The sequence below is a fragment of the Dicentrarchus labrax genome, unplaced genomic scaffold, assembly GCF_905237075.1.
Source record: "Dicentrarchus labrax unplaced genomic scaffold, dlabrax2021, whole genome shotgun sequence".
In the NCBI taxonomy this organism is placed as follows: domain Eukaryota; kingdom Metazoa; phylum Chordata; class Actinopteri; family Moronidae; genus Dicentrarchus; species Dicentrarchus labrax.
In genome coordinates this window covers 29,648,012-29,720,100 of record NW_026136720.1, presented here as the reverse complement: position 1 = coordinate 29,720,100, position 72,089 = coordinate 29,648,012, and the positions used below count along the sequence as shown (strand labels likewise).

General features: G+C 41.2%; 2 protein-coding genes and 1 long non-coding RNA gene across 6 annotated transcripts; 2 read left to right on the top strand and 1 right to left on the bottom strand.

Moving 5' to 3' along the window:
- The first annotated feature begins 6,360 nt into the window (after nt 1-6,360).
- On the top strand, nt 6,361-14,686 carry LOC127353818 (uncharacterized). The gene is made up of 3 exons (XR_007881368.1): nt 6,361-6,454; nt 6,695-6,755; nt 14,026-14,686. It is a non-coding gene; the product is annotated as an uncharacterized LOC127353818 (long non-coding RNA).
- A 17,787-nt stretch (nt 14,687-32,473) lies between these two features.
- ranbp10 (RAN binding protein 10) lies at nt 32,474-65,317 on the bottom strand. 2 transcript variants are annotated; one of them, XM_051383205.1, is made up of 15 exons: nt 64,997-65,317; nt 56,048-56,159; nt 51,575-51,627; nt 44,874-45,041; nt 44,735-44,757; nt 43,507-43,691; nt 42,581-42,693; nt 42,023-42,131; nt 41,723-41,871; nt 41,413-41,620; nt 40,105-40,244; nt 39,732-39,883; nt 38,416-38,527; nt 37,653-37,794; nt 32,474-36,325 (listed from the first exon to the last, which is right to left on the bottom strand). In XM_051383205.1, exons 1-14 carry the CDS (start codon nt 65,193-65,195, stop codon nt 37,664-37,666), a joined length of 1,854 nt encoding a protein of 617 aa, XP_051239165.1. In that variant the 5' UTR covers nt 65,196-65,317; the 3' UTR covers nt 32,474-36,325; nt 37,653-37,663. The 2 variants fall into 2 exon arrangements, with proteins under 2 accessions (XP_051239165.1, XP_051239166.1); XM_051383206.1 differs by having other exon boundaries at nt 39,732-39,880.
- On the top strand, nt 63,927-71,439 carry tsnaxip1 (translin-associated factor X interacting protein 1). 3 transcript variants are annotated; one of them, XM_051383269.1, is made up of 11 exons: nt 63,927-64,633; nt 66,335-66,434; nt 66,678-66,818; nt 66,914-67,007; nt 67,864-68,060; nt 68,373-68,514; nt 69,145-69,311; nt 69,425-69,538; nt 70,204-70,313; nt 70,573-70,696; nt 70,928-71,439. In XM_051383269.1, exons 3-11 carry the CDS (start codon nt 66,738-66,740, stop codon nt 71,015-71,017), a joined length of 1,119 nt encoding a protein of 372 aa, XP_051239229.1. In that variant the 5' UTR covers nt 63,927-64,633; nt 66,335-66,434; nt 66,678-66,737; the 3' UTR covers nt 71,018-71,439. The 3 variants fall into 3 exon arrangements, with proteins under 3 accessions (XP_051239229.1, XP_051239228.1, XP_051239227.1); XM_051383268.1 differs by lacking the exon at nt 63,927-64,633 and adding an exon at nt 65,432-66,195 and having other exon boundaries at nt 69,148-69,311; XM_051383267.1 differs by lacking the exon at nt 63,927-64,633 and adding an exon at nt 65,432-66,195.
- The last annotated feature ends 650 nt before the right edge of the window (nt 71,440-72,089 follow it).

The following is a 72,089-nucleotide window of genomic DNA, read 5'->3' as shown; positions in this document are numbered from 1 at the left end:
CTGCTGATTAAAAACATCAGGACTTCTACTATTGTCTGTGTGGATTTGAACGTGTGTGTACACGTACATCTGTGTACCTCCATGCTTGTAAAAAAAACAATGAGAGGGGTTAGTGTGTGGGATGAGGCATGAATTAGGGTTAAGTTTAGGTCTGGGGCAAGCAGTGAGGTTAAACAAGGGTGACTCAAAACACAATTTGACTTCCATTATGTGCCTGTGGAGGAGAAAAAAAGAAACCTCCTCCGACACAGAGCAGCCAATGGAGAAGGAAATCGTGAGAAGGTACATTCAAGAGGTATAGGTAGTTATAATACAAACAAATGTACTGTAAAAGAGTGGTAATAAAGAGTTTTAGAGTTAGATATTGTTTCTGAGGCTTAACATTGGGCATCAACAGGTCAGGTCAGGCTTTCATAGAAAACCAAGGGGTCCCTTTGAAGATGGCCATTTCCGTTTTTTGGCATTATTTAGCCCCCTTCTTGACTAGCATGACATGGTTGGTACCAATGTGTTCATCTAGTTTCATATGATACCAGTATCTTCCTTCATCTTTAAAACTGCCCGCTACAACCTCTAAAAAAGACAGTCTGGAGTGTGAGAGGTAAGGACAATGGGGTGGCACTTCCCTGCTATTTGGACACACCCCTGCTTGTTAGCAAACATTAACAAAAACAACATCCTCATTCATTTGGAGTTGTGTTTCAGGCAATTGTAAGCCCAATATTCACTCTACTTTTAGCTTGGTTTTTGGTCTCTACCAACCCCAGAAGGGAATATTTGCTTCTTTGGCTGATAAATGCTCTACTGCTCTATCTGTCTGCTGTTTGGTGCTAAGCAGGTAGTGTACAGTGGAGTTTTAGAGCTTTTTTACTCAAAACAGCTGGCTGCAGTCCCCGAAAATGAGTGAGAGTAAATCAAACCAGTAAAGTTGTGGGCAGCTAAACAATGAGCTGAGACTCACTAATGGGAATGTTCAATCGCCTATGGTTAAGAAATTAAAACGGCACATAAATGCCCACCTGGATGCCCCTATGGTTGATGACCTCCAGGGTGCTAATCCTAACCAAGACCAAGCTCTTCACCATAAATGCATTACTTCCTGCTAGTGCCCTTTTTATTTTTATTTTTTGGCAATAAGAATATATAAAAATATAAAAAAAAATTACAGAAAATGTACAGAAAATTATTACATAATTCATAAAACATATGACATGTTGTTTCACATCAAGGTGTGCATTTGTCCTCAGTGAAAAACATAAGGAAGAAATCTATACTTTACAGTATAGTGTTGTTGTTTTCTTCAGTGTTGTAGGTTAGAAGTGACATTTCAGTTGAAACATCCATGCGAAACAGATGTTTTGTATAAATTCTATTTTCATCAGCCTGATTTGAGTCATAAACTGAACATTTTACCTGCAAAGGATTCATTAAGATGCTATTTTAAAATGTAATTGAGTTTGGGTTTTCGGTTTACATTTCCGGAAGGATTTCACAAAGTTGAGTTTTGTGAGTGTGGGTGTGTGTACATCTGTTTGTGTGTCTGGGAGCGTAGGTGTATAATACGTACCTGGTGGTGGTGGTGTGTGTGTGTGTGTGTGTGTGTGTGTGTGTGTGTGTGTGTGTGTGTGATATTTGGAGTGGTTGCCATGCTTACAGGACCCTCTGTATAAACTGTGGAGACAGAATTATAGATTTGGAAGGTCTCTCTCTGTAATGATGTTTGGACCTACTTCAGTCAAACTGTACTGTAAGTGCAATCGCTGTCATATTCAACTCTATGAATATATAGCAGTCTGTCAAAATGATTAAACTTTGAGTATTCCTTTAGAAGTGTTTGGCTCCACATTCGTACATGCCCAGTTTTTTGTAATTTAAACATTCCTAGATGTTTCTAATGTGTTGTGAATTTCACATTCAGTGCTATTTGTGGTTTTACAGGTGTTGAACTGAAGGGTTCCGTTTAAAAATGCATTTGCTTTAAAGAGGAAAAAAGGCATGCGTTCAAAAACATGTCACTGTTTCTAATTCAAAGCATACTCTATGTCATGGTAAAATGTTCTGATTTTTTTATGTCTTCATGACATGACTGCATGTTGCTAAAAAAAATAAGGTGTGTTTATTGGCTTCTCTTAGATCAGTTCCACACTGTGACTAGATATTTAATTTTCTAATGAACCCATGAGCTGTACTGTTTTGTGCAACATAGAAGAGCTTCCTCACACGGCTGCAGAGCCAAACCTTTCATGTGTAATCAAGACGAAACTCAATACAGTATATCTGCCAGCTCTTTGTTTTTAGTACAGTCATGTAAAAATGTTGGCAATGCAAGAAGTAAAGGCAGAGTTGAGCAGCTCTTACTTCTGTACTGTGTTTGTATCTACCCATGGAACTACTGAATGGCAGTTCTGATTATATTTTATGTTCACTGAGCACTGCATTTGTTTTTAAAATTGAATATAACAGCAGGTCGTGCAAAACATCTGAAAAACCAATCGGACTGAACTGAAACATTATCCAAATTTCCCCATGGGAGACCATTAATCTATTATTTTACCTAACAAATGTCACATCATTTTTAGATTCCTTAGCTGAGTGTGTTGCAGATATTTGGAGCATGCAATAATCATATGTTGTTGTGTGTGATGATTTATGAAGACATTAGGTTACAAGTGTTTATTTGTGCGGTTGCCATTTGCGCCTCTAAGTTTTTATTTTCTTCTAGTCTAGTCTTGTGGTGCACTTTTTACACTTATTCATTTTCTTGCCAAGAGTTAGACAAGAAGATTGACACCACTCTCATGTCTGTACGCTTAATATAAAGCTACTGCCAGCACCCAGTTAGCTTAGCTTAGCATAAAGACTGGAAACAGAGGGAAACAGCTAGCCTCACTCTGTCCAAAGGTTACAAAATCTGCATGCAAGCAATTCTAAAGCCCACTAATTAACGTGTTGTATCTTGTTTGTTTAATCTGTACAAAATGGAAGTGTAAAAATTACATGTTTTATTTTTTACAGGGAGTTATGTGCCGGACAATTTCTTGGCTGGGAGCAGTGACTTCCTAGAGTCTCCGTTAGTTGCCTGGCAACCTCACAGCACCCAGCTAAGAAATAGTAAACAAGATATGACATGTTAATTAGTGAGCTTTAGAGGTGCTCGTGGGTGGATTATGTTACCTTGGGGCAGAACCAAGCTAGCTGTTTCCAGTCTTTATGCTAAGCTAAGTACGACTCATGGCTCTAGCTTCATAATTACCGTACAGACATAAGAGTTGTACTGAGGTTTTCATCTAACTCCAGGCAATAAAGTAAATTAGCATAATTTCCAAAATGACGAACTGAGCCCTCGATCTTAAGTATTATTCCTTTTACGCAGTGGGCTACAATCAGTCGAGTAACATCACTGCAACATCAACGTAGCCCTCACTGTGCTGTACCAAAGTCAGTATTAGTGTGAAATGGTTCACTGGCTGACCCCAGGTAAGTTAAATTAAGATGCAAATCCATCATCCCCAACCACCACCTTATGCAATTTAAATGTCAAAATGTGTTTCTGATATCGACCTCAGACATCATGTTTACTTCATGATACGTGAGAAGAGTTGTCTTATCTCTACACAGAACAGCCAGAGGTTGTGGTAAGGGCTCAGAGTACAGTATGCTGTATTCACAGTGAGCTGGGAAGGTGGTACGGCCGGCCTCTCTCACCTCCCTATTCACTGTCCTCACTGCCTTTGTCAAACTACTACAGTCTCCCATGAAAAGGCTCTGACTTGGCCTAGATGTATGTGAAAAGGAACACAGGCAGGTTACATTCAACTTCTCAAAAAGACATAAAAAAAAACCCTGCTCTAATGTCTGTGTGAGTGTGTGTCTGTCTGTGTGTGTGTGTATGCAAACCCATTTCAAAAGCTGCACACAAAAACCCGAAACCCACAGAAAACAACAAAAAAAAACAAGCACTCGACAACACAATTGCGTTTCCCACAATGGTTTCTGAGTCTGGGAAATTAGAAAGTACAATGATGCACACAGCACACAATGGCCTTACAAATTGCTCATTTGTGTCTGAAAATACACCTCTTTTCTGGCGTTTCTGCCATCACTCTGCCAGGGAGACACACGGTGACAGATTATGCGTAGCTGTCATCTGCTGAGCGAGTAGAGTTCATATGAAATGTAACATCATTTTTCAGTTTCTTTATTGACTCTAGATACTGTTGTAGCACTGCTGCTTGCAGCTGGAGAGCAACAAGGGAACAGTCAGGAGTGAAGGGGGACGCAGTATTATACATACACATACAGTACTGTATGTATTTTACATTCCTTTTTCAGAACATTGCAGTACAGGCTTATGGAAACCTTAACAGTAATGCAATTTGGGTGCAATGCACATTCATTTTACAGGCATTTAATGTTTTTTTTCCTATTTATTCCTTAATATATTAAATGTTATATCACAATGTAAAATATATGCACAGTATTATATTTGGTAGGTGGACAGTTGGTCTGTCTTAGCAATAAAGAAAAATCATGTTGAAAGGGCTCCAAACTGATTTAAAGATCTCATTATTCAATAACAATAATCAATAACTATTAATTTAGATATTTATTATTGTCTCACAATAATGTGGTTGGATGCATCCATAAATTCCTGACTGGTCTTCAGGGCTGTGACAGTCACAATGTCACAGTGATGCCGCTGTGGATGTAAACCTTGTTTTTGATTAGTGTTAAAGACACCCATGTGTCCCTGGCAGAGCATTCACTCTGGTGCTCAGATTCTGGCACATAAAAACACGTAAATCCAGTCTTGATTTGATCTTGTAGCTGCAGTTGCAGGTTTTCAGGCTCCTCTGTGGGTTGCGTTACATTAATTTAACTAATGGTGGTCTTATGAAACCTTATCAAAGGCTTATATCAACACACACACACACACACACACACACACACACACACACACACACAAACACAAACACACACAAAATTTGGTGGTTAAGCTGAAAGATTTTTTTTTTCATTCTAAAATAGCTTTGATATTAAGTGTTAATTTTTCTTTTCATTTGTAACTGTCATGTTTTAACAACAGAACTTCAAAAACATGTTTTACCACAATGTGACAGTTAAGGCTTTGTTTCGTATTTTTTGGGCACTGTGGGCTTTCCTTATGTTATTATTTGAAGAAATGAAGATATTTAGTCATTCTGCTTCTTCCACACTGAACCACTGAAACTGAAACACTGATAAATGAGATTGGAAAGAAACTAAAGTGTGCACATTGTAGATCATCGTCCATTTGAAGTCAATAGGACAGTGGTAGAAGAAGTATTACATTTTTTACTGAAGGAAAAGAATAAAATTCTCAATTACAAGTAAAAGTCAATATTACTTTTTAAAAAAGTACATCAGCATCCTAGTATCAGAAGGAAAGGTACTCACTATGTGAGTGCTGTGTTTATCATGTATATAACTGTTATTATTACTGATGCATTCATGTACAACCAGCATGTTACTATTTTAAACCTGCAGCTAATTTTGAATAATTGTATCTACTTGCATGGTATCATCTAACAATGCATCATTTTATATGTAAAAGCTTAATAATCAGTCATTATCTGAAAGAAATGTAGTGGAGTAGGAGTAGAAAGAAGCATAAACCGGGAATACAGGAGTAAAGGACTTCCAAATGGTACTTAGGCTAATTACCGCACTTGAGCCAATGTACTCGCAATTGCATCAGATATACAAAAAGATATATCATTTAACTAGAAAATCAAACTGCCTGAACTCACCTGCTGCTCTTTGTCTGCATGTCTTCCTCTGTGACTAAGATTGATAATGGTGGAAATCAGGACGAGTTTTTTTTCCACCCGGATTCACCTCCTGAGTGGACATCGTGGAGATCAGGAAGGGTTCATGAGTTTGGCACATTCTGCTGAAGATGGGTAGCTACCATGTTACTATGTAATTTTGCTTTCGGTTTTTTGTTGCATTGCTCCAATCTTTTCTGCACTGCGCTGATATGCAAAAATCCCGACACATGCCACTTTTTTTTTTTTTTTTTTATATCTAAAATAAAAATTCAATCAACAACAGGGAATACAGGTGAAATTCACCGAGCAGCAGCATGAAGCACTTACACTAAAACCTTGTTTTGCGCCGACACTTAAATGCCTCAATGTTGTTTTTTCTTTTATGTCAAAGAAATAATGCTGATATAATTTCCCCTATAGTTCAAATCTAGTGGGGGGTCGGGGGGTGACGTCAGGCCCCATCAGGCTGACAGACCTCCTATTGGACCAGGGGAGGCTTTTTAAAGGAGCAGGCAGCAGCACACCGGAGGCTCGTTCTCCTCTTCAGACGCGCCGCACTCCTCTCCATCCTCTCCATCCTCTCCACACGGCAGCAGCAGCAGCAGCAGCAGCAGCAGCAGCGGAGCCGGACTCACAGCAGCCAGGTGAGCGCGGACATTCACAGCTTTTTATAAAAGAAATAGACCCAGGAAGAGCGGAGGTGAGGGGGGTTAGGAGGAGCAGAGGGGTCGTAGGAACGGAGCGCACGGTGTTAAAATATAGATGATAAACGGCAAGAGGGGGGATAGCCTGTAGAATTCAAACCACTTTGTATCAGTGAGATTTCATAGCATTAGTAGATGGCACTCACCTCTGATCCTCTGTTTTCTTCCTCGTGGCTGTAGGTGTGACGATGAGGAGGACACAGCGCGCACGGTGCCGACCTGACCTGCGAGATATCAACAGGTATGTTCCCACCGATCTCTACATAGACCTGATCTGCACCTTAGACTGACAAACGTGTCTCTCAAACACCTCTCTGAGCTAAAGCGTCCGACCCCAGCGCAGCCTTGTGTTAAGTGCCTGTATTGATCTGAAGGCGGCGGCGCCCCAATTAACAATAATGGCAGCGTAATTAGATTGGAAATAAAGTTCTTTATCTCGGGTCCCCTGCGGACAGAGCAGCGTGGTCCCCCGCCGCGGCGTTATACCTCCCGATGGACTATCAACCCCCCCATCAACCGTCACCTTCCCGACTCCCAGCCCGCTCGGGCTTCCTGGGGGTCAAACAACAACAGCTCAATGCTGAAACCCTTCGATTGAATCGATATCTGGCCTGTCTGCTGTAGGTCTGACACATGAGAGAGAGAGAGAGAGAGAGAGAGAGAGAGAGAGAGAGAGAGAGAGAGGAGGGAAGAGAAGCTTAATTTGTCTCTTTTTTTAAGTGTGAAACGATATCTGCATTGGTGAAAATGAAGTGCAGTTAAAAAAAAACCCAGCTCCCGCAGGGGCCTCCTTACCAGACTGCAGAATTTCACTTTTAATAGTTTGTTTCTTGTGTGGAGCCTTGTCCTTGAAATTAATCGGGTTTTTTTTCTTTGAAAACGCTGTGGTGAAATTAAAGCTTCTTATAAGCGTGAAAAGAGAGGCGGATGTGTGTTTAACCCAGGCAGAATAGAGACTTCAGCACCGGAGAGGCGGACAGCTCCGCACATGTGGCCAGATGCCCCCCAGCAAGGACATGAGAGGGAGAGGGAGCAGTTAGTGACACCGGCTGAATCTCAATTGCACACACAGGTCTGCTTTCACCTGGCACAGTCGCCTTGAGTTGTTATTTTACAGCAGACAGGTCCTCTGAAAGGGGTTTTTGTCTGAACGTCCTCAAAGCCTAAAGTTGTGTTGGAGCTGATAAAACGAAGCTCCCAAAGAACTACAGGAGACAAGTGATGACAGCATGAGAAGTGTGAAGGCCAAGATGTGTCATGCATATTATTCATTTTTGTCAAAGTCCCAAATTATTCTGGGTGAATCGCCTTGGGATGTGTCAGTGACAGGCAGCCTCCTTCTGGCAGGGTCTGAGGTGTCAAAATGGAAACTGGAGCTCAGCCAGGATTTCCTACTTACATACCCCCCAACCACCACCACCACCTCCACCCTTTACATGTGCCTGGGTGGCAGGGGAGGTGGCAATCTGAGGCTCACACACGGATACATACATACGCCCACATGTACACACACACATGCGCGCACCAAATGGTGTGACACAGCCCATACAATCTGTAGCCATGAGAGAAATTCAGTGCTAACAGGTGTTCAAACAGGCCGCTCGGTACATTCTTCCAATTATTGCAATTAGATGCTGCCTGGTTACCACTCCATAATGTACAACTGCTGTGGAGGAGTGTGTGTGTGTGTGTGTGTGTGTGTGTGTGTGTGTGAGAGAGAGAGAGAGAGAGAGGGAGAGGGAGAGAGAGGATGGCAGAGACAGACAGAAATAGAGGGGAAACAGCAGGAAAGCGTGATAGAGAGACAGACACAGAGCCCTCACTGCATTTGTGATGATGTCGCGATTGTTGCTATCTGTGGAGAATTATATACTATTGAGTGAACGCGCTGTGAATGCATAACTAATCCCTTTTTGCCCTGAGTCATTATCAGCTTTAGCAGATTGTCTAGAAACGGCAGGCTTTCTGCCTCTGTTGCAGACAACAGTGTTTAATAAAACACAAAAAACACAAAAAAAGCCGCCTCCCTCGGTGCAGCAGTGATCACAGCGGTTTACACAAACTGGTGGTTATCACTGGTTCTGTGCTGTGTGTGTTTGCATACAGACTGGAGTTTGTGAAAGTGTTGCTTACTTGAGTAAAATCCTATTGGTGATTATTTTCATTATCGATTATGCTGCTGATTACTTTCTTGGTTCTGCAAAACATTAGGAAAAACAGTGAGAGGGGCCATCGGAATATCCTAGAGCCCGAGCTGTCATCTTCAGTTCCAAACTCAAAGACATCCAGTTTCTGTTATATTAAACAAAGAAAAGCAGCAAACTCTCATATTTGAGAAGCTGCAACCATCACATTTTTGGCATTTTTGCTTGAAAGCAATTAATCGACAATCAATCCCTGTCTAGAGACTCACTGTTGCAGCTCTGTTAGTGTTGCCTTACACTGAAGCCATACGGTCTGGGTGCAAATATCCCATCCCTCTTTGGAGCAACAGAAAAAGAGAGATTGTAATGCACTTTCTGAGAATAAGACCAAAAGTGGTCGTGCTTATGTCATTCTACAGTTGGCAAGAAAAAAAGATCCTCAAAAGTAGAAATGGAGGAAACCAGAGAATGACAAGAAGTCTGTGATGGAGGACTCAGGTATTCCATCGTGACGAGGGAACATCTTGATTTGATGAGTGATTGAGCTGTCATACTTTACAAAGAGCAGAGGGCAATCACAGCGGCCGCAGTCTTATCAGTGAGCAAGAACAAGAAGGAAAGATAACAGGGTGCCATAAAGCGGGGCAGCAAAGAGTGACATCTGAGCAATATCAGTGTGTGTGTGTGTGTGTGTGTTCATGAGTGTGTGTGTGTGTGTGTGTGTGTGTGTGTGTGGTGTGTGCCATAGGTGAGCGTACACGTGTGTCATATTAAGCAGGAGATGTTTGTGGCAGCTGTCGGCCTTGTTTGAACAGCAATCACAATCAGCGGCAGCAGCAGCCAAGCGTGTGGTTGTGACAGCGCTGGTGGGAGACTCTCTGCCATCACTCCCCCGCTCTCCACCCTGCACCTTCTGCTCCTCCACTCCTCCACTCCTCCTCCTCCTCCTCCCGCACCCTCTGTTCCTCTCTGACCTCCCCTCGCTGCTTGCGCTCCCTGTCTGCCTCCTCCTCTCCTCCTGTTGCTTCTCCACTCCCCTCCAGCAAAAGTGACTGACATTGCATCAGTTCCACCTCAGTCGAGGCAGGATCTGGATTGATTCACCACCCTCCCGGCAAAGTTATTACAGCTTCAGATCTCTTTCAATCCAACTTCAAAAAGCCCTCTTTGTAAAGCCGAGAAAACAAGGTGTCCCTGTTCCTCTCGTGTGGCCTTGTGTAGCTCTTCTTCAATACGGGCCTAGAAAAAATATCAGAGTTTCCTCTGCTCTACCACTGCTTGTCTGCCTGTGATGAGAGAGGCACACCGTGCAGATGATCTGATTTCAGTGATTCTCTGTGGGGAACTGGGTGTGTCAGCAGTAGGGCTGCATGATATGGTAAAAACATCATATTGCAATTATTTTGAAAGATATGATTCAAGATTAGTGTGGGAATGATAATTTTTGCATCACATATTTAATTTTCACTGAAAAAACTATTTAAAATCATGTTCATGTGAAGTTTTTTGAATTCTGTACCAAACAAACATGTTGTATTACACCTGGAGAACAAGATTTGTAGGCCAGGGAATCAGCTCTTCAGTATTTTATTATAACACTGTTTGTCGCACATTTTACCTTTATCAAACAACTGCAGCTTCTGCAATTTGCATATTGCACTTGGCCATATTGTGATTTCTATATAATGAGATATGTCCCTGAACTTTTGAACTCCATTTTTTTTTGTCCTTGCAATATTATTTGTCTTAATTTCACATTATGAAATGAGTAAATCAGGTTGTACAACACAACAAACACAGTGAGATAAACATACAGAGATAAAACATTCATTAAAAAGTCATAAAGAAAAGAATGTGGCCCAACTGCGTCCATGTTATCAGTTCAAACAACAATAAAGCTGATTCCAGATAAGCGCATTTTTAACTAGGGGGACTAGTCAGTGGTAAATTTGCACTAATGAAAACACAGAGTAAAAAATATGTGCAGGGGAAACATATAAAGAAAAGTGAATGGGAATGTCAGGAAATATGGGAATCTGAAGCTTGAATACAGAATCTGCCTGTGTGTAACTCACTGTCTAAAATGTCACATTTTATCTCTGTAGTTTGGTGTACAAGATCTGAAGATTTATGTCAAATTGTCTATATACTCAACACTATTCTTTCCGCCACCGTGGCGTTCTACACCTGGTTCCCTTCCTCCACTCTTCCCCCTACTCCTACCCCAGCCCCCATCCTCACCCTCTTGTATCCCAGCTTCATTTCTCCATCTTCCTCCGTTGTTTCCCTTCCCCTCATCTGCTTAGGGAGCAGGCTAAAGCCATTGTTTGATGTGGCCTTTTCATTCGCTGGAGGAGGAGAGGGGGCAGGGATGGAGAGGTGAGGGAGGTGGTGGAGGTGTGTGTGTGTGTGTGGGGGGGTCACTTGAGGAGAAAGGAGAACAAATATTAGGGAAGTGGGGGGCGGGGTGAGCAACAGGCTTGTCAGGGTTTGTGGAGCTGCCTTGCAGTGATTAACTGACACAGTAAAAGCAAGGTGAGGTTTTATTTATTTATAATGTTGGAGTTTTAACAAGGAAGTCAAATATCAAATTGCAAATATTGACAAAATGGGATGCTGTGTTCTGGAGATTCTCTTTGAGGTTTAGTTGCCCCTGTTGCTATGAGGTTTGAACGCAGTAAGATGTCTTTTTATCTGGATTTCCTGTCGAAAGTTGTTTTGTTGCTACACTGTATATCTGCTTCACGGATTTCATGTCCTGTGCTCGACTTAGAGAAAAAACAGCACCCGCAGTGGAGAAATGTATATTTTACATATTTTCTGTGATGCATTGCATCGATCTTTTTGAATATCTGAATAAAAGCTGTAAAATCACTGTTCTATCGTATAATGAGCCCAAAATCAAGCAACATTATTTTTCATATATAAAATGTGACATATTGCACTATAGGATGTTAACAGAAAGTAGAATCCTACACTTAAATAAAATGTCAGAGGGTAAATGCAGTGGCAGTGCGGACTATATGGTAAATTGGGAGTGATATCGAACACAGTTACTGGCTAACAGATAGTAAGCAGCCTGCTACTCACAGACTTACAACCCGCGTTAACTTTGCTTGCTAACTAACGTCTCCTTTTTCCTTATTGTTCTTCTTATCTAACATATAGACATGAATGCATGGCTTGTCCTGTACGTTAGTTGGTTGAATAATCGTACACCAAGGAAAAGTGCTGGTACAGTACATTAAACACCTTTAAAACTTACCTGCAGGTGTAATGTAGGTACATTTAGATACTATGTGGTCCTTACTCTTTATTACCACTGCTAACACAACAGTGTTTGTCATAGCTCAAAATCACTTTGAGATTAGTTTTGACCAAAAAAGTCTATAGACTCTAGACCAATTGTAACTGGACTTAAAGTGGCAGTGTGTATTTTATTTTTCCTTTTTCCGTTTAGTGATTGTGGCTATCATTGCTAATGCTAACCACTATAACTTCTGTTGATTTTGTTTATGTAAAGAATAGAAATATGAACCTCATCTCTTCTGCATAAGAAACAGAGTTTCCAGACCGGATGTTTTGTGAACCAAATGCAGACGTTTTAATGAAGTGGGCACATGTTGAATCATTATCTCGTCACATTATTGTGTCAGTAGTTTGTTTTGTCGATAGTTACTTCAAAAAGAAATTTTTTGGCCCACAAAATAAAACTGAACCCGTGGAACCGGTTGAAATGATGGACAAATAAAAAAAATTAACATGTGAAGAAAAAAACATATTTACTGGACTCATCTAAAAGGTATTAATTGGACAAATCCTGCACTGACAGGTGGTAGAACATCCTCATTATGACTGGTTGCAGTGAACACCAGACACACTGTGCAAAATGAGACTGGAGTATTGAAACGGACTAACGAGCAGTAAACCGACAACTCATTTATCTGTTTGGAGTGAGTGCATGATGAGATGAAACCGTGGCTGGTTGACAGTTTCCACTGAGTCAGACTGTGCAGATCAGCAGGCTGGTAGCTGCGTGGATGGTCTGACATTTGATCCCCAGCTGTGGCACCTTTGCTGTTATTCTCCTGTTCTACGAGAAACACATGGCAAAGTGAACATTAGCGTAGACTGAATCTCAAATGAGGGTCGAAGTCACTCTCAGTGTTTGTTATTTTGATTTTCCGTGCTGAGAGAGATTTGTCTCTAGAAAGGCGAGTTGTTTAAGACGGAGCAGAAAGACGCACTGCTGTTTAGCTCGAGCTGCTCCGTCCTCATGAGGTTGTGAGTCATTGGTTCGCAGAATAGAGGATGAGGCTGTCTGTCTGTCTGTCTGTCTGTCTGTTCTCTGACAGACTATAACATCTGAGCTGTCAGGCTTGCCTCTCTGCACAATGATAAGAAAGGATTTATTTCAATAGCACTGACAAAGGACTGTCAGCATAGAGGAAAATACAGACTAATGCAAATAAAGGATCATGCTGGAAGGTCAGAGACTAGATCTGCAGCATACACATGAGTGCTTTTGTGTATTACTGTGTTGCTATGGTACAAACAACTGGCTACTTTCATTGTAAGTACAGGACATGCATGTGAGACCCTCAGTCGCTAAAAGGCACGAGTCCTAATCTAAACTAAACTGCCTTTTATTGATTTGTTTTGTTATTTTTATTTAATTTTTAATCTCTCAACTCTACCATTTATTTGGAGAAAATGATAAGCAGACCAGTGATATCATACACCTTAAAATTACATTTAATTTAAAATAGCTGTCCAGCGTGATAGAAAGTAGTTTCAGGATAACAATTAGAGGGGAAATATAATTAAAGATCTGCTGATTAACTTCCTCAGCCAGGGAGGGATTAAGAAACATTCATGTGTAATTATCTTGCATTGTAAATACTATACAACTATAGTAGGTCTGTTAATTGGTTCCAGTGCTTCATTAATACAATGTTTGTGCAGAACAGTGCAGGTTAACCTGTGCAGAGGGCTGCACAGGTGTATTATCTATACATGTGAAATTATTTGAATACAAACAGCACAGATTGTTGCTTCATTAACATTTCAATGCATCAGACGTGGCACACTGCACATGAGTACATATACCAGAACCATAGAGCCGAACAGCACTTACAGTTTCACACGTCTTCTATTCATATTCCCGTGTATCGGGCGGGAAAAGCTCACAGAGCAGCTCGCAGCATTGTTCATGTCTGATTGCATTTAAATGCTCACATTTCTATCAGGCTTTTCAGTCTATACAAAATGTAACAGTGCAGACAATTATGTATTTCAGCAGATTTTTACATCTATTTTTGTGTGAATGACTACCGCAGTTAACGATTCACATTTTTTCACTCCAAGGTCGATGCAGAGTTCTTTAGCGAGAGGCAAAGCGCTTCCTCGTCCACCTGCACACTGTGAGTAACTGTCAGCATGTCGGCCATCTGCCGCCTCGTTTTTCTCTACGCACAGCATTGTGTTGTTTCTCTGATTCGGCCTACGTGTTTGTGTTGCTGTTCATTTCTTTTCTGAATGTTGGACCGTTTTTTGCACGTTTCTCCATGTGTGAAGTCTGTTACGAGTCTGCATGCAGGTGTGAAGCTGGGCATGCTCTGAGGTGATGTGCTGCCTCGTTATGTGTACGACTTTATTGTATTTGCGTGATTTTGTGTTGTTTGTATGTTGTTTCTCACAGTGCATTTGCTTGTTTATTTACTGTGTGTGTGTGGCTGTAGGCGTGTGCAGCGTACTTCCTCAAGCATGATTTGTGTTTTCTAAGTTTGCGTGTGCGTCCTTGTGTGTCTCCGTATGTATGTGTGTTTATAATCCAAGGCCATTCAATAGCACCACATGGATCCATCCCATATCCTGGTCACCATGGTTACCGGGGCCACTTATCACAGAGGGTCCCGGCAGATCAAACAGGTGTGCATCCTGACGATGTCTCTCCTCGACGACTGTTGCTAGGAACCTTTGTTGCACACAACGCACAGGTGCTTGTCGCCGCCAGTGAAAACCAGCAGGAGCCCAAAAACGTTGTCTTGATGTCCCAGTCTGAACTGGTATGTGTGTGTGTGTGTGTGTGTGTGTGTGTGTGTGTGTGTGTGTGTGTGTGTGTGTGTGTGTGTGTGTGTGTCTGTGTGTGTGTGTGTAAGTGTGTGTTCTTGTACTTGTTGTCCTTGTCAGAAACAATTTAGTTCTTATGAAAGAGGATGTTTTTTGTAAAAAGAAAAAGAAAAAAAATAGGTCATTTTGTGGGTCATCACTATATAAAGTTGTTACTTCAGGACCTAGAGCAGATCTTAAGGTTTTCTCTTTAACTTTAAAGGGGAATTCCAGTAATTTAGTATTGCGGTTCCATAAAGTTGACGGACTTACATGAGACAGATTAAAAAAGACATTAGTGACAATTAGTGCAGCAGAGACTTACTGACTTTTGGACCCTAATTTGAGTGAAGCTTCAAAAACGCCAAATCCTACAATTCCCATAATGCATTCGTCCTTCCCTGCCTTCCCTAAACATCATCATCTTTTAAGTCCATGCAGTCAGTTTATAACGCAATCTCTCAAGTCTGACAGTCTGAAACAATAACCCTGATGACATCACCAGGGTTATTGTTTTTTTCAATATCTGCCACTGCTAATTGAGACACATAGAACTCCTGTGTCGGGAAGTTGAAATTTAGGGCTGAAATTCAAACTGCCTCCTACACAGCAATGACCTTTTTGGTCTCACCTACGATGAGCTCTACCACATCCGCCCCTCACTTGATACTCCTCCAATTTCAGATTCCTCCTGAAGCTGCAGTTGTGTAAAATGTCCTTTAAGATTTGAGTTCAGGGTTGGGGAAAGGATGTAGTCAATAGGAAGAGAAGCAAATGAAAGGACAGGGAACATTTGAGGGCCAGAGGAAAGCGCTTCAGGCCCAGCCAGAGAGCCAGAATAGAAAGGACTGTATCAAATCGTGAACCCACTGAGGGCTCTCTGACTCGCAGACCCCGCCAAGCGCACCACTCACCCCGCCCCCGTCCATCCATTTCTCTCCTTTTGCTTACCTCGCTCTCCCCCTGCGACTGTGTCAACGGTGCTGCCACCCTCACCCTTTCACCTCACACCCTGCTGTTCACCACAGCTCCTTCCGTCCCATCCCCCCTCCTCCCCCGGCCTCGGCACGCAGCACCTGTTCTCCTATTCATCCTCCTGCCCATCTCTCCATCCCCCCGGCGCCCACTTTAACCGTGGGTGCTCGTGCGGCGTCATGCCGTCGATAAGGCGCGTGCCCGCAATTTCTCCACATCCAATCAGGCTTGCGGATTTTGCTACACCTCCCCCACTTCTCCCCCACTATATCCTATCTAATAAACCTGAAAGGACAAACATAAGCTCCCCCCCAAAAATTGCCCTTCCCTCTTAAACCCCCTTTCCAGCTGACATTAACATACGTCTCATATGATTTAGAACAGAGCTACCTCTGACATTAAAATACATCTCCTGTATGCATTTCCCAATTTGGGTTCCTCTCCCTCCACTGGTAATATTTACAAGATAATTAATATTGACAGGAGGCGCTTGGGCTTGTTCAGTCAGCTGTACAGTCTACAAGTATCCTCATAAATCCATATTGACAAGTGGGCTGCAGTCTGAGCTGCCTTCCACCTGTTTGTGAGTATATTTCTGTGTACACAATTACACCATGCAGGCGGGGGCTGAACTTCAGCGTGCCCCGGGTGCATTTACACCTGCACTTGATCTGATTTTGTTCTATCTGATTATGATTTCATTAGGTTGTAGTTTGGCGCCAGGTGCGTAAGGGGGTCTGGAGCAAAATGTGATCTTTTAATAAAGGATTTCTCTGTCGTTCCTCACTCCCCGAACCGCTTTCTTCCTTCATGTTCTCCACCTCTCTCACCTTTTCCATATGTCGCTCATTTCAGCTGTAATCCCTACATAGCACCTTTCCTTTCTCTCGCTATCACTCCCCCATTTCTCTCCTCTACCTCGCACCTCTCTTACACCACTTCCCTCACCTCTCCTCCCTCAACAAGGCACCCCTCCTCCTCTCCTCTGTTCTTACCACTCGCGTTCCTTCCCCTAACCCAATAACCTTGCCTCTCGAGAGCTCCCCTCGCCTCTCCACCTCACCTTCCCTGCTGCTCTTCCAGCAACAGCCCACCCCCTCCCCCTCCTCCACTTCCTTCCCACTGCCCGCCGCCCCCACGTCTCTGGCTGCTTCTCCCCCTGCGGCGAGCCCTCGTCTCAGGCCGCCGTGTACAGGATGCTCCCTCGGTGAGAGGTCAGTGGTCTGGCTGTTTTCTCTGTTCTCCCCCTCAGCGATTCTCCAACCATGACTGGCGATCACAGAGTCTTTCATTCACTCTTGAGTAGGCTGCCAAAGGGTTAAATATTTATTTATATGTCCAGTGTTTTTTTTTAAGGATACATTTCCACTCCCAGATTATTTCAGACAACTACGCTCGGTGCTCTGTTTCACATTCGGTTGTGTGTTTGATCCCTTCAGAGACACAGAGGGAATTTATAGCCATTCTGACATGGATTTATAGCGTTTTTAAAAATGAATACAGCCTTTTCATATTAACTGTGAACCCTTGTAATTACCACAAAACAAGACTAAATGATGATAGCACACTAGTGGCACTGTTAGTGCTATTGGTTCTCATAATGAAGACCTTGTTACTGAATGTGGCATCATCACAAAAAGGATGTAATGATGTTTACTTCTCTTTATATCTCTAATAAACCAAATTGTTTGTAGACTAACTGTGTTCAGTGTATGATAGTAACAAATAGATAGAATATATGGCATTTTACATGACAAATTACTTTATTTATGACTGACTATCATCACTGCCCTACAAAGTCTAAACATAGTAACTAGCACAATGACTTTTCGACACCTGTTTTACAATATGAAAATTATTTTTTTAACAAAAAACACCAAACTGCAGTTATTGTGACAGTGATGGGAATTTAGCCTCTTTCTCAGCTCCGCAGTTCCAGCCGGCTCACTGTAAACACGAAGCCTTTACTAAATGTCCAGAATACTACAATTTAACAGTATGTTTGATAAAAAAAAAAAAGTTAAAACATCATATATTTTTATTTACATTGAACTATGTTTTGTCTGTTGCCAAATGGCGCAACATACAAAAGTCTAACCACGGTTGGGTTTTAATGTTATTACCAAAGTAAAATTTTAAAAAGTAAAGTAAAAGGAATGTATTTAACAAAGAACGTCATAGGATCACCCAGTTGTATTATTTGTCAAAAGGATAAAGAAAAACATTAATCTCCGGTGAGAGCTGGCTGCCATCGTTCACAAAAAACATCAGCAGCGACTACACAGCTAGCTAGCGGGCGAGAGTTTTAGCTAAAGCGAATTTACCCACTTCCTGTTTTCTGCTGTTGAATTGAAAAAATGTGGATGCTCCAATGACTTAGTAATTGAGGTTGATATACTATATAAATAAGAAAGTAGCCCAATCTAACCATAATAGGGATAAACATAAAACAAGATAAACTACATCCTAGCTAGCCTAGCTTAGTAACTGCTAACAAGAAAGAAGAACATATTTTGTCTGTAGATACTGCGTTTCCCTGTGCCCTTCACGTTGTCTAATAAAGGGAAGAAGGCTACCTAACCTTTTTTTTTTTTAGGTTTTATATGAAAAGGCGTCAAATTAAGATTTTACATCAAGAATATTAAAACTTAAAATCCTCTTTTTCCTAAACTTTGATGTTTCTGCAGTTAGTAAGTTCTGTTCATTTGTAAGGCACTGTAACAGCCAAGTAATGGGTTAATAACATAGGGCCATGAAGGACACTTTTAAAGCGGGTAATTACAGACTTATTCACATTGGTGAGAAACTGTTTGTTTTTCGTCACAAATTAGCAAACGAAAAGAACAAATTCTTTACCAGTGTATTCTTAAAATTCAGATAAATGAGTATTAGGAATATGCTATTTGATTTTAAAAGGGATTTATTGTAACATTGGAATAGGTGGCATGAGTTGATGATACTTGAGGGAGAAATGTACTTCCTTTTTAGTTCATTAAATAGGGCTAATTAATTTGTGAACCAATTTGAGCACTGTTTTCAGTTGTAAAGAGATGTTATCATTTATTATTTTCATCCCAGCTGAGGAGGACCTGTAGCAACAAAAAAAGGACTTAATTGCTGAACCCATTAATTTAACATTCATTCGTTTAAATGTACTTCTGCGAAATTAATCACAATATGAATTATCTTCAGAATTGAAAATCATAATGTATGCTGGTGGCCAGAGGACAGAGAAATCTGTTCTGTCACAGAGCGAATAATGAAAATGTGTCATCTTGGATGAGGAAGGCAGACGCACACTGCTCTTCAGAGAATTCCATTTTCTAATTCTCTGACAGACGCAGAGGGGGAGCAGAACACATGTACCTCCCCCTCACATACACCAATTACCGCAATGAGCAAATGAAAGGTTGTGTCCCATCAGGGCCGCCGTAGGGGGTAGAGAGAGAGAGGGGAATGTAGCGAGAGATGGGGGAGCATAATTGCCCCCCACCCTACCTCCCCTCCACATACACGCTCACATACATTACCAGCAATCATCCTCTGCTGTCACCGTTGTTGATAATCCCAGAGTTGTCTGTTCAGCGTTACAGCAGATTGGCTCTCCCTGCTCGCATTCGCTCTCCTTGTTGTTGTTTTTTTTACTTTTTATTTTCCTGTTTCGCCCTGGATTTCTTGTCTCCATTTCTCCATCATGCCATTTTACCCAGTTCACAGATCCCCCCCCCCCCCCCCCCTCCTCCTCATCAGCTGTCACCGCGCTCAGTGACATTTTCACTGACTTCGTTTTTACAATAATAGCAGTCAAAATATGTGGAAAGAGTCTGGTGGGTCAATCAGGATTATTTGCAGCTTCACAACATCCAAATGAAAGACAATGACTGACTGACTGGTTCTTAAATAACAAATTAACCAACTAATAGTGCTTTTAATGCAGCTATTATATTTTAGTTATAATTATTATTATTTAGCTTTAAAACCCCACTAGAGAGCTTCTGCAGAATCAGACAAAAAAGGTCAGCAAAATGAAACTTAAGCTTTGAATCTTCTGGTGTAATTTACAGCCGCTCTGTGTGTGTCTGCACTGTGGCAGAACTAAAACTCAACTGTAAATCTGAGAGCCCTGAAGCCCACCTGACTGCATGTTCTCACTGCGTCCGGCTGCAGCACAGTGTCTCTGCAGGCTAATTGAAGTCAACCATAGGGCACTGCTAATGATCAGCCTACAGCGACCCTTGATGGTCTGTCATCTTCCTGTCTGCAGCACTGCGTGGTATTCAGAGAGATCCTGGAGGTTCAGAGAAAATGAAAGAACAGGCAAAAAGCAAGGTTAAAAAAAAAAGAGGAGAAGGAGGTGGAGTGGAGTGGAGTGGAGAAGGCCATGGGGTAGAGGTGTTTGTGGTCTGGGTGGGGGTGGTGGAGTTAGACAAATGACCCAGGTGATGAAATGACCACCACGCTGTGCAGGAAGTAGCCACGTCCGGCTCTGCTGCTCACTTCCGCTCAGTGGCCATTATCCCTCCCCCGATGCTCCCCGCGGCTCCAAATTCACTAACACAGAATCGATACGAGCAGGTGGAGCGAAAGGTGGGAGGACAGGAACTGTGGATGAGGTGAGAGAGGAGGGGGAGGGGTTGCAGGGGGAGGGGGTGGGGGGGAGTGTGAAGAAGGACAGGAGGAGGAGAGAGAGGAGAGGAGAGAAAAAAGGGAGCGAAAGGAAAAGAAAGGAAAGAGGAGAAGAAACGAAAAGAGAGAAACAAAGGGGAGAATAGCAGAGGGTGTATGCAATGTATTCTCGTGGTCTTTTCAGTCCGCATCTGGGTGGATTTTCCATATTGATTTTTGTAATTAAATCTACAACAATCACAGAAGAGAAGCTTGAGTTATAGAGAAGCTGAGGTAATTAGGGAAACCGTATTCAAGCCTGGAGAGGCGTTGGTTTGTGCAGCAGCTACTGCAAATACATGTTTTGTCTATATTCAGTGTAGATTGTGTTGTTTTACTGCAGCACAGCGTAACGGCCCCTTGTGTCTTTGCAGCCGGTCAACTGGAGCTTGTTTCTGCCCCGTTTGCCCTCGTGGCATTTGGGTTTATGAGTCCTAGGAGCCAGCGGTCAGCCTCACCAGTTTAATTTAACGTAAAAACGAGCACAGAGGCTCCACCGGTCAGACATAATGCACTGTGTTAAGCACAGAGGCTCCACCGGTCAGACATAATGCACTGTGTTAACGTAAGACAGCAAATTATTGGCCACAGACGCTTATCCTTTTAATCGATTAGTTCAGACTGTATAAAAACCCAAATACAGTTCTGAATCTGTAATAAGAAATCAAATATACTTTAGAATTAAAAACAAAAGGACATTTTCATCTAATTAGCAAAATTAAATGTTTTGGTCAACAATCCCAACATCTGTCCAGTTGCTGCTATTTGACTTCATTAATAATTGAAGAATGAATTTAAATGTTCATCTTTTCACAAAAAAACATCGATTCAAAAGAAGGAATGTGATTGAATATACGTTTGTGTGTCACATGAGAGCTAGTTGAGGCGGGAGAGTGCAACTGGGTCGCAGATAAACCAGCTTTGAGATATAATACCCAGGATGTGTGCACAATAACAGCAACACCTGTAGAATATAATGTGATCCAACAGAACATCCCCGCAATACTCTGTGAAGGTTGTAATGCTCGGCTCATTCTTGAGATTGCGAGAACGTCGTGTCGGTGTGGCGCCGAGTCGGATTGCGTTATATTATAAGGTGTACCTGTCATTTTGTCCACCCCCTGTTGTGTCATCCGCACACCTTCTTCATTTAAAAACCCTGGGCCCTTGCATCATCCCCACGTTGAGAGCCTTGTCCATATGAAGTGGCAGCGTGAATTAAAAGAAACTCCTTTAGAGGCTCTCCATTTGCATGTCATTAACATTAATTCTTAACCTATTTGAAATCATCATCATGAACGAATAGTTAATGATTTGATTAGCTTACTATACATGTAAAGGGGAATTATTCACACTGGATACGATGGAATATGATAAAAGGATTTTTTCCCCCTTGCCTCTGTAAAAGAATTACATTTCACTAACTGGCCTTGACAACCTAATTGAACATTAGTCTGATATAGAACATTACCAGGAGAGAAATGAAAGCCTGCTGTCCCTGAACAGTCTGTCAGCTTCATGGTGAACACTACTGTCTTCTCCCAGTTATTTTTCTCTTTGGCTCTGAGTGAAAGGACCTTCATCCCAAAGTGAAGAGCATAATTTAGCCTGCTCTAATGACATAGACCTATTCAGCAGGCTTCCCATAATTGTTGGACCAGGGCTGGGAGAATAATAGTCCCAAACTCTCATCCTCCAAGCTTTTCTTCTGCACAAGTCTGAGTATATTGCAGTGACCTAAGTTCTCCAGAAAGACAGAGAGACAGAGATAACTGGAGCCACTAAGTTATGTGAACTATGGGGAGCCCATTATTTCCTAATATGCTTTTTTAATGTGAAAATTAGAAGCAGACAGAACGTGGAGCTAATTCCTAATGTGTCATTCTGTGTGTGTGTGTGGGGGTGGGTTCATGGGTTTAACCAGGCAGCATGTCCTTGTGTGGCGATCTTCAATGTTCCTCAGCTAATACCTGTAACTCAGTGGCTTATACTGGACGTTAATGAGTACTGAGAAGGGCACACCTCGCCGGGCAGAGAGAGAGAGAGAGAGAGAGAGAGAGAGAGAGAGAGAGAGAGAGAGAGAGAGAGAGAGAGAGAGAGAGAGAGAAAGGAGAGAAGTGCTGGTCTAATGAACTCATAGCTCGCTGTACGCTGTCACTCTCCTGCTCAGCGCTGTGACCTGGACAATGCAGCCACATTGTTGCCCCGGCATTGTGTGTTATAACCCAGGCAGCCAGCACCCCATAGAGAATCAATGGCTCCTGTAACTTAAACTTGGTGGTGGTGCGGGCCAGCGAAGGCAGCTGTCATTCTGAGTATTGTTTGCTCTGACAGCAGCCTCTGATGAGGGCATTGTTAAGACAGAAACTACAGACACGACGTGGTGCACTGTGGAGGCTGTACAAGTTCACCACAAGATGATAAAGATTTATATCTAAAGCTGCAGCAACTAAAAGAACAGTTAAGTGAGGGACTGTACAAAAATGATTTGGGGAGAAAGGTGGGTCAGATTTCTTTTGGATAAAGGGTGGGAAGTTTGAGGTTTCAAGGAGTGCAGGGGTGGTTTATATTTTTTAATTATTTGTATTCACAGATTTTGATATTATTTTAGCCTTTCCTTTCCTTAATAATGACATAGATATCTACAGTACATTGGGGTCATGCGGCACAATGGACAATTGGACATACAACTGGCCTTAAACATCAGTTGAAATGTCATCTGATTTTGTTGATATTTATTTTCTGAATTTTGAATTTGGGATATGGTAAAAAAAATTAAAAAAAATAAACAATTACAGCTGATCTCCTTCAGAGCTGTTGCATGTTCCCATGGTCACTCAGTGGCAATAATAACCAGTTATTTATTATTATTAAAAAATAGAAAGTGTGATGTTTGGAATAAATTTGGCAATTTTCAGCTTCACCTCTAAAGAGTACAATGATGGCTATACTATTGTCCCATAAAGATACTGAGGTTTAAATAGGAGTACACGATTAAATAAGTTGAAAGCGACCAATTCTGTACCATTCAATAATATTTTGAGATATTGGAGGAAGGAAAAGTTAAAAATATATTAATAATGCTGGGGAGGGTCTTGCTTTTTCAAAAATTGTAACATGAGATTTAGCCCCCTCCCCCACCCCAGTCCTTTCCATACAATCCCTTATTAGTCTCTAGGAAACCAAGACAACTTCATTATGACTACTCCTGCTCTAAACTCTGTCAGGTATTTAAAGAAGTAACCTGTGACATTTTCAGAAAGTAATTGTCAGTTATGCTACGCTGTGTTATCATTGTGATATAAAAACTGTGCCACTTAAAAGCTGTTGTTTGATGCACATCTGGTAGACAGGTGCGTAGATGATGTGATAAGAAAAGCTGAGTTGAACTCCCACTGTCATTAGACAATGTTTCAGTCATGGTCACAGGCTGCAACAACCAATGAAAAGAAGAGTCAAATCTCCAGGATCTAAGACAGTTTTTCTTATTTTCAACAAACGTCATGAAACGACAAAAACGAAATGTGTTCTTATGTCTCAGTGTGTGTGTTTGACTATTTTCAGCTCTGGCTCAATACACATTTGGTGCTGTAGTGGACATTTACAGCAGTACAGAGCGTATAGGATAAACTACAGTGCCCATGTTGATCATAATGCAGGAGCATGTCCCCCAGTGTGGCTCACTGATGTGTTTGTGGAGACATGGAGGTCTATGGCACAGGGGAGCAAGACAGGCTTTATCTACACAGACAGTGCTTGTTAGTTGGATCAATTGATTCTTGGTTTTGGTCTTTTTATTCATTCATTTGGTAACTATAAGAGAAATACAGAATACCACCGGACAGTGAGAGCCAGATCAAAAAAAGAGTGCCACTTACAGAAACCCCATAATGCAAACAAGTGCTCCACACGCTCTTCAGCTGACAAATGATCAATTTTATTGGTGTTGAGAAAACAGTATTGTTCATGTAGAAAGCTGTAATTTTTCAGTAATCACATGCTTTTAAAGCTTGTGAAACACCAGCTTGGGTGTGTTTTTTTTCATACTAAACCTCCCAGAATCCTACAATATATTTTAATATGCAAACTAGTGAAATCCATTTATCCTGTTGTGTGATTTCAGACATCAATCATTCTTGTCATGGGTAAAATAAGAATTTGTCACCTAATTCCTGGAGGAAAAAAAAGGGTGCTTCTCTGAGATATGAAGTTTTCCTCCAGCAGTAGTAATATACGAATTTTAAATTATACATTTAACAGCTCAACAGCCCCTGGGTCCAGCTCTTTAATGGGCTTTAGACTGAGATTTGATTGGGTCCTGTAGTGCCTCAACCCCAACGAGGACCTGAAAGGCTCCGCAGAGCAGAGCACCCAGAAAGCAGGGATATGAATAGAAAGGTATTGAAGCAGGTATTGAGGTCTCAAAGAGATGTGTGAGTGTGTGAGTGTGGATGTGTGGGTGTGTGTGTTCTTATTAGGTCTTAAGAGCTCTTATGCCCAAGCAGTAAAACACGGAGCGCAGCACTCCCCGACCCTGCCGGTCATTTCATCTACTTCAAAATGTCACAGTGTCACAGGCCTTTGTTGAGATCAGCAAGCAGGGCACCGGTGTGTGTGTGTGTGTGTGTGTGTGTGTGTGTGTGTGTGTGTGTGTGTGTGTGTGTGTGTGTATACTGTAGGCTACAGATGATTGACCTGACAGACAAGGTAAAAAAAACAAAAAAGAGGGGAAAAAAGGAAAAAACAACACAAAAACACTAAAAATTGATAACTTTATTGCTCTGCTGCTCTCTGCTGTGCCTCAGCTTTGCGACCTGTCTGTCACAATAAAACCATCAGCCCGGGGAAGATGGCCGCCATTAGATGACAAGTCACACATCTTGACCATGTTGGCCGTAATTAAAGGACAGGAATTGAAGCTTGAAAGAGCTCAGCGCAGATAAAACAGGCAGAGGAGTAACGTCGCAAACATCACAGATACCCTCCGTGCATTTCAGACAAATAAGTGATTTTTGTTTTTCCCTTTCCTCCTCCAGGACAATAATGAGGTGGGAAAGCCATGTCGGTCAGTGTGTGGTGCAGGGCCGTTTACGCGCCATTAAAGATTAATAGAAATAGAAGAACGGCAGAGAGGTCAGCAAGGCTGAAGCCAGCGATATTAACAGGAAATAGGATGGAGCAGAGACGCTGTAGGCGGGCTACAGCTAAACAAGCCATTATCATTCATTTACAGGATATTTGTCATTCACAACACAACCTGCAGCCACAAATAGTGTTGTGATGTTTGACTTGAATAACAGACAATTGCTGAGGATGAGAACAGTTATCTCGCTGCTTTATTCTCACTTATTTGCCCTTTTTCCTCTCTACTCCTCTCATCTCTTTTTCTTTAATTATCTCTCCTCTCCGCTTTTGCCCATTCCTCTCCTTCCCCTGTTTTCATGTTCTCTTGTTTTCTTTCCTTCCTCTTTCCATTCCTTTCCTCTCCTTTCTTTTTTCTTTTCTCTCCCTTTTTTGTCTCTTGGTTTCCTTTAGTCTCTTATTTCCACTCATTTCCCTTCTCTTTTCTTTTTCACCCCTTCTTTTTCTTTACCCTTCTGTTTTCCCACTCCCTCTTTTCCTTTCCTTTCCTTTCCTTTCCTATTTTCCCTTCCTTACCTTTTTCCTTCCTCTCCTCTGCTCTCCTCTTCCTTACCCTGCAGAGATCCAACGTTATTGGCAGAGCTTTAGAGAACCAATGCCAGGAGATTAAACTTGTGTCCTTTTCCTCTTCTTTTATTAAAACAGCCACTCTGTCACAACTGCTCAGCTTCTGTGTGTGTCTGTGTGTGTGTTTGAGATCTCTCTCCACACTCTAGCCCAGCTGTAGCAGAGCGGGATCCATGCTGAAACAGTGACTTTGTGTGTGTGTGTGTGTGTGTGTGTGTGTGTGTGTGTGTGTGTGTGTGTGTGTGTGTGTGTGTGTTTGTGTGTGTTTGCATGTGCTCTTAAACGAATTTATCAAGCTCTGTCTCTCCCACTGTGTTGTTTACTGTTTGCTTCAACACATGTAAATCCAAAATGCCTTAATGTCCCTCGATGTTTACATCATGCGTGATGAATGAATAAAGTAATTGTGATTCATGAAATGAAAGTGCAAACACATTCTAGGCTGGTCATTATACAGTTGAGTGTGTCGTGACATTGAATGCATAATGGGTTTATGCGATTAGCGTAAAGCACCGTAACTATTAATAGCTTCCTCCTGCTCAGATATATGATCTTTGATGTTTAACCAGGATATGTCGTCACCTTTTTTAGTATTTCATTTGACACAATTATTAATAATGCACCTTTTCACAGGCAGATAAAACCCTTTTTTTAATCCTCACAATTTGATGTCACATCAGGGCTGCTGCTGTCAGATAATCAGGAGCCTCTACTTTGAGTGTGACACGTTGTGGAAGACTAGTGATTTTGTTGTTGTACATTTACGTTCTTGACAACAAGTCACAGTCTACCTCAGTGAGTCACGCCGGCACATCCGTTCTCCCTTCCACTCCTACCTGTTCCCCTTAGTATTTGTCTGTGTGTTTGACCTCCAGCGTCCATACTGTGGCTGCAGCTTAAGATAATAATCAGCTCCCCTGGATCTCCACATGCTCCTGGAAATGATATATGGTCACAAGCAGAACCCAGAATGAAGCCAAATATCTGCGCCTCTGCGTCTGGATTGAATTTATGTATTTTGTTAAGGCATGGATAAGAAACTGAGGAGAATATTAAAGTTATAATACTCAACATTTCAGTTCTGGTGGTAATGCTAATAACGTCTTAATGATACTAGTTATTTTTCAAAATTTGTCATATCAGTAGGGGCATGAAACTCGCTTGGGGCAGCCACTTTGTCAGAAATATAGGATGATGAGCAGTCACTCTAGATATACTTGTGCCAACACAAACATGCCTCCTCTTCCACAGTTGATCACCCTTTGAATCTAGTGGGGGAATGGCAGACTCCGCCACTGACAAATTAGGCTGCTATATTGAAAGATAGTGTAAACAAATTTAATGGATATAGGAAAATGAATGCCAGCCAGATACAGTGTTAGAAATCTTAAGGATTATAACTTTGAAGAAACGGAGGTCATCTCAAAAATGTGTAACCCCCCCTTTTACATTTTAACCCCTGACCCCTGACGCCTTAAATAATTGTGCTTGGCCCTGCAGGTGTGCTGCCCTTTCTTTTGGGACCCTGAAATTAGTGTCTCTTATTTTTTGTTGGCCATCACATTTTTGTAAGGTAAGTACAGTAAACCATTGCCAGTATAGTTGTGTGTGTTATTGTGTAAAGATAATGTATGTGCACATTTTAAAGAGAAAATGCCCTGGTAAAGCTGTACTGCTTTGCTCATGATACTATACAATATCTTATGCACGTGTGGCTACAACAGAACTATGAGACAACACTACAGAACATCTGCCAGAGAAAAAAGGAAAAATTGTCTCTATCTTTGCTGTCATTTCTTGTATATGACTTGTACTGTATACATTTTCAACTGTACCTGAAATAAAATGAGAGCCTGTAGCCCGTTTGTGTGAGCTGATTAATGTTCTGTGCTCTGCATATTCCACCCCATTGTACATCTCAGCCAGACTCCAACTGTGGCAATCAATTCAATCAGCAGCGCTTATGAACCCATTACAATCTAGCTGAGAGCAGGCGGGGGCTGCATCCTTCAACTGGCCTCAGAGTAATTACTATTTAGTCAAGCCAAAAGGGATAGAAGGATGGAAGGATGGGTGGATGGGTAGATAGATGGATAGATGGGTGGGTAGACTAATAAAACCTGTCCCTAATGACTCGCATGTGACTATGAATATGCATTACTGCAATTGGGCAATAAGAGTGGGTGTTGCGTTATTTACACCCCCCCTCCCCCCTCTGAGAACGCTGTAGCACGTTGTCATGGTGACTAACGCGTACCATAGCAACAACGCTGCATGTTCTGAAGGCCAGAGGTCTCGTAGCGCCGTGAGGATGTCTACAGGCCTCGAGGGCGTAATATATGATGTAGGAAATTCATTGGCCACAACGCTGGCTGAGGCGGCCCACCACTCTCACCGCGTGCATAATTACAGGCTCAGCTCTCCATCGGCACAAGAAAAGAGATTTTAACAACGCTCCGAGTTAAATTTTCAAGCATGTGAACCGCTAACCTTTGGATGACAGCATGTATTCTTGTATCACTTGAATGGGAGTTGTAGTGCTGGTGTTGTTTGTGTACATGAGGGGCCAAATGTGGGGGTGCACAGGCAAAATGGTCAGAGGCCTCATAATCACTGATGAGGTATTTATTGTTTATTGCTTCTTCTTTAACAGCTCAATATTCCATTTACGCCTTTTATTTCCACTTAAGTAGCCTACAGGTTGGAAAAATCTCATTCACACTGTCATATCCCTATCATATATATTATATAACAGCCTGCTCAGACTCTTTATTAGATGTCATGTAGGTGCTTTGTACATCATTTATTTATTTCCATTGTTCGGTTTGGCTGCAGGTTAGTGGGGTCGAAGAGGTTGAATGAACCATGGCAAATTGCACCTGTGTACATGTTTCCATTTCATTCTATTCTAGTCTGTTACAAGGACAGCCCTTTTCACTATTGAGTACATGCACCCACTCCTTAGGTCCAGTGAAACACACTGTACTGCATTCTTGCAGATTTGGAAGCCTCTGCAGGCTATAAATTTGTGTTTTTATATTTAAATATTTGGCCTTTCAGAAACATAAGACTTGAAGTTGATGAATGACACTTATTGTATCAATTTAATGTAAAGCTCGCTGAGTTTATGCATACTGAAAGGCATATGGGGCGCCTGGTTAGCTCAGTGGGTAGAGCTGGCGACCCATGTACTGAGGCTGAGTCCTTGCTGCAGCAGCCCAGGGTTTGAATCCGACCTACGGCCCTTTGCTGCGTGTCATCCCCTCTCTCTCTACCTCCCTTTCCTGTCTATCTTTGGCTGTCCCTATCAAATAAAGATGATAAAAAGGCCAAAAGAATAACTTAAAAAAATGAAGCTCAGTTTGGTATGAAAACAATCAATTATGTTAAGAACTGGCTGTTGAGGGCGTAATGTTGGCTCTCCAGCTTCAGAAGAGATAGACTGGCATGTGTTATAATAAACATAGATTAAGTTGTTAAAGGTAGCTGGATCAACACATCAGTTTCAGGAAAGGGAGCCAGGACTCTGGAATGTTCATAAACAACAGTGTCTTTGGAAAACAGCAACAGTGTTGCTCTGAGTAACAGCCTTTTAATTCACAGCCAGTTGTTTTCAAATTGAAATACTGCTTGACAGGTTTGCCAATTGTTAATGAAGGCATTTTATGAAGCAAAAGATTTCCATATTGGTTTTTAGTTTACAATTCCAGGTAACCTACTGTACCACATTTACGCCACATACTTGACAGACAACCTACTGTAGCTGGAAATACAGTGACACCAGATTGACCAAGTCCTCAATAAGAAAAAGTATGATTTTTTTTTAGGCTTTTTGTTACCTAGCAAAGGGCCGTGAGTTGGAATCGAACACAGGCTGCTGCAGTAAGGACTCTGTACAGGTGAGCTACCAGACTTTCCCTGTCCTCCAAATTAAAAGAAATCCATGCCATACGGTCTAGAACGACAGATAGAATAGAATTCTGATCCAACGGCCCTATCGGCAGGATGACATTGTTTGTCTGTATCTTCCAAAAGTTACAAATCACTGGAAAATAAATCAGCTTCATGACGTAACAATGCATGGCTAAGGTTTGCTTGGGTTCCCACCTCAAAAAACAATCTAGTTAGGTTTAGAGAAACATCATGGTTTTGGTTAAAATGATGACTTTGTTAAGGTGAGTCTTGGCTGTCAGTTGAAAATGGCCTCCTATGTTAAAGTCTGATGTCTATGTGGACTTCAATCAATCTATAAACACTCATAATAAATAGAGGATAGAGCTTTCCGGACTGAAAAACCAATGCGGCACTGTCTTAAACATGCATTCTTTCTAACGGTCAGCAGGGGCAACAACACCGGTTTCAAAAAGAGGTCTGTTAGTAGTTAGTTAGTGAGTCTTAATGAGCTGACTTCTCACTTGATTTATGGACTCAGTAATTTCCTAATGAGTTTATGGTCTCGGTCTCCGGTTTCAGCGTTATTTTTCAGAGACATAGTTTAATATATTGTTTTTACTGTAATGCGAGAAAATTTGTGCCCAGGCTGGCCACCTTTTATTTTACAGCTACAGATGAGCCAAAACCAAGCGCACACCATCTCACAGCACGTCAGCACTTCTGCAAAAAAACAAGATGACTTTTATAACTTGATTTCCCCTATAATCTGCCATACTGCAGGTTTTCTACAGAGAGCTTCTTTATTTGCCGTCAATCTTTGCAAGCACCATGCTTCCCAGAAGAAATGCGCCAGATTAGTCTTCATAACACATAACACGTTCTATTTGTGTTTATATCAAAACTGTATTTTTACTCCAAGACTTTCAAATGAAATAGGAATTCCTGCCCTTTATGTTCCGAATACTTGTTAGTATATAAGTATGAATTACTGTGTTAGTTGATGGATATGAGATACAGCTTGGGTAAATGTGTATATTTAGAAAACAGAAGGAAATGCTTTTCTATGAAGGACCTGAGAAAGACTTTATATCCAGTATACTGCTGCATGTTCATTCTATCTAATATAAAAGAATCTATAACATGAACAGAACAAAATGAAATCATTCATTCTCATCTGAGGACATGCTCAGTGCTGTGATGGTTATATATTCCGCAACCTCCTTCTGCCCTCTGCTGTCCAACTACTGTAAAACAGAAAGGTACCAGCAATAGATGATTTACTTCATTCTGGAAAATGCCCGATTTGTCTAAAAACCAAGTTGCTGTGAACTCTGTGTCTTCGGTGGAATCATAAAACAAGATGTCTGCTCAGACTCGAGGGCCCCCCACACACAAACATCTAAATTTATAATTATAAACCTACTGATAAGGTTCCAATGGGTCTCCTCCAAACTTTACACCGCTGTGTGGAGGGGAGTCTAGTCTTGTCTAGTCTACACCCTCACATTAATGTGACCGTGCTCTCTAGATCATTTGTTGTCCCATTTTTTTGGAAGCTGCCATTTTTCCAATATAACTTTTAATTTGAATTCTCATTTTGTGAAATTCTTCTACAATCCAAGATTTTTTCTTACACTTTATAAGAGCTTATTTTAATAAAATAAGTAAGCAAGTTATCATATGCCCAAGTAGGCATCAATTTCTAATAATGTCCAAAATGTAAAGATTTGATGCAAGTCATAGAAAACAATGAGGTTATTGCTAACAATGTAATTGTAGCAGTAACAATTAGATGAGCCACATAAAATGAATTGACTTAAATTTTATTCATTGTAAATTGTTTTTATCATACGTCAGTTGTTTCAATAGGTAATTTCATAATTTACTTTAGTGGAAGAAAACTGAGCAGACTCTAATTAGTGGTAACATTTGTACAAAGATATATTTAAGTTAGTCTTACTTTATTCAGATAAATTCTGTTAACATATTTTGGAGAAATGCTGCATATGAGTATACTATACTTTTATACTATACTGGTTTTAGGTGCATGTAACTAAATGTAATTGTTAAAATTACTTAAGTTACCTCAACAATAAATTTGAGTTACTGGTACTCAAATAAAATATTTTATATGTTTAAATTGTTTGAGTTAATAAACTTAAATGCTTTACGTCAATTGGTTTTCTCAAAAAGTTTGAGTTGAGATAACTTACCAGGTGTACCTCGTGTTTACTGCTTTGTTGCTTATGTGTCCTGCCAAGCTGATGTATTGGAGATGTATAAAATAATTAATTTGAGGCAGCATGTTGCCTAATAAATGCATTAGGTGGACATTGGAGAAATGTAATTTATTCACCCACTTCACAGTTTACAGTCTGCAATCCACCTTCCTTGCACATGTTTGTACTGTAAGAGGAAGAATGAAATAGAAACACAGCAAATAAAAACAGGAGATCCCTCATACGCTTATGGATGTATTTTAATAAAAATAATTCTGTCAAAATTAAACAGAATACAATATTTCTTTTTTAACATGTTTCCAGTACATAGGTTTTTTTTTTTTTCAATTATCATTTTTCCTTTTTTTTTTTTATATCATTTTAAAGGCTTTAAAAGTCATGCTAAGTAGAGGGTAACTCAATTCACAATTGTTTTTTTATTTTATTTTATTTTTTGCTAAAACTCAAAAATCAAAATATGAAATTAAAATTATGATAGAAGTCAATTGTGCACAGCTTGTCTGCGATGCCTAAATCCATTTCTCCGGCCTCTCCAGAAGAAGTTCATGTGGCTTCAGAGGCCTCGGGCCCATTTTCAAAACAGTCCGTCCTTTCCTTAAAACAATCACTGATCACATCAGTGGCTATGTCTATGCAGGGATTAGAGGAAGGGTGCGTGGTAACAGCGCTGAGACGCAACCCAGGCTCAAAACACAAAGGACAGCTGGGAGACTCGTTCCCTACAGGTATGCAACAGAGGTTGTTCTTTCACATACAGGTGTGTGTGTGTGTGTGTGTGTTTGTGTGTGTAACAGAAGTCCTTTACAGCTGTAGAAGAAGTTGCTGTGAGTGTATACTGTATGTGTGGTTTTTAGAATAGTTCCTATTATAGCAGAAGGTCTTTATAAAAACCAGCTTGGTAAAAAGTTAGACCACATACCCTGTAGTAAACCCCACACTGCATATACACATCTCCAGTATTATATTATTCCATATGTCTCTACCATAGACTTAAAATGCTCTTATAAATGGAAATATACACTTCAGGGTGGATCCACAAGCCATTTGCCAGGTCACAACAAAGCAGCAGGAGTGACAGCGTGCCACCATTCAGTCAATATTCAGTCACTGTTATTTGGTAGAAAACAAAAGAATGTTTCAGATAAAGCTAAAGGGGTGGTGATGATCACAATCAATCCAATTATTGATGCATATGGAAAAATCATACAGTGGAGTAGGATTTATAGTTTTGCCTGTTCAGATACAGAGACAGAAAGCTAATGATGATGATGATGATGATGATCTTGACTCGCCCACTTCCTCAAAAAACAACAACACTTCTGATGAATGATAATGGCGATAAAATGTCAGTATTACATTTGTGCTTCTAAAAGAAAGGTCCAATGTGAATAATGCTATATTAGTTACAATAATAAATAAACAAGACATTATGAAATGAATAATCTGTTGTACAGATAAAATACGTAAAGGAATCAAAACTCAACTCAGACCCCATGAACTGCCAGTGGGAGCTTATCTATGTTCCCAAGCTCCTTAGTTCCCTAACCCCCTGACCATAATCCCTAGAACTGGGAACAAAGGACCCTGGGAACATAAATACTGCCAGTTAGCGAATTAGCTCCATTTGGCTACAGCAAAGAGTGTCTTGTGTCCTTTTGCTCTTCACAGAGTTGTGTGTCTTTCTTCTCTGAGGAACTTTCTCACAATCACAACACTGCCAAAGTCGCTCTGAATGAATCAACTAACGTTAGCTGCTGCCGCTAACACTGGTTCTTCCCTTAAATGCTGAGTAATCCAAGCCCACAAGCCAGCCTAGCTAGTTAGCTGGCTAGGTAGGTAGCATATGTAGCCTTGTCAAGCTAAATATAAAGAAGGGTTGGGTAAGGTTTAAGAGCAGCAGCAACTAGCTGGTTGATTCAACGTTGCTTACTAGCTAGTCGGGGGGGTCATCCCTATGTTCCCTGGGTCCTATGTTCCCCACTAAGGTTAGGGTTCCCCGGTCCCATACAAAGTGGGGAACACAGGACCCGGGGAACACAGGACCCGGGGAACACAGGACCCGGGGAACACAGGACCCGGGGAACACAGGACCCGGGGAACACAGGACCCGGGGAACACAGGACCCGGGGAACATAGGTTCCCCCAGTCGGTTAGCTACTAGCTATGAGGAGCAAGCTGGCTAACTGTTTGGAGCAGTGTTTGAGCCCTGTGATTGAGCCTCGGTGACAACAGCACTGTGATGAAAAGTGTCACCAGTAAAACGGCCATAATAGAATAAAAACAGACTTTTGAAAGAGGGCATTTCGAATAGACCAGCATGTGAAATGAAATTACAATGTACTGGTTAAATTATTTTCATTCATATGCTTATTTATTTCATAATGTCTTATTCATTCATTTGAAATTGAACACTCTGGGGCTGCATACAAAGTGGCTGCCAGCTGTTTTTAATGCTGTTCGGGGCTGGAAGTGGTAATTGGTCATTTTGTCACTACTGATCTGACTCCAGAAAAAGACCCCCTGAACAGGAGCAATGTGGTTACTTTGTAAATTTCATGGTGGCCAGCAGCGAACCTGAACAATAAAAAGACCTTTCCTTTGCATCAAGGGTTTGTTCTCACTGGGAAACACAAACCTGTGGTTTTGGGGTTTATAAATAAACTTGACTTGACCATGTCCTACAGTCCAATAACAGGTAGAACATAGTCAAGTCAAGCTTATGGGTGTTAGAGAAGTGGAGGTGTCTGAGTGGAGGGGAAAAAAAGCCTTTTTCCAACACATACAACTGGTTTTCACAACGTTTAAGTGGTTTGGAATCAAATGCCCAAAATGAAAGAAAGACTGTGATTTAATTATCACAAAGTGCAACCGAAAATTAAAAACCTTCCCATTTGGCAAATGATTTCACCTTTTAATTTGAAATTCTAATTGCGACACCACATGCACAGAGCAGGTCAGGCTGTGGAAGAAGTACAAAAAAGACTGCAGTAATGAAATCCCCAGGGGGAACTTGACTTTTAGCCATACACACAAGGTGCTTGTTAGTCTGCCTTTGATACAGATTTTTCTCTTTGCTGGCATCAAGGTGACCATGATAATAGTGTTAGGTTGGGTCCTGAGAGTGGGGTGTTGTAGCTGCAGCTGGGGCTGAGCTCTGCCACCTACAACATGACTGATTGGTTGATGCAGAGGTCGTTACAGTAAAATTAAGGCTCCAACACCTCTAATATTCCAACTGAATCCCTTGTTACTGGCAGTGTTTGCCACTACAGGGACCCTTCAAGTATGGTTTTTTTGGTGTGTGTGTGTGTCCTGTTCTTTGGCTACTAACCTGTTAGCTCAAAGTATTTTATTCTTGAAAAATTACATCACAGTTTGTTTTCCAACTTTCTGGAATAATCCAAGGACCCACTTTTGTCTTACATCAGTCCATTTTCTAGCATTTCCTACTGTATGGTATCAGCCTTTACCAGAGTTAATGATCTGCTCCACACAATCAGTGGTGTTCATGCTGAGAACTCGCCATCCGCAATGCATACAAAGACATGAATGCACTTCAAAGTGGCTCAGAGGCTGTCTTCTGTATCTCAATAAAGATGTTAATATACCTCAGGTTTAGTTAAATTGACCTACAGATGTGGGGGTCACTCTGATAACCAGATGTGGGTATTGTGGTCGGTGATATGGTGAACAACAACAATGTGAGTAAAATACTGATGGCAGGGAATCAAAATCCACCCATTAAAACAGAAGAAAAAATAAAAAGGGGAGTTACAATTTGTTTTGTCCAGGATGAGCAGCACAACAAACTGACAAAAAAAAGAACTATAAAAATGGCTAGATAAACAGAATAATAATTAATTATCTTTAAATAGTGTCACACATTTCTTTATTTGATAATACTAAATTAAAAGGAAGCTTTCTTCTCTCTCGATCTCCTCCGCTCCTCTGTCTGTGCTGCTGGCTCGGTCTGACGGACAGCCAAACACACCAACCACACGCATGCTCTTTCCTCCGTCGCCATGACAACTACCTGCTGGACATGCCTTCTCTCAGTGCTACTTAACATTAACCTGTGGAGAGACAGGTAATTATCTAAGCGAGGTAATGAATGAATGTAGCATGATTGAAACAGCTTGCTTTCCTATTCATGTACAGAAGAAATGTAACATACTGTTTTGGTCTTTTTATTTTGCTTGGGAGTAATTGTTCTGATCCAAAAGTATCATCATTTCAAATATTAGTTTTACCTGGATCTTATTCTCAGAATTGTGGTCCTTGTGACTATGGGTTGTAGAGCTTTGAATCTCTGCCCAAAACCGATTGGCCCCGAGCCACCATGTCGGGTTCAGGCCCAAAACTGCTGTCATAGGTCGGACTCGTACAGAATACAATTTAAAATTTTTGTAGTTTAACTGTAACTAATGAATTTGTTATTTGTTTTAATAATCAAATGTTCTGTATTATATGCACAATGTAGTTTGCTTTAGCTTGTAATAAATAATTAAAATAATTTATTTTAAGCAGAAATTTGTGCTAACTTTGCAGTCGCCACCTCGGTTGTAGACAGGGAAAACACCACAAGCCTCCCAGAGTTGTCAAAATACCGGTAAACGTACATTTTACATAAATTATTTGAAACGCTTGTCGTCAAGTTTGGCTGAAAATTAGCACACAAATTGGGCCCCTGCGTTAGCTATTTTAGCTAACGGCATAGGGAGCTATTTCCGGGCTAACCAAGCTAGCTAACCAAGTTAGCGGCACACCAGTTTGTTTAAGTGTGCGAGGCTGTGCGTCGCTGTGAATACATGATAGACGTAGTGGAAAACATAAGATTTGATGTTATAATCTTCTCCACCAGGCGAGCCACCAGAGCGCAGAAAGGTTCTGCTTTTATGGTGAAACAACTTAGTCGGGGTTAGGCTTAGCATCCAAGAGGGCATTTTTGTTGTGTTTTTTTTCAGCATCGGAGCACCAGGCAGGGCGATGGGTCCATATGGTTAAGAAACAGCAACAACAACCCCTATAAAGCTATCAAATACTTTCAGGACACTATTGTAATATCTGATTAGTTACTTTCAGTAACTCTGGGGCAAATGTTTGATATTTTTTATGTAAAATTTAGGTTCATCTGGAAAGTTTACGGAGGCTTGTGTCGCTTGCCATGAAATACGTTGTTAGACAGGTGTCGATCCTTTAGTATCTCCACAACGGAGGTGCAAAGATAGCATGTCAGAGTCAGAGCTACCACAATTCTGAGAAAGATCTAGCCTGAAATTAAACACAACTTTCTTTTAACTCACCAACCACCAACATTGTGCAAAGCATCAGTATTGCTGCTATGGTCGGCTACAGTCTAATGTGGGTTAGGCTATTATTATACTACATGAACTTACTCACCTGGACCTGGGCTAGTGCAAAAAGTTGTCTACTCTGGCGAAGGAGCAGGAACCAGACCGGACTCGGGCCATGAGCTGAACACACTCTGTGGCCTGGCCGAGCGCTAACATCAACGGAGGCTGCTTAGGCAGATTTTGGGACTCTGGAGGAGAAAAACAAAATCAAGCAGGGGTGCAGCACATGAGTCACACTGTATCAAATTGTGTGAGTCTGGGCATGAAAGCACCCTAATATCAGAGAACACAGTCTCCATTATATTTGTCTTCCTCAGCTGTAAATGTACCCTAATCCTTCTCTGATGTTCTAACTTTGAAAGAGGCTGTTTGCTGCCTTCCTTCTTGTACAGACAATAGATGTACCAACAGAGATACAACAGATAACCTGTCAAATTAGATTTCATTTTTCATTTCATTGTCCCATAATTCAGTTCATCAGTTAATTCAGTGTGCACATTATGGTCTGCTTCTACTAACTGACAGGAATCTATGAAACATGTTATTATACAAATTGTCTTGGACAGCAGATGATTTGAAAGGTGGTTCAAGGCCAGTTATTTCAAAAATGGCCAAAAAACATTGTTAAAAAAAATCCATGGTGAACTGATCAGATATTCTACGTAAAATGAAGGTAAATGTGGTAGACTTTATATCTAAGACAGGGACAATGTTAACCGTTTGTTTTCTTTACATCGTCATGGAGTTACGGTAAAAAAAAAACTGCAGTTGTAGTTTGAACACACAGCGTGTCTGTGCCGGCTCTTTACCCAGTATGGCGCTGTTGAGTGCGGAGCAGAGTGATTCTCTCTGCGTAGGGTCTAACTGCTGGCCAACGGGGCAGTTCCACGGGTCGGAGTATGCTAGCAGGCTAAATGCATCCTACACCGACAGACAGACAGACAGACACAGAACAGAGGGGTCCATATGAGTACAGAGCAGTGCATACCCTAGGTTGGGCTTATAATGTGTCATTTAACCTTCCCTACATGTATCCATACATTTCTGAGGGCAAAGTGAAGCAATGATCGATTAATGACTCGACATTCCAAAGTGGTATAAATAAGCAACATAGCTATGAGTAGGCATGGGGCCATATGAAAATTTCATGTCATGATTATCCTGGCCAAAGTAATTGCGATTCAAGATATTATTCAGATAATCAACTAAAAATACCAAAAACTGACTGGAGAGATGTGGACTCCTCCTTGTGGCAATTAAGAATCCAGAAATCAACATGAGACTGTACGCTAGAGAGCTAGACAGCTTTTTCAAGTCACTCATTTACAATTTTTCCAATAATAACAGTTTCTTTTATCTCAATGCGTGACAATTTTGTACATCGTCACTCATTATTAACATACAGTTATTAACAGTTCTGTGCACATTTTGGCCTCTTTCAGCTCATGTTTTTGGTTCTCTAGCTGTGCATAGACAGTATGTTTGAATCCCACGTGTCATCGGCATATAAAAGCACAGTCAGCTTCCAACAAACAAACCTAGACCCTTTGCTTTCAGCCCAGCACACGGCAGAGAACTGGTGTTACTGAGTGACTGTTGAACATAATCTTACACTCACTCAGACAGAGACGTAACATTACTTCTTACTTCTTACTGGAAAAGTGTCCATTTCTAAGGGCCTAGTTTGTTGTGATGGAAGTTTTGCTATCATGCAATACAAAATTCCTATTATATTAGAAACCGGCCAGTGTTGAACAAACAACTACAGACAAGCCCCTACGCCGAAACGTTATCTTTCCCGTGCAGTCTCTATTGTTTTTCCAGAGCCTCTATTGTTCTCACAGTGGCTGCTTATGAATCACAGCTTGCAGTACACGGCCATTTGAGCCTTCTCACGGCACCACAGAACTGACCCACTGGTTGTAAGACAGTTGAGACTATCTGCTTTATTACAGCTCATCCTAATTGAAACATCACTTAAATTCCTGCAGTGGGTACAGAATGCCGTCAACTGGTGCCAACGGAAGAAATCTCTTCAGCCCAGTTTTGGCATCGCTTTAATCTGTTGTAGCACAGCTGTTTACTGGAATCAAGATTGTGTGCACATGCAGTGGTGTGAGCGTACCTGTAACATCTTCTTATGTGTGGCGTTCTTGCCGTACTCGCGGCACAGCTGTTCATTGAGTGCCTGCAGCTCCCGTCCAAACTGGATCATCCTCTCTGTAGCCGCCTGGTTCCCTCCGCAAAGCTGTCTGCTATTACTACAACCCTCATCTGCTGGCAACAGAGACACACGGTTAAAATGCACCTATTGAAACAGCACGTTGGAAGTTGAATGTAAAAAAGCAAAAGGCAAGGTATGCAACAAAGCACATAAAGATGAATCAAGGAATAAGTGAAATGAAACAGATAAGATGCCTAAAGTTGCTTATATGCTAGCAACAGTAGCATGTAGAGTTTAGATCTATATGTGTGCCTGTGTGTGTGCGTGTGTGTACCTGTGACCCCGTTGCCAATGCTGTTGTCGTCTGGCTGAAGGATCTCTTCGTGCTTGTATGTGCCATTCATGATCCGTGCAGAGGAGCCCTCAACAACCCCGTTGGTATAGTGCTCTGCTTCGATCTCCATCTCACTGTCACTACACACACGCACACACACACACATACACGCACACACAAACACAGCAGGCACATGGAAGCAAAGGATGAAGGTTCACAAAACATGATGTAAACATGTTATGCTCCAAGTGACTGGCCCAGCTAATTTCAACCTGACAGACAGACAGAGCAACAACTGGCAGTCTAAACACGACTGAAGATAACACTGAACAGAGGTGATTAAGCCCATGTTATGAATAGAGTATGATAACACTTTATTTATTATTTACACTGCTGGAGACCAGACGACATCGCTACACACCACAGAAGTCCATTGAGGCAAGAAACACCAAGCATTAGAGACACCCAGACAGGTTTAACCAGCACTTTTATTACAGGAAGTCAGGGCTGAATGAAACGTTTGTGTAGCAGCATTTATCTTTTGTCACTTCCAAAGACGTAGTTTAGACAGTACGATTAAACTGAGGATTAGCTGAAAACCTGAATTGTCCCTAATTTACTAATTTGCACATTGTTAAGCTGTTACTAGCGCAGTGGCTACATCTGTGACTTTGCTCCAGGCGACATGATTGACGCAAAATTTCCCCTGTTCGTGTATTCATGCGAGTTGACAATATTCAACTCATATTGCCAGGCTTTTGCAGTGTCGTGTAGGGAAGGCCGGTGAGACGGAGCTGCTGTTCACTGCTCGAGCCCGAGGAGCTCTGCAGAAGAGAGCTGGCAGGAATAAACACCTGCAGTCACACAGGATTCTGCTCTTATCTGGAGCCGTTTTCCAGCAAGAGGAGAGCTTGGAGTTTATTTTTTAAACTTTTGGGATTAAAAAAAGTGGATTTATCTTCACCCTCTTCCCGTCACCCCTCCTCAACCCGTCTGCTGCGAGCCACAGAGGTGCCCATTTTTAGCCATCTGTGTGCACACTGAGCTCTATGATACTACTCTAGATTTCTCTGAGAAAAGTATGAGAGGCAGTTGGACTACCTGGTAAGAGCTGAAAATATGTGTATGTTACTTGATTCTATCAGTTTCTTTACTATATGACTCCATTCAGAAAACAAAAGTTGTTTGCTTGTTAGCTAGCTGCTACATCTGATAGAATTACCACAGCCCCACACCACACCTGTTGTACATCAGCTGTGGAGGTAACACCAGTTTATCTGCTCTCAATGAACCCCACAGGTTTCCTACCTGGTTTCCTGGGTGCTGTTGGCGCTGTGTGGCTGGCTCTTAGTGGAGTCGGAGGAGTTGGACTCGGAGTAGTTGACGGAGGAAGGGGAGGAGGAGGTGGAGGAGGAGGCGGAGGAGGGGTATTTGACGCTGCTACTGCCAGCGCCGCTGTGGCTCTTTGACTTGTTGGTAGGAGTCACCCCATTACTGCAGGTCGGGCTGTCTGCTCCTAGATGGGGGTGGGGGGTGGAAGGAAAACACAAACGCATATCTCATTTCTTACAGCGGCTGGGAAAATAATTCTCATTTCCATCTGTGTGAGCCTGTGTACCTCCGGTGTGCAGGTGTGTGTTGCTGGCTCCGTGGCGGGGGCTGAGGCTGGGTGAGCCAGGGTAACTGTCCTGGGACTTGGGCGAGCGGATGGTCAAGCAGCAAACCTCACTGTCTGTACCGTTCACCATCTCCACGAACTGACGACACCTAAAAAGCAACAAAAACAACGCTTTTAAAGGAAGAGGTACCGCGCATTTCTCGTCGACTCCACATCCACAGCAGCATTAGTGAAGGTTTTTAAAAATTACTGTTACAGCATCTCCTGGATTCGATCTTGATCGAAAATATGCTGACTTACTTCAACATGAATAGTAGGTTGGGGTTGTGTTCTAACAGGCCGGGGTAAAGCTGCTGAGTAGCTTCTATGGCTTCCCCCACTCGTCCTGCCAGCACCAGCTTCTGTATTCCTATTAGACAAAAAAAAACAGGGTGCTATTTACAGTATATTGATCAAGAGGAACCATGGTTTCATGGCAAACATTTGATAGAGGATATATATTCATAGAGATCATTAGGGACAAACAATACCCACAGTATCTAATTCTGAACATCTTTTCTTTCAGAATGGTGGTACACTTACAATTTAGTCCATATTTAATATCTGATTTGGATAGCAGAAAGGTATTATTTGACAATAAGATGAGTTTGCCGGTAAAAATCTTTAGCATTAGTACAGGGAGTCCATAAATCCAATGTCAAAGTGAATACTGGATTATGCTGTAAAAACAGGCTCAGAAACACCACCAGTCCCGGAACATTCTTCAGTTCTGTTAAATGACTTCTTACTTATTATTTGTTACAAGTCAAATGAAAATGTGACTGAATGAATATGTGTGTGGTTGCTCTGTTCACTCACTCTGTCTGTTCTTTATAGATGTCTGGTCCTCTTGTATCATGGTCTCTGTAGCTCTGGCGAAGGCTGTTGCGGTGGCACAGTACCCATGATGCACCAGGTAGCTGGACACCATACTGGAGACAAAACATGACAACACAAAAGAAAAGTGTGTTAGTCTGTGTCTAATGCTTTCTGACTTCCCAGTACTGCCTGTGGCTCTCAGCCACCAGCCAACTGGTTCCCACTGAAGAAATACATCTTTATAAACAGGTTACAAATATATAGTTTCATTATTTTAAAAAAGCTCAACAATTTCCTAACAAAGAAGCTCACTGTAGTTTTTAGTCAACATCACTCAAACAGGAGTAAATTTGTTGGGGACTATTTTTAGTAATGGACAAATCCACATTTGGTGTATGAGTTAGTATTTACAGATTTACAGCAGCAGGACAGTGTATTTGGATAGGGATGGGACGATATACAATATTATTAAAAATAAATGTATCGTGGTGAATTTCCATTATCATGATAGTCGTTAATATCCTCACATGGCATGACTTGTAAAAGTTGTCTAGCTCACCGGCATTTTGTCACCAGTGCACATCCACTGAGAATGGACTTTACAGTGAAGTAGGAGACATCGTGTGTCCAGCAGGAAAACTTTAGAAATGAACAACATTTGCATATTCAGAAATTCTCGAGGTTTTAATGAGGTGGAAGGAGTAGGTGAACTTTTTAAGAATTTTAATGTGGAAATTAAACTTTTGCTGAAGGGAAAACATATCAGTCCAGAGATATTTTTTAATTTTTGTTCAGCTGCTGCATGCTGCCATATTCTTTGCTTTAAGATGAAGCTATATTGCTGTAGCGTCCCTCAAACCAGTGTGTTCTCATACTGACAGTATGTGTGTTTGTGTGTTTGTGAAGGTGTGGGGACTGGATCCTACTTCTGCAGGACGGCCTGCCACTCCCCCAGCCTCTCTCCTATGGGGAAGCGAGCAATCATGCCATGGATTTTGGCCCGCCATTCACTCATGTAGTCCTCGATGTCAAAGACAAACGGCTGCTGGCCGAAGTTGGCGTCTACAATCTCACCCGGAGTTTGAAGCCCCACAGTGGGGTACAAGTTGGGCTGGAAAACATTAAAGATAAAATATATTCACTGTTAAAATGGTCAGTTTCTGCACTGTTTTGAGCATTTTTTAAATACTGGATGACATAAACATTCATAGCTGTGTATTAGACCAATAATTGCATCAAAGGTGCATAATCTTACAACAGTAATGAGCTGCATGTTGATGTTTGTCTGACTATAGCTTATGGAACAGGGGCACTAAACATTGCAATCAGACCCAGAAGCAAATATACAGTAAGAATTGTCCACAAGTTCTTAAAACTTTTGGTTATGAAAAGCTTCAGGTTATGGCTTGTTAAGATCCTGTAATGGAAAACTGCCACTGGGTAAACAAGCTGGATAACTGCACAAACAGTGAACTGACTTTTTACTAAGCTGTCATTAGATTATAGGGTTCAGCCAGATTTTGGTCTTTTGGTATATGCAAAAACCACCAACAGGGTATGAAATTAACACCAACACCCGGTTGAATGCTGGTTGGGTTCGACAGTGGTTGGTAACTCCATCTGCTCTTGCAGCCACTGTGGCCAGCAGCCAACTGTGATTTTGAGTTTCTGTTCTATTCTTAAAACCTTAAAATCTGGCTGGTAAAACCTTTAAAGTGGCTGTTCTTTGCAAGGGAATGTTCCAGATACTGCGGCCACCCAACCCAACTGCCAACATAGGCTAAAATTAGATATGGACCTGCAGGGTCGATGTCCGGTTATATATTATTTCACAGTCTGTCACTAGTTACAGGAACGGTATGATAAGAATCATAAGGGTTTGGTATAAAAATATTAGCTTAATGTGTAGAAACATGTGTTAAAAGTATTAAAAGTGTAGTTTGTTTAGGGTAATACTGTAAATCTTCCTCAAATATCTTCATGGCTGCCAAGCGGCTATAGAATTAGGCAGTGATGGAGGTACCTGAAAGAGGTATGTCAATGAAAGCACAGCAATAGAAGCATTTAACATTAAAAGTAAGCACTGTTAGAGTTCAGTTGGTATATCTTGAAAATGATGCTGCAATGAAGTGATGCACATATACTGATACTTACAGGGAGGTCTGTGAAGGCTACACCTAATGGACAAAAGGACAAACAGTTCAAGTTACAGTATACATGATGATTTCAAGCTATAAATGAAGCAATAATAATAACAAACTATCCATTCTTACAGTAAAACATGTTCACCAACCTAAACTGATGCCATTTTTGGTGTAAAAGCAAGTGTTGTTGATGAGGTTAACACAGCAGCCAATCACGTCCCCTGTGGTGAATGTTGGGCCGTATGGTTGGCCGGTCCCGGAGGAGCAGAAGGAGTGGCCGTCGTCTCCATGGTAACCGTATGAGTGCTTGTCCCACCCTAAAATAGGACATGGATTAGGACTAGTTTTGTTATTTTATACTCGTTATGAAATGTGTGTTGTTAGCCAAACAACAGTGGAAAAGGTTGATCAGGGTGCATGTTGTTTTGTAGCACCAGTGGGTGAACCCACAGGAGCATTTGAGGTGAAGTGACTTGCTCGAGGTCAGTAGTTGCTGCTGAAGGAGAGGAGACAGTTACTCATTGACTTCTGCTGCTCAGATTTTCCCATCTGACTACCACTGCCTGCAGGGTGTCTCATGAAAATACACACACACACACACACACACACACACACACACACACACTTTCTGACTCTTTGGCATGCGGTGCAATGCAGTAGATGACCAGCAGGGGGATCTCGTCTATGTAAAGAAACTGGTGAGTCACTGCCAACAGGAACAGCAGCACAGGAGGCTGAACCAGGAGACACGAGGAGAGGGAAGAGGATGTCATGATTTGCTCATTAAACTTAGCTTACTGCAGCTGGAGACTTCCTCATTATTCAATACACTGAGAGTATGGCAATGTTTTATTTTACAAGTTCCTAATTTCCTTAAAATCTCACAGGAAGTTTTCTGGAAGCACTAGTCAGATAGTGTTCCATAGTCCTCTTTCCCAGCAGACATTTTGACTTGTCATAGTAGGAAAAGCACAGCTGTTACTAATAACAATGGCTCCAGCTAGAGTAATGATGGTCCCGCTATTGTGCACAAAGTGACTGCATTCTCAATACCAGGACCCTGACACTGAAGCAGCTTAAATGGTTATTATTATTTACACCTGAGCTTTCCTAGCGTGACATGGATAAAAGCCTTCCTTCCTGAAAAGGGCCTATTGCTTGTGAGCCCGAGTCAAAGGTTACGGCCTCAGTGTGGACATGAGAGAAAGTTCTCCTTCATATATTGTTTCCTTTCTTTCTTTCCTTTTCCTTTTTACACTCCGAAGAGATTAAAGTACCCAGTATTATTATGTTGTTTTAACACACATATATATATATATATTTTGTTAATATATTTTTTGTTTTTACGAATGGCATAAAGGGAACTATCACATTAATTTCATTATACAACCCTGCGTTGTAAAATGACAATTAAAGTAATTCCCAGTGAGTCCGTCAAGCGCTCTGTACAAAACTCAGATCAAACTGTCAAACTAGGCAGTGCTGATCAAATATGAATCAAGATTATGTTACTACGTTGCCTATTTCTCACCTACAATCGTTTCAGAAACATATTTTAGTGTACTGTTTATCTGTAATATGAGATTGTGTGTGACCAGGCGAGCTGCCATTGTTTCCTGCTAACATGGCAATGGCCATAATTCCAAACTCAAGGCTTCAAAACGGTACTCCACAAACCAATGGCTGACATCATGTCACTTATCACACTTGCAATAAACCCACAGGTTGGAAACCAATGACCCAGAAAGACACAGGAGGTCAGCTAAATATGCAATAATGTACAGTGTGTCTACAGATAAGCATACGATTCAACATATAGAGTTTCTAAATCTAAATGAATAAAATGCATAAATATTTACTTTGTTTTAAATGGAGCAATTTTACCTATAATTATATAACATAGTTTCTTTTAGGAAACCTAAGAAACTGTCTGGAATTACAGGCCTGTAAAATAAAGCATTACCATATATTATATGTTTCTTTAGGATAGGAACCATCAAGCTCACTACACATTGCATAAACAATCAGCATAACCCTCATCTGAAAGTAAGGTAGCCGTTCCCAAGGCCTTCAAAGATGAAGAGGCTCTCACAACTATGTCCTCGGTTCTAATTTTATGTCAGTGTGCCTAACCACGTCATTCTATTCAGTTGATAAAACCTAACAACAGCCACTTGAAGAGAGAAAGAAGCTTTGTGTACAGCAGGTACCACAGAGCAAGACATTCTAAAAACTCCACATGCAGTATAGCCAACATGTAGTCTCACCTTAAATAACCTTTATGTATTTATATACCACTCTTAAAGAGGCTGTAAGTAATCTCTACATGGTTACATGGGTTCATTATTGATCTCCCCAAAGCTAAAATACATCCTCAGGAATCGCATTTTAGAGAAGAGCAGAAATGACTTTTTGTCCTCCTTTCAATGCAAAATCAGATAGATCTCAGTCACTCCGGTCCAGTAAATCTCAACCAGCTGACTAATGTCTAGTAGAACATACAGATTGGATCTACAAAGATCATATCGTTGTGATTTCAGAACAACAAAGAGCTGATAACAAGGCAGGATTCGGCAGGATTCCTCCACAGCGAGAGGACACGGCTACATCTGCTGTCAGAGATTCACTCGCAGCTATTTGGATGACAAGCTTGTTGTGCTTCAAGTTTTACACTAATCCAGTTTTGCAGGAATTCCTCTTCCTGATTTGACCGGGCTGAAAAGGGACCTGAACCCGACAGCGTTCAGCTTCAGCTCGCTGCCGCTCTGTCAGTGTCTCTCCTCAATCACAGCTTGTCTCTAGTTGCCAAAAAGCAAAGCGGGGTTAGTGAAAGTAGGTCGTGGGTGAGCCGAGATATTAGATGAGTACATGTGTATCTGTGAGCATGTAATAAAGTATTATCCCAGGCCCAAATGCGTTTGTTTTTGTGCTTATGTCATGGTGTGTTTCTCTTAACTTGAGTGCATACTGTTCTCTCTCCATGCGTTCTATGTGCATATGTGCATATACTCCTTTGTGTGTGTGTGTGTGTGTGTGTGTGTGTGTGTGTGTGTGTGTGTGGGTATGTGTTTGTGTGGGGGGGGAGGTATTAGATTAATCTGCTGACAGGGATATTGCCTCTAAAGCCAGGCTCACTGCTCCAACATGCTAATGAAATGGGCAGGGCTCCACAGCAGGATCAGACACAGAGGTCAGCAGTGGAGAACACTGTACTATTTAAGGACACACACACATATATAAACGCAAATAAAGGCATGAGATCACCAGCATGCAGTACATGTGCAGATGGACATAAAAGTGTGCATAGGCGAGTGGGGACAAACACAAACAAGTACACTCGGAGATGCAATCAGTCTGTCCAGGACACACACAGATAAATCCACGGAGTTCGGGACAAACACACACTGGCACACAAACACACTGAGTCAGTCAGAGTTAAGGCAATCAACAGTAATCCGTCTACCAGGGCTACAGACCATCTGTAGTGGAAACCTAGCAACCAAAAATATTTTCATAACTAATGTGTGAGCAGGTTTGGAAAACACATCCATACATGCAACGCTGTTCCACACTTTTCCACCCTTTGTGTGACATTTGACACATGTGAATCAAGAAGAGAGGAGAATGAATGATCTTTGTGCATGTGTGTGTGTGTGTGTGTGTGTGTGTGTGTGTGTGTGTGTGTGTGTGTGTGGTGGGATCTAGAGTCTGCTGAACTGGCCGCCCTGGTGTCCACAGCATTCCACAAACCTCGGCCACTGGACAGATCTTGACTAGTCAATAAGCAGGTCAAATGGCCCCAGCGAGGGCTGGAAGCCCCAGGACGTGATTGGCCAGAGCAGAGGACTGGTCTGATTGGTTAGGAGAGGCAAGGGGCTTTATTCAGGCTCTCGCCTGCTATATGGCTACTTTGCTTCCTCCTTTGTCATTACAGATCGCTGAACCATTCACAGATGTCATTGTATGCGTGTATGTGTATGTGTGTGTGTGTGTGTGTGTGTGTGTGTTGAGTCTATAGGGACATGGTGGGCAGGAAGTTGAGGGCACAAGAAGAAATGTAAAGCCACAACAGAAAAAAGTGGAAGAGATATGTCTCTTCTGTGCATTCTGTACTCTTTTTCAAATCCATTGTGACAGCAAATAACAGAAAGTCAGTGCACAACACACAATAAATGTTTATGTGTCAGCAGACAAAGGCTTGGGTCATTGTTGTCAGACTGTCTTGTTTTCTTATTAAGTCTTTATAGTAGCACGTTTGTTCTCTAAATTCTGGCAGTGGACACAGCGACCATAGTCTGAATCCAACTTTATTCACACATGTAAACAAAGTTACTGGACGGGGACAGCTGCTCTGTGTTTGTAATTCATCACAGTTTATTTTAGCTTTATCTTGTGAATCAATACTTTTTGTGGTTATGTTTTGTTTTGATCTGATTCTGAAAAAGCTAACAAAACTCTCTCCTCAAAGGGGACCTCATCCGTTGTGGTATATTGTTATACATAAAACAAACCCTGATGATGTCACAGTGATGTCATCTGGGTTACTTAAGTTTTGGAAATGGAGACTACAAATTTAAATGTAAAAGGCTAGGTTACAGACTGGATTATGGAGTTTGAATGATGAGGGAGTTTACCACACAGGAAGGGTCCAATGAAATACCCTACTGAGTTGCATTATGGGATGTGTAGGATGATAGAATAAGTGTTTTTGGGGGTTACTGAGGTACAATGTGGAGTTATTGGCCCTGGGTTTTATGGTTGGTCATATGTAATCATATATGGAATCACATAAAGGTCCAGTGTGTAACATTTAGGAGGATCTGTTGAATATTGAATATAATATTAACTATGTTTTCATTACTGTATGATCACCTGAACATAAGAATGTGTATATGACTACATATTACATATTTACTAGGGATGTCCGATAATATCGACCCTCCGATATTATCGGCCAATATTCACTAAAAAATGTAATATTGGGAATTATCGGTATTGGGTTTTTATAACTGATGTTTGTTCTGAAGGCTCAGCATTTCCGAGCCTGCATGAACGCAGCATGGGACGTTTACCGGCGCGTGCTAGATGACGTATAACAACAACAACTACAGCTAGACTGGTTGGTTGCTAACCGTGGCTAACAAGCAAACAATTTAAAGCTGAATGATTTTAATATTAACACAAAATAAGTGCAATGCACCTTAAATATTTTACCCTGCTCTGAGCTGTTCCTTAACCAAACTAACAATTGGCTTAGAATTTACATTAGCACTCCTTCAGGTGAATAATACAATTAAACACATCAACCAAAGCTAGCGCTTAGCTAGCGATTAGCGTTAGCGCTCTTTTCAGTATTAATACAATGAAAGTTGAAGTTGTTCTCTTATTTTGCACAGACAGTGTTTACATTTGGAAAGCCATGTTGCATTTATGTATGCGTCCAGTCGGGCATCACAATAAAATTAGGCATAATGTGTTAATTCCACAATAGGAGATATGTTATGTTGTTACCGAACAGTTTTGGTGTAAAAAGCCTGCATATATCGGTATTGGAAATTGAGAGTTGGACAATATCGGAATATCGGATATCGGCAGAAAAGCCAGTATTGAGCATCCCTAATATTTACAGATGCCACGGGTCCTCTTTCATGAAGTGCACCATATTGAACCGCCATGTTTCTACAGAAGCCCAGTAGCCCAGAACGGACAAACGTGTTTTGACAAAGATTGTATGGTGAAATTGCTTGTGGTGACACACTTAGATATGTGAGAAACACATTCACAAAAATGTCCTGTATACAAACGTGCATATTCCATTCTTTTAATTTGGTGGCTTAGGACCAAAAATAGTTTCCATGTAAAATACAGTTTGAGCAATCTATCATTACAAAGTGAGAAGCAATGTCTGAATTAAGGAAGATTAGTCTGAGGTCAGACTGCAAGCCCGAGTCAACATCATCTGTCACCGATCCATATGACTGCTCAGTGACATGTCCTGACATGTTCTTTCTGCAGCTGTCAGACTGTTTAGAGTCAATCCACAATCCACATCTGATTACTATAGCAACGCCACACATCCTCAAATTCTGCTGCTTTCACCCCCAAATCTCATGAATGTTGGCCGACTTTCCCTTATCCACAAAATCCATTTCATTCATTCCTTTCATCTACATTTATATCTCCACACATGCATCCACACCATCTCTCCTCACTACTCCAGCACTAAAAATATCTACGGCCTGTGGAAACAATGACTAAGTGCTAATAATCAACCCCTTGCCAGTGTTTACATTGTTGAATAGGAAACCTCCCTATTCTGTGATGTAAACCAACCACACAGCACTGTCGATGTTTGATTGTAATCTGAGCCAGTGGGGTCGTAGGGCTGGAACCATGGGCCAATAAGTAATTAGAAAAGTTAAGGGCCAAGGTTGTGTACTGTGCAGACTGCCCTGTGTAAAATCAAAATTGAACAAAAGAAGAGAGCGCTGCAGGGTGGTTTTATTCTCAGCTTGCCAAAGCAATGGTCCGATCCCACTGCTAAGTGTTTGAAATTCTGGCTCCGCCCCAGCAAGCCAAGGGGATTGCTGGAAGTTGGCATGATGAAGTACTCGCCATACACTCTGTTCAGGTTGAGTAACCTTGGGAATCCTTATTTCACCCCATCTCGCTGATTGCTCCAACCGCAGACTCCGTCCTGTTGTTCTACCAACCTTTCATCCATTCATTCTGACATCCACCCACCCACTGTAACGTCCTTAAATTAATTTTAGCATCGATCTATCTAACAAATATATATCCATCCCCCCTACTGGTTACGTTATGCTGATATCATTCACATGTTACTCACCAGGCAGTCTGTTCATGTTGACTCCCTGGGCAGACAGGCCGATACCCATGTACCTGCACACAACAAGAAAAGAAATATTCAAACTGCAGTAGATTATACACAGCACATAGCATGCACCCACATTTAAACATATCTGTAATGAATCTACAGTATCAAAATGTAGGTGTTTTCTCAGGTTAACTTTGGATTGTATATGGAAGAGGTAACTTTGAGCGTAGCGTCTTTGATCTCCTTTCACATCCCAGATGTGCGGACTAGTAATGGCAGAATGAACTGCCTCCGAGGTAGAGTGGTAACAGCTAAAGGGACAGCGAGAGTCCGAGCTTAAGGGTCAACAGTGACATCGTAAGACCGTCACACCAGGATAAGTGTTTGGCCTACATCCTTTTCATGTAATCAAAGCTTACGGAAGCTCTGCAAAAACCTTTTTGCTCAATTGAACAAGTCATCAATATTGTCAGTGGAATGCTTTTGGCATCGTCTCAGCTCGCTTTGGCACATGCGGATGTCATCTCTCAAATCCAAGCAATAAATTATTTCTTGTCCAAGCCAGAATGGATGGCCTTATTCACAAGTTTCTGCTTTTTCCTCAATGACATCTCGGATGCGAGAGAAGGAAAAGACATTGGTGTCATATCAGTCAACTGGAAGATGATTTTAAATGGTAAATAGACTGTACTTGTATAGCGCCTTTCTCCAACCACTGAAAACGCTTTTACACCACATGCCACATTCACCTTTCACATTCACATTCATACAGTGATAGATAACCCTTCACAAACATGAACTAACATTCATACACAGATGAAAAATGTCAAAAATTTATTTAATTGCCAAAATTGGGTAATTTAAGTTCTATCCATTTTTGCCAGTGATGGCGCCCCCTATATTGTGTGACTTTAGCACTTCCCAGTGTTGAGACAGTGGCTGCGTTTCATTAGTAGTTCCACTTCCCCTTGTTCACTTACCCTCAGCCCTTGGTATGATGTAACAGCATACGTCGCACGGAGGCCACTTGGAGCGCGGAGGGAAAGTGGGCGGGGGAGGAGCGGGGGATTTAAATGAAACGCACTTGCCCTTGGAGTCTACTCATTGGCAGCGGTCGGCGTTACAGCGGCAATGACGTAAACTGCAATGCATTGTGGGTGATATCCACCTCGGAGTGACCATCGTTGTTCACTCGCTCCCTCAGCCCTCCGAGGGTCCATCTCACCAAGTTCACTTCAGTTTTCCAGACAATTGGAACGACACTTATGATGGCGGCGGGGATTCCCCCGAGGGCAAGTGCAGAGGGCAAGTGAACGAGGGCAAGTGAATGAGTGTTGAACGACTAATGAAACGCAGCCAGTATTTAAAAGACGACACTGGGGTTGGTAGCCTGAGATCCTCAGACAGGGAGTTCCATAGACACACTATGAAAGCCTGGACACCTTTTGTTTTTGTGAAGTGGGACTTAGTAACCAACAAGAGGGTCCCAACTGGTTACATAAAGTGGACAAGTAAATTAGAAATATAGTTGGGTCCCAAACCATGCAGTGCTTTGAAGGTCAGCAACAAAATCTTAAAGTCAATTCTAAAACCTACATGCAACCAGTGCAGGGAGGCGGGAGGAGAGTTACATGGTCTTGTCTTTTAAGAGCCTAGCAGCTGACTTCTGAACAAGCTGGAGGCAACAGATGGCTTTCTAACTAAAAGGGTGTTGCAATAATCTAGGCGTGATAAAATAAAAACATGAATGATCACTTCACGCTTTTATTGTTATGCCATTACTCACGCAGTATTTCCTGACATAACGCTTCTCTGTGGACTACAAGAATGAAAGGAATGTTCATCTAGCAGCGTTTGTGATGCACTGGATGTCACTTGACTGCAACATAAATATGAATTCAATATGTAGTCAAGTCCTGCCTCTAGTCCAGTGAACCAGTCACTCCATACAGTCACACTGCTGCCTGGTGTTTCAGCTCCAGCAGAAAAGTTGCTTCAGAGGGCTCTCCCTTTTACAGCTAAGGCAGCAGTCACACACACAGACACTCCCACATAGCAGATGTCTTTCACACCAGTTTTGTTCTGTTCGCACAGAGCTGCTTGACTGGAACTGGGGAGTGTTAACAGTATATTATGCAACCTGAGATGCAACTTTATTGGGAAGGATGGAGCAGAGTTACATTACCAATGCAGAATACAGGTCGAAAGGTGAGTTTTGAAAGCCAGGAATCGAAGAACCTGGCAAAGTAATTGCAGTGTCACTGGTGCTGATCAACAGCCCTAGCAATCACAGCAGATGCTTTAGCTAAGGGGAATAATGTGGCTTACTTATACTGTATGGCACCATAAAGCACAGAGCTGTCCTTATCAATGTTCTCCTACACACTTAAACTTTTCTACACAATAAGTTTGTGACATTTGTCAGTAATGCAGCAGAAAACTGCCATTCAAATCCTTCCTGAGACTCCAGGGAAAAGTTGATATGGGTAAATTTGTGCAGTAATTACACTTCAGTTTTAAGTTAATTCAGATACTTTTGGCAATTATTTCAGGAAGAGGGCATAAGCTGGGCATACACTGTACAATTTTTAAAAATGTTGTTCCTACTCCAACTGTACGACTAAATGGTCCGCAATGTAAAGCCAAAGCTCACGCTCATTTATGTGCTCACACTGTATGGTCCGATTGTCAAGCCACAACCTGAGTGCTCAAACTGTACATTTCAAAATGGAAAATAACTCTGCCTATCAGCCCCAGCGTACCATTCTAACTATCCATTCCAGCAGTTGCTAACAAGGCAGAAACGTGCTTCTGGCTTGATCATCTGTGCCATCCTTTGCACTGACTGCTGAAACTTCTCCGACATATATGGACTCTCTCTATCGTTCATATCGTTGGTGATAGGAGGAGGGGTGTTTGTGAGTGGGGAATTTGGGGAATCGACTTGTGGATCTACTTCAACTGTGCGACACTGGCTGACCAAAACTTCTGACATGTTAAAAAATCCAACAACCGAAGCTGAACTTTGGTTGCGACTCTAAAATGAGGCTCAAAAATCGGGTCAAATGTTCCCAGCTTTAGTACTAAGTATAGTCTGGTCAGCATATCAGTACAAGCAACAGTAAGATAAAACTGTGAAACTAGATGAATGGCCAAGTTTAGGCACCAGTGGCGTCAGAATAAAGGCATTTTAGTCTGTACTAGTTTAAAAATGTATCACAGAGACCCACATGGTTAAAAAGGCAGAACTGTTTGATGTTCTTTTTTGATGTACATCTGTAATGTCCTGTTCCTGATTCTGGAAACAACTGGCCAAATGTTATATTGAGATAAATCCGGAGCAGCTAAGATGACGATTTAGATTTTTCAGCTACACTGAACCTCCACAGTCAGGTTTTGCCCCTCAGATTTGATGAGCCGGGGCTTGTTGCTAAAGCTACCATTTCTGGGTTGTAAAATCCCTACTTTTCCAAACACAGCAGATGAACAAAAATTGAAATGTCTATCACTGTTGATGCAACTCTCTGTCATGGCACTGAAACATTTAGAGAGCAGGACAGCTGATGCAGATATTGGCAACAATACGACTCTAATGGAGGTTGAGTGACATATTTGGGGGACTGTTGTATCTGGCAATGAACTTGGAACAGTTATATCACGATTGCTGCTTTTAATGCAGACTCAGGGTGAGGTAAATGCTGCTGAAGCAAGTTCATAAACTCCCTAGCCACCTCTGTGGTAAGACATCCTGTCTGACCTTACCAAAACAACCACAAGAGACAAAGATGAGCAAAGAAAGTACACAGATGTAGCACATTATTGTGGAAAATACAACAATAGAACTACAGACAGGCCTAACTAGCCTGAAAACATTAGAATACACATGAAATGAATGTGTTTGTATTGGTGCTAATTTCACAGCATACACATTTCTAGATAAACTAATGCTATAATGCCTAGGTGTGTAGAAATCATGCTTGCTAACAACAGTTGGATAACATTTATGTTCCCATTATGCATCTAATGTTTACCAAGTTAACATGCACACCATGAGCATGATGAATGCAAACATTTGATAGAAGTCTGTTGGATATTTTATGCTGTTAAGTACAAATGAACATCATCCATCCTCTACAAACCCAGAGTTTTGGCACCAATTGTCATAGCAATCTTTCCAATAATTGTTGCAATGAAGAGGCACTTCAGTACAAGTTAACTTGTAGCCACTGTTGCGTTACACCAACTCTTGGCAGAACTGTAAGACTGCTCATTTAGCTAATAACTGCCCTCAAAATCAATGTGGGAACAGAGAAAACCTTGCTTGATGAGCACACTTTGTTCTCATGAGATTGGTTCCTTTGATAATATATTCACACAACAGCCAGTGCAGTGCAGTGCAGTGATCCAGGGACCTGAACATGAAACTGAGACTGTAGTACATTAGGACACGTGCAATAAAGCTTGAACAGAGTTGTGTCTGCTTACCCATCTCGACCTTTGCTGACAATCTTGACCTCAAAGTAGTAGATCCCACAGGCAGCGGGGATTGGGTGTGTGGCTCGCACTGATGCTGCGTCCTTGTGGTTCTTACCATGGCCTGCATGAGGAGAAATACAAGGTGCACATGAACCATATGGTAGCATCATTTTATGTAAGGACTAAGGGGTCTTCGAGAAAATGCATTGTATACCTGAGTTTGAGAGTTTCTGTATACCTGAAAGAGGTAAGCCTCGATCAGTTAGTCTGTTAACATTTTAAAACACCAAAATCACACAGCAACAGACAGCCTAACACGTTGAGGCAGCATTAGACCAGCAACTTCCAAGTTCTGTGGTGTAAAATGACTGTTTTTTTCAATGGAGTCTGATATTCCTTCTTTTTTAATGATGAAGATAAAGTGACGTAGCTTCATTACAGGTAGGTGGTCAGCATTTATGGGACACTTCGCGTTAAGGTGCTTTTGTGCCGTTCTCACCACAGATGAATTTTCTGCAGTCGTTGTTGAATACTGTTTCCTCTAACTTAGGTTTATGTAGGCGGTCTGCGTAAGGGGCTAAAATACAGTTTCCAGGACAACAGATTATTTTCAGGATATTTGGTCATTTTAATCAATTTCCAATTGTTTCCAGGACCGGGAAACAAGTCTCTAAATATCCAGATTTTCATGGTTTTCCAGGACACGTTGGAACCCTGTGGACTTACTTTGACTGTGCGCAATCCCCCTGCAGGATTACACATTGCAGCCAATTTTGCAGCGCTCCCCCTCAATTTCAGAAATTGCTGTCCCCATTAGTCACTTAGACGCAAAAACATGGGTAAATAAGGTCCAGGTCCAGGTTAAAAAATACGTAAGTTTTACTTTAACTTATAACCTAATCATGATCTGGTCTTGCCTTTGGCTTTCCACTGATTCCCTCACCTGAGTATGGCAACAAACACCAGTTCTAGATTTGGTAAATCTGATCCAGTTGTAAAGGTAGGGCTAACAAAACAGTCTGCCAGCTGTCCCAAGTCGGACTGCCCTTTGCACAAAACAAAGCACTGGGGGGGTCACTTGTCATGTGAAATTATGTTAGGGCCCTAAGGTCACTGATCTACTATACGTTCACAATCTTCTTCTTTTTTTTTTAAATTCTACATTTCCCCAAGGCTGTTCCACTTTGTCATTTTCTAGGATGTTTTACTAATCCACATATCAGATAGTCACATCAAACTGCTTGACTTGTTGATCGAGCTGGTGGCCATGCAGAGATTAAGCTCAGATAGGACAGATTCTCTCCCAGTAATCCATACTTTTGTTAAGGTGACTTTTTCTATAAAGATTTGGTCCCTGCATGTAAAGATAACCGAGGGGCTCATGTATTGTGTCTGGACCAATTATATTAAAGCACAACACTCATTACGGTCTGTCATTCTATATTCAGATGGTCGCTTATGCAATCCCTTGGGTCATCGGAGAGTGAGGTGTGTTGTGTAACTGCTATGTCGGCTCTACAGTAAACATGTGCATCGTTCTGTTAATGTAATCACACCACTGAGTTCACCTGTCGTGATAAAGTCATTGTGAACTTGTGTGTGGGTGTGTGTGTGTGTGTGTGTGTGTGTGTGTGTGTGTGTGTGTGTGTGTGTGTGTGTGTGTGTGTGTGTGTGTGTGTGTGTGTATGAAATTTAGATAGGCTGTAACCTTAAACGAAGCAGCTGGCTGTCAGCAGACACCTTGAGGCTCTTGCAGTTTGTGTGTGTAAGAGACACACAGAGCATGGAAGCCCCAGCTACTAACACACAGCCAGCTGGGAACATACCAGAAATAATGAGATAGTTTACTAAAACTCAGCTTAGTGCTCTGGTTTCTATTTAAACTATGATGTACTTATCTATGCATTTTAAAACAATTTGTAACAGTTATGCTCGTCGTGATTTCATTAAATCATCGCCACAACATGTCCAGACAATGTTCACAGGAGCTAAATGCCATGCAAGCATTCCCTGACACAGTTATCACTATGGTACTGAATTAAAGCACATTAGATCTGTTCTATGACTCAACAGATCTAATGTGGTAGCAAGGCATGGTATTACATGTTTATTCATGTGACTGGCATGCCTGTGTATGTGTGTGTTTCTGTGTGTGAGTGTGTCCAACCGTTGAAGCAGCATTCATGGCGTCTATTTTTAGCTGCTCCCTGTGAAAACGAGCCGTCAGTAGGCCAACAGGTCTCTTTACAACTGCATAGATGGGTAGGAGAACTGGCTACTACTTTTAACAACACCTACCACCCCCTAAATCAGGTATTCCCAAACTTTCTCATGTCACTCATGTCACCCCTACAATAGAGGCACATTAAACCCCCACTTTGAGAGGATTGTGTCCCCTCTGAGTATTGTTTTAGGTTTGAAGATAATAAAGCCTTCATTGTCAATCACTATAAATTTCAATCAAAATGGACAATCATATTTCTTCCCTTGTTGTTTTAACTTAAATATGTGATAAATGTTAACATTTTCTATTCCTCCTTTTGCTGGGGTCCCCATACAACATCAGTTTGAAAACCACTGCCCTCAATAACGATCCTACATTTACAAATGTTTTAAAATGTTATTTGAACATCCTACAAGGAGTTTTTCACTGCTTATTAAACAGTCTGTATAATACTGATGCCTCTGTATTAGTGTGCCCCTCCATCACCGAGGCCAATCCAATACACAGCTCAATGCATTGCTACCGATCCCATACATTATGTACATTACACATGTGTATATAAACAACTACCAATGCAATATGATACAGTTTGTGAATTTACACAGTTTGATTCAACACAATGCAACGTGATACGATTCGATGCAAAAGAATATTAGGGCTGTGCATCAGCAATAATCTGGTGATACGATACATATCACGATACGGGGTTACGGTTCAATATACTGCGATATAATGCGATACTGTATGCAAAGCAATATACTGCGATTTATTATTTGTATTCATTGCAGTCCCTGTAACATTGAACATCACAGCCCTCAGTTTATGTTACTGCTATCTAGCTGTTGGGAGTGTGAACACCAAAGCTGATACAATGTTTCTGAGAATCAATCACGATCACAAAACCAAAATATCCTGATACTCAAGTGTATTGACATTTCCTTACACCCCTAAAGAATATGATGCTATGAACTTCAATATGGTAATGATCATTTGATTTTATGTTTTTGGTATTTCTTTAGCAGCATAGGGAACAGTTTAGAGAGGAGTAATCCATTCAAATATTAAATTATTGGTCACAAATTATTGGTAACATTTCCAAACAATAAATCCAAAGAGCCTCAACTAATAATTATATGCTATATAATATATAATTAATAATAATAATAATTTTTTACTAATGCAAAGATATTAGAAACAATGCATAGCAAGTTTATCCCAAATTGTATTCCAATGCACACGTTTGGTTGTTTTTTTTTAAATTGGGGCGATCGCATCTTTAACTTTTATGCCAGTGCACCAGTGCAACATATGGAGATAATTGCAGTATTTAAAAGGATTCAAAACTAATACTGAATGAGCCCTCTTCTTCCTACACAGGTATGTAACATGCGAAGGCTGCTCAATGAATCGAAATATTATCCAAATTCCAATATGGCCAGGTGCAATATGCAATTCGCAGAAGCTGTATTTTTAAAATGTGTGACAGAACAGCATTGCATCATTATAATGAAGTACTGTGGTTCTGCAGAGACATGCATGCCAACAAATCTTGTTCTCCAGATTTAAGAAAAACATTTTTTGTTAATTACAGGCCCCAAAAAACTGAATTCTTTTCAGTGAAAATTAAAACCTGTGATGCAAAAATGATCCCCACAAATTGTGAATCATATCGCAATATCTGTCAAAATAATAGCAATATTGTGTTTTTACCATATTGTGCAGGCCTAAATATGTGCAATGTAAATTAGTGTGTACAGTCCATGGAGGTCACAGTGGTCATTATTGTAACACAACTGGCTTACAACATAACATTTTGTTAGCATTGCCCAATGAGCTATGTCTTGCTATTGGCTTACTATTATACCGACATAACAATACATCGGAAGGTTTCTAAACAATATTACTATTATTGAGCAACTAAATCTGTTAGTTGTAGGCTTAAATATAACCTAGGTGAATGAACGGTACTAAAACTGTTAGTTTACTACGTCATACTACAGTTATTACATAGCCACAAATAGGTACATTACCCTGTCGCTATGGATCTTGCAAACGACTGTGTCTAAAAAAGAAAAATAGTATTTTTGATAAGTTGCGTCTTTCTTTCACTCACTTCCAAAACAAATGCACGCAATCAAGATCTTTATAACACGAGGCGGTGGAAACACTACCACTTTTGTCCACAGGACAAAACTTTCAATGAAAGTTCCTATTTCATAGACAAAACTGTCCTCTGGGAAACAACCCCGGCACTGCTGTGTAACACCTCTCAGCTGTTATGTGACATCAGACCTCGCCACCAGAGGTCACGGATCAAAGGTTAATGTCCTGCTCTTATCCCACAGCACAGTGGGGTCTAAATTGCTTACTAGAAAACCAGCACTCCAACCCCAGAACCAATCCTTGACCAAAAGCAGCAGAAAACGCAAAATCTATCAGTTCAATAACAGCAAGTACAACAGCGCAAGGGTCTCCTCTGCCTGTCAACAACAGCAGTGCGAATAACACTATGTCACCAGTGAAGTACACAGAGATCATGGGGGAACTTTTATAAATGTGCACAAAACATAAATATGGCTTGACGAAAAGAATCATTGTCACTAAAATTAAAGTAACTGGTGGCTGGTATAGTTGGTCAGTTATTTCTTTTGCTCCTTTTGTGAGGAAATAAATGTTTGTTATTATGGAAACGCACGATGGCCAAAACTATGAAAGTTTGTCATAAGCCAGAAATACCCTAAATAACACAGGTGTTGTTGACCTCTTCACAACAAACTGTGCTTGATTGACATTTCCTTTACTCATCTTACAGTTGTTGCACCTGTTATGGCAGGACAACTGGCACCCTTAAAATTCTTAGTGAACAAAAACCTTAAAATGAACTGCATTTATATAGCTCTTTTACCCACACAAAGCACACAAAGCCAAGCACATGCCAATGGTGGTGAAGATACCATTCAAGATGCTTGCCTCCTGGCTGGGAGGAATTGGGATTTGGGGTCTTGCTAAAAGACATGGCTACATGTGGACATATCAGTAGTACCTGGAGTTTAGATACCTCATAAAATGCCCATCAAAGCTCTGTTCAAGTGCTGATATTAAACACTGACAGCAGCCTGTGACTATCAGTACAGTAGATAATAAATATAGTGGTCCCAGCACTATTCCAGTCTTCTTTTAAGAAAACAGTTTGTACAATTGATCAAATGGACAAATACATCATAGAACAGCCATACACAAATGATTGCTACAGTAGCCTCACTGGACGAAAATGCAATGCAGCCACAAGAAACCTCGAAAAACTGCTGATAGGCTATAACACGCAGCAAAGATTTCTGACTTCTAGCAGTACTTGAATGTTTTATCTGCAGCACCTTTCTGTTTGACTCTGTGTGTTAAAGTAGCAGTGTGTTGGATGAACAGACTTGGAATAGTCTGAGGTCCTGAAGGGGCAGCTCTGGGATTATGGGCCACTGGGGCTGTTACTATAAGCAATTAGATCCTTGCATAACTGGACCAAAAGCTTTGTTGTCATTATTGGAACTATGTCAAACGCTTTCTCAATAGATGATGGACTCCATTGTGCTTTGTCATTTTTTCCATTTTCAAGGACAAAATTTAAAGGCACAGCCAAGGATTGGAGGATATCCAGGCCTCTTTGATGACCTCAGGATTGCATGTCAGATATTTTCAGATGATGCTTTGTCAGGCTGTGACCTACGTCAGAGGTATACAGCTGACTGAAGTGGTTGGGATCAGTCGGTCAGCACCTCATGGTTCATTTCAGAAGGTGAATTATGCCCAATGGATTGAAATGCTCCCACAAGTGGAAAAGCATAAAGCTACATTCATTGTTTTTTTGGCCACTTGGGGGCAGTACAACAAGTTGCAAACTCAAGATTTGCATATTATTTACCTCCTGCAGAAAATGTCTTATTTAAACATCCAGTTGGCAGGATTTAGTTGCAGACTGCAACCATTTGAATACAGCACAGCCTTCCAAGTCTGTAGGAGAAACTATGGTGGCCGCAAAATGTGCAAAAAAACGCAAAAGCCACTATATACAGCCAGTGTTTAGTTTGTCCCTGCTCGCATACTGTAGAATCATGGAGGTTCAACATGGCGGCCTCCATAAAAGAGGACCCGCTCCCTCTGTAGATAATGGCTCATTCTAAGGTAACGACATCACAATTCTTATTTTCAGGTGATTATACACTTATGAAAACATATCTATAAATATTATATTTAATTTCTGCCAATAGAGCCTCTTAAATGTTGCACTGGACCTTTAAGCAATGCTTGAATCAAAAATTAACTTGAACTTATTCTAATTATAAATATAACTATTCTAATGATCTATTAACTCCCCCTGCTCTTTAATCCTATTTCTATTGTTTCTATCTTTTTCTCTAACACACACACACACACACACACACACACACACACACACACACACACACACACACACACACAGTGATTGTTATTTCAGGTTGCCCTGTACCATATGCTAAAGGTTGCCACTATCCACCTACTCTATTAATCATATAGCTGAATTGGTTTTTAGCCTAAAATAGATGAAACGGTTAATGGTTATCACTGAGCTGGTGTATCCATAGGCAAAAAATCAATATGTTTGTTTATATGTGTTCCAGTGTTTATTTGTGTTTCTATCTGTTGAGACTGTGTAGAATAATGTGTGTCAGTTTAATCTACCCAGTCTCCTGGCACAACAGGACTAGGTAGACACTGAGTGGCCTTGAAAGGAGAAAATTGGCACACTGGTCAAAATAGCATTCAAACCACAAGGGTGAGGGAACAGAGCAAGAGCTAAAACAACCAGGAGGAGGAAAATTATCCTGCACACTCCAGAATAGACCTATTTATGTGTCATCCCTGAACAATTGTGCAGTGTCACTTAATCTGTGCACTTTTCATAGACCTAAAGACTCAATGTCCCACATACTAACCACAACATGAAATGCCATGTCTTATCTTAAGACCGACAGGGGCTCATTCATCATTTTTTGACAAGTGCATGGGCAATTCTAGACAGAATGCAAGGAATCCCAATAACACTGACTAAAATGGATGGTTTTATCACACCATTAACAGATCAATCAATCAGCACAACAATTAATTATGTGATTCTACTGATAAACAGAATGTAGGCTCTTATTTTACATTTTGCCACTGTTCATATCAACAGCAGGGCCCTGATCAATTATGCATTAAATAATCTGTGGGTTATATCTACCAGAGTCTTGATTTGAACAAATAGCAGGCCTTCCCTGCTATTCACAAACAGCAGGCCCACCACTACGTATGTGCAAAATAAGCCTTTCAAAATGGGTTACACAGCCTGCCTGCATCCTCTCATCCTCTGCATGTTTCACTGATGTAAACAGCCAACAGGGCCCAAAGTGGCCTTGCAGTGCCTCTGTGCAGATTTTTCATAGCCTGAGATGCAGCACTAGCTTGCCTGCTACTTGGGGGCTGCCCTGACGTGTTGCCTGACGAAAAACAACAGAGCAGGCCAAACACTGAGAACAGGACTTCACGCAGATGTCACCTTGTTTTGATTTAAGAGCTGGACGTATAAAATAATCCCGCTGACAGGCCTGGCAGCAGCCCGCACTGACAGTTTTCACCCATCCGAATAAGTGATTGACTGCACCGTCAGACGAGAAAAGTTGCTGTTATTGTGAAAATGCCAGAGTCTGCCGATAATACAGATTTAATCCAAGATCGGTACATTTGGCCTAATGTAATGCGCAGAGGCCTCCTCCCTCACAGCAGCTGTTGAAAACGAGCTGGCTGCCTGCTGGAGTATGGACCTGAGACTGTAGTGCTGTGCTCCGGGCACACACACACATCTGAATGGAGTAGGACTCGTTGCTTCCAGGCTGGAAAAAATGATTTACTAATTCTGGAAAAGACTTCTAGAACGCTGCCAGTGAAATCACGCGAGAAAACACAACAATGACATTTTTATTCTATTTTGGTGCTTTCTGGAGTCAAAAACTGAACAATTGCAACATTACCCCCCAGTGCTGCGTTGTAAAAAAGGCTAACAACAACTTTGGCCCGTGTCCATCTTGTAGCCAGCGTATCTTACCGTCTTCACAACAATATTAGTCACAAGGAACAGCTAGGTGAGCTAACATTAGCTAGTTAGCCAAAAGGCTAGCTACTGTGTTTGCTCAGGAGATAGCTTGCTGTTAGCTAGCTCCTGTTTGTTAAATACCATTAGTTAGCTCAAAAGCAGACCCCTGTGTGTGCGTCGTTACTGCTGCCAGTGCCACCTTCCAGCACAAACTACGGAGGACGTCAGATGGACGTCAGTTTACTGCAAACAAATAACGTCATAAACGGTAAATAAACAAAGGAGAGAGCCGTGTTGTTGAAGGTGAATTTCAGTGTGGTGGTAATAAGACCAACTGTCAGGGTGAGCGAGTTCACTGTCACCCATTTGGGAATTCCTCTGCTCATTTGTGAAACAAAGCAAGGTTACGGGACAGGAGAGGCAGCTCAGACTAGATTTACCAGGAGTGCACACACACACATACACAATCAACATAATCGCATACAGTGTGTGTGTGTGTGTGTGTGTGTGTGTGAGAGAGAGAGAGAGACTGAGCCCCCCTCCCGGAACAACACAGTGACAGATTTGAGCTGAGACCCTCTGCTGTGGTGACTACTTGTTCAGACCATCAGGGATGAGCCAGCTCTCTAACCTTTGTAGTGGACCCGCAGGTTGTTCTGTGACAGCCCAATGTAGCTGTATTTATCCTTGGGGCTCCAGGATCGGGGTAAAGGGGTCTCTTCCTCGTTCACAGCCGGGTAGAGCCGCTTCAGCCGCTCGTTCAGCTCGTGCTCCTGGTAATTAAAAGCAGGATCTCCCAACGGCAGGCTTCCCGCTCCAAGCTCTGCCATTTCTGGCCTCTGTTTGGTTTCTTATTGTTCGTTTCTGTCTATCCAAAGCCCCGTGTCAGTCCGCTGGAGCTGTAGGCTGAGAGTGAGAGGGACTGAGGGGAGAAAATAGCAGTGGTGTGACATCCCCGGATAAGCAGCAGAATGTACTGTAGGCTCGAGCGGTGCCGTTTGGGTACTGTAGTTCAGCCGCACGCTCGCTTTTACGATAATGTCTCTCGAAACAACTACACAGCTCAATTACGGTTACCTTGGTGTCGGGCTTCCACCGAGAGAGGTAGCTAGGAAATGTAGTTTTTTCAGCTGTTACTTTTATAGACAGTTTTTATGATATTATGTAATTTCATAATGTATCCATACGTGGCACACGAGAAAACATGGAACTTACATGTAGATGAAAAAAAAAAAAAAAGATGAAAATTAATAATTAATTCCACAATTTAAAAAAAGTTTAATATGTAAAAAATAAGCCTAATCCTGAAGGCACAGCTGCTATCTTAGCGTGGTGTTGTTGTTTTTTTTTTATCTTCCATGCCTTCTTCTCTATATTACATTGTAGTTATTGGAAGTTGCAGTTATGTGTTATTTATAAAGTAGGTTACCCGTTTGTTTATTCATTTATCATGTATTTGTTATTGGCATTAGTTAGGGTTTGCGGCTTAAGCACGCACGTTTAAAGAGCTACAGCTTCTCGAGCTTTACAAAGTATCTCTATATTTTCTTTTTAAGAGGAAAGTTTTCATCTTACACAAGTTGAAAACTAGTTAGGCGCGCCTTGGTCTACTAATGCGGGTCCTGCTGCGTACTCCGTCCCCGTTACCATGGAAACCCTGTTACAATGCTGTGGTCTGTGATGCTAAAGCCGACCTTGAGCTAAACGGAGCACACTCAACAGTTTGAGAAGAGCTGGCTATTATTCAGTCCAACGTTACATATAATCGCTGCAGATGTCTCCACAAAAAGACGTCAAATTTCCACCTTTAACACCGTCACAAAAACAAAGGCAAGTGATAGAAAGATGCAACGAAAGTATTCAAACTATTGCATTATTAAGTTCTAACCATACTGATGCTATGTATAACTAGCTAATGCAAAAGTACAGTTGTCAATAACTTAGCTTTGTTCTTTTTTTTTAATTTTAGGCTTACATATGACCGTAGTGTACAAAATGACACTATCCAGACATCAGAGGAAGGGCAAGAAGGAGAAGTAGCTGTTTCTATCCAACCCGGAGCTAGAAAGGTAAGCACAGCATGTACAGGTTCATCAAACCTGGCAGAACTTCACTCATAAACCTCATATTACTGATATGATAGATTAAGTAGTTTGATGGCTGGAAATATGATTAGTCACAAAATAGTACCACATGGTCAACTGCTGTCTGTCCTCCCCATTGTAACAGCAAGTTCACCATATATGTGTGTGTGTGTGTGTGTGTGTGTGTGTGTGTGTGTGTGTGTGTGTGTGTGTGGATAAACCCAATAGCTGTGCTGGAAAGGTAGCAGTTACATTTATGCAGGCCCGGGGAGGAAGCCCCAACTCCTGATGCACCTGGAGAGCTATGTGAACAAGGAGCTGCACAATATCAGCTCCGATGAGCCAAATATTCAGGAACTGAAGCTGCAGGTGATGTGTTTTAGTTCTAAAACTAGAAGAAATTCCTTACAGAGGTCTTCTGGTCGGAGAGAGTACTCACATATCTTAATCTGCTTTTGCCACAGGTCTACCGTGATGTCTTTGGTTGTTTCATCAAAGAGTTCAAAACCTACAAACCCCTTCTTTCTGCCATCAAAACGGAATATGAAGTCACTTTAGGTCAGTAGCTCTGTGAGTAAACCTGCCTGGAAATGTTCATTTCTTGAGAAGGATTACACTAGTATTGTGCTCTTCCAAATGATGGCCTAAACTGCCATAAAGTAAAAATAACAAAGCCCCCTTCGACAAAATGATTCAAAGATTCTGTAGTCATACAGACCTTTAGAGAATTAGATTGTATTTCTACAAGTTTGTTTGTTTCACATTGTGTCTGTGGTGTCCACTTAAGCCAGCGAAGTCCCCTCCAGTAAGAAATCAGTGTTTCCTCTAGTTCCTACAGTGTGCTGTCTGAATGGTGTCTGTGCAGAGTTTGACTCTAGAAGGATGTTTTCACATCCATCTGCTGAAAGTGGAAAGTTTCTCTGAGCTCAGTGTTAGAAACAGCTGTTGTTTCTTTTAATTGGGCATGTTGTTGCCATTGTAAATGCTGAATCATGTTTTGATCATGTTTCATGCAGAACTGCAGTTATCATTTTTTTGGTGATTTGTCCATCAGGTATTTTTGGTATTTTTTGTTTGTTATTTGTATTGTGTATCCATTAACCATTTAGCCTCTAAAATGCTCAACATAATGACAAGTGCCCATCACAGTGTCTCTGATCCTGAAGTGATACATGTCTCAAAATAGCTTGTTGTCAGACAGACAAACCCCCCCCCCCTCCCCCAAAAGATTCAATTTACAGTGTGTGAAATGAAGATAAACATGTACATCTCTGAGTTTGAGAAGCTTATAAAATGACCTTTGCAATATATTAACTATTAAAATTGGCATCAGTTACTTTGCATTTAACCAAATAATTGTTCTAGCCCGATAGTTTCAGGATAGATCATTTGAATGCACTTATCATCTGTTTAGCACATCAGCAGGATCGAATCCGAGAACTGAAACAACTGCGGTCCAATCTGAGGCTGGTGACAGAGGAATGTGACAGGAAGATTCAAGCTCGCTGGGCAGAGGAGCAGGCTGAGATTGGAGCCTTGAAAACGGAGAAGCAGCAACTGCAGATGGACATTGAGGCCATGAGGGAGAGAGAAAAGGCCATGCAGGCAGTGGTACATGACAGACTTATAAAGTAGTGTTCTAACCGCTATGTGAGTTTTTAGGGGAAACATCTTGTATAATAAAAACTTAACATAGGGAATTTATGTGATAATCAATAGCACAATTACCACATAAATTCCTTTTGTTAATTTTTTATTTGATGTGCTCTCCTTATCTGTGAATAGAAAAGATATTTAGGTTCACTGATAGAGATCTCTTTATCCAAAGAAATGTTTTGTTTGAAACTCAGTTCAGATAGTAAGGTTAATGGGAGATTATCACTATTTCATCCACCGACCCAACCATCTCCCGTTCCTCTCCAGGTGGACCGCCTACAGTCGGAACTCTCTGACCAGTATCTGCAGTACCGGGAGGAGCGTGATGCCCGCAAGTTGCTGATCTGGCAGCTCAATGACCTAACAAGTGGCTCTGCTAAGGAGGAGCACCCTGAAGATGAAAATACAGGTAGAGCCACAACTGTTAGTTTATTAGTCGATCGACTGACTCACTATTTACTACTGTCACTATTTTTGTGTTTCAATATAGATTTTTATATAAATCCCCCATATTGCATTCCTTTTTTCCCCTGATACCATATTGTATTACATTACACGTATGTATTCTCCACGAGTTCTGAAGCTACAACCAGCAACCATTTAGCTTAGCTTAGCATTAAGACTGGAAACAGGAGGAAAAAGATAGCTTGTTTTGTCATGTAAATTTGTCAGGTTCTCTAAAGTAAAGCATCCACTGATTATCGAGTCTGTTATCCATACAAAAACGGAGGTGAAAAAACGAGTTGTGGTTGCAAGGGGGGCTGGACTATTTTTCCTGACCTGAAGTCACTGCACCCAGCCAAGAAATAGTCTGCCTTGTTGCATTGCTTCATATTTAGCATACAGACATGAGTGGCATCAGTCTTCTTTAGTGTATCTGCAAGAAAGTAAGTAGGTGTATTTCCCAAACAATGCTAAACAAAAATATTAATAATACCTTTCATGTTGGGAATTTATAGTATAAGAGGTTCAACCAAATAAATAAAATAAATTCAAAATAAAATATATTTTCTTCTGAAATGTGTTTCCATCGTGAAAGAAGAGGCTAAGGACCCTGTGGAGCTGCAGCTCGCTCTGAAGGTGTGTCGGGAAGACCTGACTAAAGCCCAGGAAGAGCTCAACAGGATGAAGGCAGAGTACTGGGATGTTGTGCCACGACGCAACTGGGACACCCTGGAACAAACACACAAACAGACCCTCTTGCAGGTGGACAGACACATATACTTTACACACATGCATGTACACATACACAGAATTCATGACAGTCTTCACCATGGTCTTGTTTTTGTATTTTTTGTGGTATTTTCTGAGGTGTTCAGTTGAAGACGCTGCGGGGTGACTTTGATCAGTTGAAGAGTGAGTATGACACCCTGCTGGATCTCCACAAAAGGGGCAGCATGCAGAGTGAGGCACATGACCCCATCAATGTGCAGGTACTTTGTAATACCCATGGGAGCCAGGGTGGGCACAATATGTTGTGATCATTTGATGTGGAGTTGTGGCTCCAAATTGTACCATACAGGTGATCATGTGCAAATACGTCAGTTTATCTGCTAAGCTAATTCATTTGATTGCATTTTACCCTGTGTGTGAATGTGCACAGATTTGTTTAGTTTGTGTAACATTTAGCAGGATCTGTTGACAGATATGGAATATAATATTCATAGGTATGTTTTTATTAGTGTATAATCACCTCAATATAAGAATCGTGTTTTCATTACCTTAGAATGAGCCGTTTTTATCTACTGACGCAGCAGGTCAACTTTCATGGAGTCCGCCATGTTGAGCAGCCATGTTTCTACAGTAGCCCGGAACAGACAAACAAGCCTACCGTACTTTCTCCTACATACTCCACAGCCCATACTCATTCCCACAAACTTCTGAAACTTCACTGATAGATGCCACAAACCTTACACACTGGTCCCACACAAAAACTGCTTACAGTATTTAAGCTAAGCTAATTGTCTCCCGACTCCAGCTTTACATTGAGCTGACCGACACGAGAGTGGTATCAGTCTTCTCTGATAACTCTGGGCTATAGGGCGAATAAGTATATTTCCAAAAATCTTGAACTGTTACTTGTTTTTCTGTCTTACAGATGGATGAGAGTGTGGCCCAAGGGCAAAGCCAGGTTCAGTCCAGCCAATCAAAAGAGCCGATTGACTCTGATCCCCCTGAGAGCAGCACACTTACTGTCCAGGAGTTTAGGTAAAATCAAGAGATGTACACAGACAATTGTTTACAAGCCATGTTGCTGTTATTAATATAGAGTAAAATCACAAACTTGCCAATGAGGGGTTTACAGTCTGTACATCGTACTCTCACCCTTGGACCCTCAGGGAAAGGAAGAAAAAACATCACCAATAAAAAACCCTTTAGCAGGAAACAGTGAGTTTTTGTTCTCTTTGGCTGTCTCTGTTTTTCTCTGTCCTAAGAGAGTCTTTTGTGTATATGCATGTATGTATAGGGCAGCCCTGAGGACAGCGTTCCCTCTGAAGTCAGACCAGGAAATAGATGAACTTGTGGCCTCGGCCCAAAGCGAACCAGACCGCAGCGATGACGCTATCTCTTCTCAGAGACTCCACAGCCTGGTACGTACCAGCAGAGGTTTCACTGTAATTTACAAAATCTTGTATTCTTGTATCTTGTATTCTTCTTTGTCCTCTCATTTGGTGAACATTGAATTCAACTTTAATATTTAATCTCTTAGTAAAGCAATGTTAACTATTTTTTATGTATTTACAGGCAATAAAATCTGAGTTTGACTGGCCTTCTGCTCACTTTTTTACGATTTTGCTCTCTGGACTTTAATGCTCCCACAGCTTGCAGAATCTGGTGTGGCGGCCTCACCTCCAGCTCCTGACCAATCAGAAGATAATGCTGCATCAAATCCCTTTCCGGCCAACGACTGATATAATGTAATATTGTTATATTAATTGTATATATTGAGAAGGCCAACTTGCCGACTTAGGTACATCTGAAAAAAAAAGATGTATAAACCTTAATTCTAAGGTCACAGATTGATCATGCATTTTAAACAGTTCTTGACATTTAACCAACTGCAAATGTATGTATTTGTATTATTGCATTATCATTGTCTGCCATTCACCTCCATTGTGATGGGAGTTACAGTAGAAGACGTCTTAGCCACACAGAGCTCAAAATCTGGATGGCGAATCAATTTTTTATTCATAGTAAGTTATTTGTGATTTGAGTGAACTGACTCTATAATGTTATTATAAGTACCATGTGTGCCTTGTAGAATGGTTTATATCATCCTGGCAAATGCAACTTATCAAAATATAAATAAATCACTATAGATTTATAATGTTCATTCAGATAGCTTTTTATTTGGATGTGTCTTGCACTCTTAAGCTATTCATTACAACTTCAAAATTCAATACATTTGTCATTTTTCATGAAATTAGGTGTTGGGACTGTATCTGCAAGTAGAGAGTAAAAGGAACCAGCCTGCCTCAGAGCCCTTGAAGTACATGGTCTGGAGAAAGAGATTAATGAATGTGCTGTTGACGATAAAGTAACCACCCCAGATAAGCCCCTTTCAGACGTGGACAGTAATCTGTAAAAGCCAATTTTACTGTATGTGTTGACGTCTTGTTTGAAAATGTCCACCAGTCAATTTGCCAGAACCCACAGGGGCAGATCTAGAGGGGTGGTATGGGGCGGCAGTGGCCACCCCTAACAAATGCATGGCCACCCCAGTTCAGTGTCAAATGCTGTCAAGTTTACCACAATCATTTATATTTCAAAATAACATGTTAAAAAACAGAAATTTGCCAAATATTGCCATTATTAATGGCCGTGCTTGACTCAGTGACTTAAGTTCAATTAAAAATAGACTTGTATTTGGGAAATGTCTGAAAATATAGATTTATTGATTTCCAATGCCACCTTCAGACATTTCTATTTAATGCTTTACTAATGTGCCACAATAATGTAATATTTTTTAGTTCAAATATTTTT

Coding starts and splice junctions, on each gene's coding strand:
- tsnaxip1 (XM_051383267.1), top strand. CDS start 66,140: ATGTCTCCACAAAAAGACGTCAAATTTCCACCTTTAACACCGTCACAA. Junction 66,435..66,677: donor TCCAACCCGGAGCTAGAAAG/GTAAGCACAGCA, acceptor TAAACCCAATAG/CTGTGCTGGAAAGGTAGCAG. Junction 68,515..69,144: donor CCCTGAAGATGAAAATACAG/GTAGAGCCACAA, acceptor CCATCGTGAAAG/AAGAGGCTAAGGACCCTGTG.
- ranbp10 (XM_051383205.1), bottom strand. CDS start 65,195: ATGGCAGAGCTTGGAGCGGGAAGCCTGCCGTTGGGAGATCCTGCTTTT. Junction 43,692..44,734: donor TAGCCTTCACAGACCTCCCT/GTAAGTATCAGT, acceptor AATGTTTTCCAG/CCCAACTTGTACCCCACTGT. Junction 41,621..41,722: donor CACACACCTGCACACCGGAG/GTACACAGGCTC, acceptor ACCCCCATCTAG/GAGCAGACAGCCCGACCTGC.